The sequence below is a fragment of the Fundulus heteroclitus genome, unplaced genomic scaffold, assembly GCF_011125445.2.
Source record: "Fundulus heteroclitus isolate FHET01 unplaced genomic scaffold, MU-UCD_Fhet_4.1 scaffold_622, whole genome shotgun sequence".
NCBI lineage: Eukaryota > Metazoa > Chordata > Actinopteri > Cyprinodontiformes > Fundulidae > Fundulus > Fundulus heteroclitus.
The window spans coordinates 1-70,178 of record NW_023397058.1 but is presented as its reverse complement, the minus strand read 5'-3'; the positions used below and the strand labels follow the sequence as shown (position 1 = coordinate 70,178).

The 70,178-nt window shown below is 46.5% G+C and overlaps 2 protein-coding genes and 2 long non-coding RNA genes across 7 annotated transcripts; 1 reads left to right on the top strand and 3 right to left on the bottom strand.

Moving 5' to 3' along the window:
* Positions 1-21,070: 21,070 nt before the first annotated feature.
* Positions 21,071-23,279, bottom strand: LOC118561406. Of its 4 annotated transcripts, none has more exons than XR_004930034.1 (4): positions 21,845-22,422; positions 21,589-21,741; positions 21,307-21,485; positions 21,071-21,128 (listed from the first exon to the last, which is right to left on the bottom strand). It is a non-coding gene; the product is annotated as an uncharacterized LOC118561406 (long non-coding RNA). The 4 variants fall into 4 exon arrangements; XR_004930032.1 differs by lacking the exon at positions 21,071-21,128 and adding an exon at positions 23,137-23,279 and having other exon boundaries at positions 21,243-21,485; positions 21,845-22,186; XR_004930031.1 differs by lacking the exon at positions 21,071-21,128 and having other exon boundaries at positions 21,243-21,485.
* Positions 23,280-42,632: 19,353 nt separating this feature from the next.
* On the bottom strand, positions 42,633-46,974 carry LOC118561405 (suppressor protein SRP40-like). The gene is made up of 4 exons (XM_036133441.1): positions 46,793-46,974; positions 46,452-46,694; positions 46,169-46,317; positions 42,633-43,380 (listed from the first exon to the last, which is right to left on the bottom strand). The coding sequence occupies exons 1-4, from the start codon at positions 46,952-46,954 to the stop codon at positions 42,909-42,911; spliced, it is 1,026 nt and encodes a 341-aa protein (XP_035989334.1). The 5' UTR covers positions 46,955-46,974; the 3' UTR covers positions 42,633-42,908.
* LOC118561404 lies at positions 46,965-48,922 on the bottom strand. Its single transcript, XM_036133440.1, has 6 exons — positions 48,761-48,922; positions 48,078-48,267; positions 47,827-48,001; positions 47,418-47,713; positions 47,127-47,302; positions 46,965-47,042 (listed from the first exon to the last, which is right to left on the bottom strand). Exons 1-6 carry the CDS (start codon positions 48,920-48,922, stop codon positions 46,965-46,967), a joined length of 1,077 nt encoding a protein of 358 aa, XP_035989333.1.
* A 7,246-nt stretch (positions 48,923-56,168) lies between these two features.
* Positions 56,169-56,995, top strand: LOC118561403. Its single transcript, XR_004930030.1, has 3 exons — positions 56,169-56,560; positions 56,643-56,782; positions 56,878-56,995. It is a non-coding gene; the product is annotated as an uncharacterized LOC118561403 (long non-coding RNA).
* The last annotated feature ends 13,183 nt before the right edge of the window (positions 56,996-70,178 follow it).

Sequence of the window (70,178 nt, the reverse complement as noted above, 5' to 3'; positions counted from 1 at the left end):
CCTGACCAAGATCCCCACCCTAGCTCAAGGTTTAGTCTTCATTGGAGTCCCACCAGCCCAAAGAGACCCAGTAAAGATTCTTACTTAACATGGAGATATCAAACAACCGCAAACAACGTTTTCAGGGTGTGAGTCAGATCAGCCCTGGTAATTTGGGGTCCTATCTGCCCCAGGGCCAGAGAGAAGCCGTGCTGTGCCGTCAAACCTAATAACCCGGTCCAAAAACAACTAACAATGGAAGGTCTTTGAGAGATAGGCTCTTCCAGGTTTGTAGCACCTTACCACAGGAAGCTGCATAGCAAATTTGGGCCAGATTAAACCAAACGTCTCAGAGTTATGAGGTGTCAAAGTTTCATTTTTGCTTATTTTTCCACCCCTTCCTAGCCCCTGTCATGCCAAGACGAAACGCTCCAGCGACACCAAACTCACAGAATCCACTCACTGTCATCCCCCTGAATGACATTTGTGAAAATCAGCCCTCTGGGATGAGCCTGACCAAAGATCCCAACCCTAGCTCAAGGATTTAGGCTTCATGGAGCCCCACCAGGCCCAAAGAGGACACCAGTAAAGATTCTACTTAGCTTGGAGATATCAAACCGCTACGGTTTCTAGGGTGTGAGTAGAGAAGGCCCTGGTAATTTGGGTTCCCTATCTGCCCCAGGGGCCGAGAGAAAGCCGTGCTGTGCCTGTCAAACCTAATAACCGGTTCCAAAAACAACTAACAGATGGAAGGTCTTTGAGAGATAGGCTCTTCCAGGTTTGTAGCACCTTACCACAAGGAAGCTGCATAGCAAATTTGGGGCCAGATTAAACCAAACGTCTCAGAGTTATGAGGTGTCAAAGTTTCATTTTTGCTCATTTTTCCACCCCTTCCTAGCCCCTGTCATGCCAAGACGAAACGCTCCAGCGACACCAAACTCACAGAATCCACTCACTGTCATCCCCCTGAATGACATTTGTGAAAATCAGCCCTCTGGGATGAGGCCTGACCAAGATCCCAACCCCTAGCTCAAGGATTTAGGCCTTCATGGAGCCCCACCAGGCCCAAAGAGACACCAGTAAAGATTCTACTTAACTTGGAGATATCAAACCGCACGGTTTCTAGGGTGTGAGTAGAGCAGGCCCTGGTAATTCTGGGGTCCCTATCTGCCCCAGGGGCCGAGAGAAAGCCGTGCTGTGCCGTCAAACCTAATAACCGGTCCAAAAACAACTAACAGATGGAAGGTCTTTGAGAGATAGGCTCTTCCAGGTTTGTAGCACCTTACCACAGGAAGCTGCATAGCAAATTTGGGCCAGATTAAACCAAACGTCTCAGAGTTATGAGGTGTCAAAGTTTCATTTTTGCTCATTTTTCCACCCTTCCTGCCCCTGTCATGCCAAGACGAAACGCTCCAGCGACACCAAACTCACAGAATCCACTCACTGTCACCCCCTGAATGACATTTGTGAAAATCAGCCCTCTGGGATGAGCCTGACCAAAGATCCCAACCCTAGCTCAAGGATTTAGGCTTCATGGAGCCCCACCAGGCCCAAAGAGACACCAGTAAAGATTCTACTTAACTTGGAGATATCAAACCGCACGGTTTCTAGGGTGTGAGTAGAGCAGGCCCTGGTAATTTGGGGTCCCTATCTGCCCCAGGGGCCGAGAGAAAGCCGTGCTGTGCCGTCAAACCTAATAACCGGTCCAAAAACAACTAACAGATGGAAGGTCTTTGAGAGATAGGCTCTTCCAGGTTTGTAGCACCTTACCACAGGAAGCTGCATAGCAAATTTGGGCCAGATTAAACCAAACGTCTCAGAGTTATGAGGTGTCAAAGTTTCATTTTTGGTCATTTTTCCACCCCTTCCTGCCCCTGTCATGCCAAGACGAAACGCTCCAGCGACACCAAACTCACAGAATCCACTCACTGTCACCCCCTGAATGACATTTGTGAAAATCAGCCCTCTGGGATGAGCCTGACCAAAGATCCCAACCCTAGCTCAAGGATTTAGGCTTCATGGAGCCCCACCAGGCCCAAAGAGACACCAGTAAAGATTCTACTTAACTTGGAGATATCAAACCGCATGGTTTCTAGGGTGTGAGTAGAGAAGGCCCTGGTAATTTGGGGTCCCTATCTGCCCCAGGGGCCGAGAGAAAGCCGTGCTGTGCCGTCAAACCTAATAACCGGTCCAAAAACAACTAACAGATGGAAGGTCTTTGAGAGATAGGCTCTTCCAGGTTTGTAGCACCTTACCACAGGAAGCTGCATAGCAAATTTGGGCCAGATTAAACCAAACGTCTCAGAGTTATGAGGTGTCAAAGTTTCATTTTTGCTCATTTTTCCACCCCTTCCTGCCCCTGTCATGCCAAGACGAAACGCTCCAGCGACACCAAACTCACAGAATCCACTCACTGTCACCCCCTGAATGACATTTGTGAAAATCAGCCCTCTGGGATGAGCCTGACCAAAGATCCCAACCCTAGCTCAAGGATTTAGGCTTCATGGAGCCCCACCAGGCCCAAAGAGACACCAGTAAAGATTCTACTTAACTTGGAGATATCAAACCGCACGGTTTCTAGGGTGTGAGTAGAGAAGGCCCTGGTAATTTGGGGTCCCTATCTGCCCCAGGGGCCGAGAGAAAGCCGTGCTGTGCCGTCAAACCTAATAACCGGTCCAAAAACAACTAACAGATGGAAGGTCTTTGAGAGATAGGCTCTTCCAGGTTTGTAGCACCTTACCACAGGAAGCTGCATAGCAAATTTGGGCCAGATTAAACCAAACGTCTCAGAGTTATGAGGTGTCAAAGTTTCATTTTTGCTCATTTTTCCACCCCTTCCTGCCCCTGTCATGCCAAGACGAAACGCTCCAGCGACACCAAACTCACAGAATCCACTCACTGTCACCCCCTGAATGACATTTGTGAAAATCAGCCCTCTGGGATGAGCCTGACCAAAGATCCCAACCCTAGCTCAAGGATTTAGGCTTCATGGAGCCCCACCAGGCCCAAAGAGACACCAGTAAAGATTCTACTTAGCTTGGAGATATCAAACCGCATGGTTTCTAGGGTGTGAGTAGAGAAGGCCCTGGTAATTTGGGGTCCCTATCTGCCCCAGGGGCCGAGAGAAAGCCGTGCTGTGCCGTCAAACCTAATAACCGGTCCAAAAACAACTAACAGATGGAAGGTCTTTGAGAGATAGGCTCTTCCAGGTTTGTAGCACCTTACCACAGGAAGCTGCATAGCAAATTTGGGCCAGATTAAACCAAACGTCTCAGAGTTATGAGGTGTCAAAGTTTCATTTTTGCTCATTTTTCCACCCCTTCCTGCCCCTGTCATGCCAAGACGAAACGCTCCAGCGACACCAAACTCACAGAATCCACTCACTGTCACCCCCTGAATGACATTTGTGAAAATCAGCCCTCTGGGATGAGCCTGACCAAAGATCCCAACCCTAGCTCAAGGATTTAGGCTTCATGGAGCCCCACCAGGCCCAAAGAGACACCAGTAAAGATTCTACTTAACTTGGAGATATCAAACCGCACTGGTTTCTAGGGTGTGAGTAGAGAAGGCCCTGGTAATTTGGGGTCCCTATCTGCCCCAGGGGCCGAGAGAAAGCCGTGCTGTGCCGTCAAACCTAATAACCGGTCCAAAAACAACTAACAGATGGAAGGTCTTTGAGAGATAGGCTCTTCCAGGTTTGTAGCACCTTACCACAGGAAGCTGCATAGCAAATTTGGGCCAGATTAAACCAAACGTCTCAGAGTTATGAGGTGTCAAAGTTTCATTTTTGCTCATTTTTCCACCCCTTCCTGCCCCTGTCATGCCAAGACGAAACGCTCCAGCGACACCAAACTCACAGAATCCACTCACTGTCACCCCCTGAATGACATTTGTGAAAATCAGCCCTCTGGGATGAGCCTGACCAAAGATCCCAACCCTAGCTCAAGGATTTAGGCTTCATGGAGCCCCACCAGGCCCAAAGAGACACCAGTAAAGATTCTACTTAACTTGGAGATATCAAACCGCATGGTTTCTAGGGTGTGAGTAGAGCAGGCCCTGGTAATTTGGGGTCCCTATCTGCCCCAGGGGCCGAGAGAAAGCCGTGCTGTGCCGTCAAACCTAATAACCGGTCCAAAAACAACTAACAGATGGAAGGTCTTTGAGAGATAGGCTCTTCCAGGTTTGTAGCACCTTACCACAGGAAGCTGCATAGCAAATTTGGGCCAGATTAAACCAAACGTCTCAGAGTTATGAGGTGTCAAAGTTTCATTTTTGCTCATTTTTCCACCCCTTCCTGCCCCTGTCATGCCAAGACGAAACGCTCCAGCGACACCAAACTCACAGAATCCACTCACTGTCACCCCCTGAATGACATTTGTGAAAATCAGCCCTCTGGGATGAGCCTGACCAAAGATCCCAACCCTAGCTCAAGGATTTAGGCTTCATGGAGCCCCACCAGGCCCAAAGAGACACCAGTAAAGATTCTACTTAACTTGGAGATATCAAACCGCATGGTTTCTAGGGTGTGAGTAGAGAAGGCCCTGGTAATTTGGGGTCCCTATCTGCCCCAGGGGCCGAGAGAAAGCCGTGCTGTGCCGTCAAACCTAATAACCGGTCCAAAAACAACTAACAGATGGAAGGTCTTTGAGAGATAGGCTCTTCCAGGTTTGTAGCACCTTACCACAGGAAGCTGCATAGCAAATTTGGGCCAGATTAAACCAAACGTCTCAGAGTTATGAGGTGTCAAAGTTTCATTTTTGCTCATTTTTCCACCCCTTCCTGCCCCTGTCATGCCAAGACGAAACGCTCCAGCGACACCAAACTCACAGAATCCACTCACTGTCACCCCCTGAATGACATTTGTGAAAATCAGCCCTCTGGGATGAGCCTGACCAAAGATCCCAACCCTAGCTCAAGGATTTAGGCTTCATGGAGCCCCACCAGGCCCAAAGAGACACCAGTAAAGATTCTACTTAACTTGGAGATATCAAACCGCACTGGTTTCTAGGGTGTGAGTAGAGAAGGCCCTGGTAATTTGGGGTCCCTATCTGCCCCAGGGGCCGAGAGAAAGCCGTGCTGTGCCGTCAAACCTAATAACCGGTCCAAAAACAACTAACAGATGGAAGGTCTTTGAGAGATAGGCTCTTCCAGGTTTGTAGCACCTTACCACAGGAAGCTGCATAGCAAATTTGGGCCAGATTAAACCAAACGTCTCAGAGTTATGAGGTGTCAAAGTTTCATTTTTGCTCATTTTTCCACCCCTTCCTGCCCCTGTCATGCCAAGACGAAACGCTCCAGCGACACCAAACTCACAGAATCCACTCACTGTCACCCCCTGAATGACATTTGTGAAAATCAGCCCTCTGGGATGAGCCTGACCAAAGATCCCAACCCTAGCTCAAGGATTTAGGCTTCATGGAGCCCCACCAGGCCCAAAGAGACACCAGTAAAGATTCTACTTAACTTGGAGATATCAAACCGCACTGGTTTCTAGGGTGTGAGTAGAGAAGGCCCTGGTAATTTGGGGTCCCTATCTGCCCCAGGGGCCGAGAGAAAGCCGTGCTGTGCCGTCAAACCTAATAACCGGTCCAAAAACAACTAACAGATGGAAGGTCTTTGAGAGATAGGCTCTTCCAGGTTTGTAGCACCTTACCACAGGAAGCTGCATAGCAAATTTGGGCCAGATTAAACCAAACGTCTCAGAGTTATGAGGTGTCAAAGTTTCATTTTTGCTCATTTTTCCACCCCTTCCTGCCCCTGTCATGCCAAGACGAAACGCTCCAGCGACACCAAACTCACAGAATCCACTCACTGTCACCCCCTGAATGACATTTGTGAAAATCAGCCCTCTGGGATGAGCCTGACCAAAGATCCCAACCCTAGCTCAAGGATTTAGGCTTCATGGAGCCCCACCAGGCCCAAAGAGACACCAGTAAAGATTCTACTTAGCTTGGAGATATCAAACCGCACGGTTTCTAGGGTGTGAGTAGAGAAGGCCCTGGTAATTTGGGGTCCCTATCTGCCCCAGGGGCCGAGAGAAAGCCGTGCTGTGCCGTCAAACCTAATAACCGGTCCAAAAACAACTAACAGATGGAAGGTCTTTGAGAGATAGGCTCTTCCAGGTTTGTAGCACCTTACCACAGGAAGCTGCATAGCAAATTTGGGCCAGATTAAACCAAACGTCTCAGAGTTATGAGGTGTCAAAGTTTCATTTTTGCTCATTTTTCCACCCCTTCCTGCCCCTGTCATGCCAAGACGAAACGCTCCAGCGACACCAAACTCACAGAATCCACTCACTGTCACCCCCTGAATGACATTTGTGAAAATCAGCCCTCTGGGATGAGCCTGACCAAAGATCCCAACCCTAGCTCAAGGATTTAGGCTTCATGGAGCCCCACCAGGCCCAAAGAGACACCAGTAAAGATTCTACTTAACTTGGAGATATCAAACCGCACGGTTTCTAGGGTGTGAGTAGAGCAGGCCCTGGTAATTTGGGGTCCCTATCTGCCCCAGGGGCCGAGAGAAAGCCGTGCTGTGCCGTCAAACCTAATAACCGGTCCAAAAACAACTAACAGATGGAAGGTCTTTGAGAGATAGGCTCTTCCAGGTTTGTAGCACCTTACCACAGGAAGCTGCATAGCAAATTTGGGCCAGATTAAACCAAACGTCTCAGAGTTATGAGGTGTCAAAGTTTCATTTTTGCTCATTTTTCCACCCCTTCCTGCCCCTGTCATGCCAAGACGAAACGCTCCAGCGACACCAAACTCACAGAATCCACTCACTGTCACCCCCTGAATGACATTTGTGAAAATCAGCCCTCTGGGATGAGCCTGACCAAAGATCCCAACCCTAGCTCAAGGATTTAGGCTTCATGGAGCCCCAGCAGGCCCAAAGAGACACCAGTAAAGATTCTACTTAACTTGGAGATATCAAACCGCACTGGTTTCTAGGGTGTGAGTAGAGCAGGCCCTGGTAATTTGGGGTCCCTATCTGCCCCAGGGGCCGAGAGAAAGCCGTGCTGTGCCGTCAAACCTAATAACCGGTCCAAAAACAACTAACAGATGGAAGGTCTTTGAGAGATAGGCTCTTCCAGGTTTGTAGCACCTTACCACAGGAAGCTGCATAGCAAATTTGGGCCAGATTAAACCAAACGTCTCAGAGTTATGAGGTGTCAAAGTTTCATTTTTGATCATTTTTCCACCCCTTCCTGCCCCTGTCATGCCAAGACGAAACGCTCCAGCGACACCAAACTCACAGAATCCACTCACTGTCACCCCCTGAATGACATTTGTGAAAATCAGCCCTCTGGGATGAGCCTGACCAAAGATCCCAACCCTAGCTCAAGGATTTAGGCTTCATGGAGCCCCACCAGGCCCAAAGAGACACCAGTAAAGATTCTACTTAACTTGGAGATATCAAACCGCATGGTTTCTAGGGTGTGAGTAGAGAAGGCCCTGGTAATTTGGGGTCCCTATCTGCCCCAGGGGCCGAGAGAAAGCCGTGCTGTGCCGTCAAACCTAATAACCGGTCCAAAAACAACTAACAGATGGAAGGTCTTTGAGAGATAGGCTCTTCCAGGTTTGTAGCACCTTACCACAGGAAGCTGCATAGCAAATTTGGGCCAGATTAAACCAAACGTCTCAGAGTTATGAGGTGTCAAAGTTTCATTTTTGGTCATTTTTCCACCCCTTCCTGCCCCTGTCATGCCAAGACGAAACGCTCCAGCGACACCAAACTCACAGAATCCACTCACTGTCACCCCCTGAATGACATTTGTGAAAATCAGCCCTCTGGGATGAGCCTGACCAAAGATCCCAACCCTAGCTCAAGGATTTAGGCTTCATGGAGCCCCACCAGGCCCAAAGAGACACCAGTAAAGATTCTACTTAACTTGGAGATATCAAACCGCACGGTTTCTAGGGTGTGAGTAGAGCAGGCCCTGGTAATTTGGGGTCCCTATCTGCCCCAGGGGCCGAGAGAAAGCCGTGCTGTGCCGTCAAACCTAATAACCGGTCCAAAAACAACTAACAGATGGAAGGTCTTTGAGAGATAGGCTCTTCCAGGTTTGTAGCACCTTACCACAGGAAGCTGCATAGCAAATTTGGGCCAGATTAAACCAAACGTCTCAGAGTTATGAGGTGTCAAAGTTTCATTTTTGCTCATTTTTCCACCCCTTCCTGCCCCTGTCATGCCAAGACGAAACGCTCCAGCGACACCAAACTCACAGAATCCACTCACTGTCACCCCCTGAATGACATTTGTGAAAATCAGCCCTCTGGGATGAGCCTGACCAAAGATCCCAACCCTAGCTCAAGGATTTAGGCTTCATGGAGCCCCACCAGGCCCAAAGAGACACCAGTAAAGATTCTACTTAACTTGGAGATATCAAACCGCACGGTTTCTAGGGTGTGAGTAGAGCAGGCCCTGGTAATTTGGGGTCCCTATCTGCCCCAGGGGCCGAGAGAAAGCCGTGCTGTGCCGTCAAACCTAATAACCGGTCCAAAAACAACTAACAGATGGAAGGTCTTTGAGAGATAGGCTCTTCCAGGTTTGTAGCACCTTACCACAGGAAGCTGCATAGCAAATTTGGGCCAGATTAAACCAAACGTCTCAGAGTTATGAGGTGTCAAAGTTTCATTTTTGCTCATTTTTCCACCCCTTCCTGCCCCTGTCATGCCAAGACGAAACGCTCCAGCGACACCAAACTCACAGAATCCACTCACTGTCACCCCCTGAATGACATTTGTGAAAATCAGCCCTCTGGGATGAGCCTGACCAAAGATCCCAACCCTAGCTCAAGGATTTAGGCTTCATGGAGCCCCACCAGGCCCAAAGAGACACCAGTAAAGATTCTACTTAACTTGGAGATATCAAACCGCACGGTTTCTAGGGTGTGAGTAGAGCAGGCCCTGGTAATTTGGGGTCCCTATCTGCCCCAGGTGCCGAGAGAAAGCCGTGCTGTGCCGTCAACCCTAATAACCAGTCATGAAACGAAGTGCAATTCGAGGTCCTCCTCGTCCTATAAATGTTTTGCTAAAGCAAGCTCAGTGCTGTTTGAAAGGGCACGATTACTTGATGTAAATGAGCGTGCCCATGTCTACCTAAACCACTTCTATGCCCGAGTTACCATAAAAGCTGTCTGAGGCCTAAAGCGTGAAGAGGCAAAAAGTGGAGGGAGAGGAACACTTTTTAACACTTTGTATTGTGGACTTTAAACTAAAAAAAACTGCAAATCTTTTACATTTTTCATACTTTAACTAGAACATGGGGACAGGTAAAAGTGAAATACAAGAATATTCTACAAATTGGTAGCCTTTAATTATTATACTTTATTTTAAAAAGGCACTTGTTATGTCAAGAGATTCAAATTTCGGTCTCATTCCTTAGACACTGGAAGTAATGAACATGTGCAAACTGGGAATTTTAACAAAAAAAATCTTTATCCATAAAAAATGAAAAATTTCCTTTTCCAAGTCATCCACAGTTTACACAGTAAAACTGTATTATTACTTATTATAATTCAATATACGGCTCGACAGGAAGCAAGCCTTTCAAAGTAAAACTAAACTTCACAATAAAATGGCCCGAACAAATCTTCTTACTGAATAGGATAAAAATAAAAAGCAAAGCATCATACAAATAACTTAAATATTTTAGATTTTTGGCTCCAACACCACTTTTTCCTCTTTAAAAGCCACTGTCAAATGATGTGTTTGTCTGTTTATAACAGCCACCAAGAAAATCTCTCTACAATTACACTGTCGCGCTGCGCTAAAGGATCCTTTCTATTGCGCAATACGCAAATAATTCGAAAAACTCTGCAAATTATTCTTGCACCTTCCGCAACAGGCTGCAGTCGTAAAAATAGACATGGCTACGACAGACTTCCCTATCTCCTCCGCTTATAAAGCTGCAATCTAATCCTGTTTACATGAAATAAGTAGGGCCCTATAATTTCCGCGATCACGGAATCGTGGACGGAATCGCGGAATTGGCAAATTAACGCGGAATTTAATGTAAACGCGGAATTTCTACATTTGAAATGAAATTCTGTTTTGTGTGGGAGAAGAACGTACGTCTTGGGGAAATGCACACGGGGGGACGAAAATCTGGGCGACACAACCCCTCCCGCTTCGTCATTTCAGCTCCCCCTCCCCCATCAAAACATTGAAAAAAAAATGGCGAAGCGGCTCTCCACAGCTCCGCTTTCGGCGAAAAAGTTGAGGAACACGGCGCTAGGCCCCGAGTACAGAGCCGAGCAGTTCCCTCGTGACTTTTACGTGTCAGGTGAACTATTGTTTTGCAAGTTTTGTCAACATTCCATTGACTGGAAGCGCAAAAATACATGCACTGACCACCTGTCGTCCAAAATTCACGTGAAGAACAAGGAGAAGTACAATAACGCTAGCAAGGCCACCACGTCCCTACAGACGTGCCTTACTCATGCATTCAAGTCTTCTGACTCAAGAAAAGAGTTTGTTGAAGATTTTGTCGCTATGTGTGCTGAGGCTGACATCCCTTTGGAGAAGATGACAAAACTGCGTCCGTTTTTAAAGAAGCACTGCAAACAGGGAGGAGCGCTACCCGAAAATGTAAGCAGTCTTCGCCAACTTCACCTACCCCGAGTGTTCGAGCAACATATCTCCTCTGTGCTAAAAAAGATCCGTGGGAAAAAGTACTCCGTTGTTGTGGATGAGACCACTGATGCGAGAGACTAGCCTCGTGAGACCATCCTGATCTCGCGAGCTTTCAAGGTTTCACTCGCAGATCAGTCTGGCTACTCTCCGTTAAAGAAAATCTGGAGCCGTTCACCAAACGAACGTCCAATCAGCGTTGGCTTTGAGGCGGGTTGAGGTGTGACGCAACGGGAAGCGCGACAGTTCAGTCTAAAGAACATGGCGGCTTCAGCCGATGAAACTAGCGTTAGCGGGGCTATCGAGCAAGTTTTATCGGAATTACAGAGTATTTCTTTGCTGAGCTAACGAGCCTTTACCTGCAGCAGCAAGAGTAGCTTGGCTTGTGGTTGTGTTTTCGTTGTCGCTCGTAACAGAGTGACGACAAATCTGATTGGTTCATTTGGCCCGTCTATCACCAACATAGGCCAATCAGCTAACTAGTATTTTCGCCCCTTCCCAAAATTACTTCAACGGAAGGTTTCCAGATGGATATGCGGAGCAAATCTATCTGGCGGATTCAGGTAAGCGAGAGACTGCAGTGTCCTAAACATCGTCATTGGTAAGTTAGTGTGAATTTAACAGCCTGTACTGTACAATAGTCAACACTAAGTATAGAAATGTGTGATTGCATTAAATGATCCACCCCTTATCATTTTTTCAGTGTTCAGTCATTAGCACATCATTGCAACTATGTATAATATAGCTAATAATATATATAACTGAATACAGCTAATTCAAAATACATAATGATTTATAGCTGGGCCAGGATTAAAAAACAACTGATGCTCACAGGGGAATCTGGGTGACATGCATATTAAATAAGATTAAAAATGTTTAATTCGAATATACCAGTTAAAAATAAATCCGTATGTTAAATTCTAATACAGTTGGAAATAATTAATCTCCTTTCTTCTTTTCTTTTTTTTAACTGATTTATTATTATAGTTATTACTACATGTATGTACATGTCCAAAATAAAATAATTAACTAAAAATCATGTCAGTACAGCCACTGTTGCCTTTTGATTAATATTAATAAATTAAATGAAAGGGACATTTAAAACTACATGTGAGAGCTAATGTTTTTTTTTTTTTTTTTTTACTTTCATCACAGGAGTTGAAAATCAATATTTTCTTGTGGATGTCGTCTTCATGGATATAGATGCAACTACTCAACAGTCTCCTAAGCAATACTAGCCTCCCTCCACAGCAATGATCTAGATCTGAATGATGCCTGGGCAGTGGTCACAGATAATGCTGCTTACTGTCTGAAAGCATACAGGGAGGTTCTGAAAGGAGTGATGCCAAACAGCGTCCATGTTACCTGCCTCTGCCACATCATAAATCTGGTGGGTGAGACCTGGCAGCATTACAAATACTTTTCTGATGCTACCTCACTTGTGACATGGATGAGATCTGTGTTCTTCAAAAAGCCTGCCAGAAAGCAAAGATGGGTGGCGTTCCTCATCAACAAGGAGGCTGTGCAGGCCAAGGTTCCTCCTGAGGCTGTGTGTACCCGGTGGAATAGTTGGTTTGAGGCTATCAAGTACCATGCAGAGCATGTTCACCTGTACAGACAGTTCTTCTTGTCAGAGGAGTCAACAGCCATGGCAGTCAAGAACATCCTCAGCCAGTTGGAAACAGAGGAGAAGGTGCAGACCTTCACTCTCAAGTTAACTTTCATCTCAGAGACTTGCTCCAAACTGATGACAGCCCTGACCATCCTGGAAGGAACCCACAGACCCACAGCAGTGTCTGCATACAATGTCATGGAGTATCTTGGGTCCTACCTAGTTAATGGAACAGCAAAAGCATGTGGTTATGGGCCCAAGACAGATGAGCTACTGAAAAAAAATGAGCTTTCAAGAGAAGAAGGACGTGCTGGACAATTTCCATGATGCTTTTCATTTGGCTTTCACAAAGTTCTCAAAGCACTGGGACACACATCCAGCCAGAGATGTGTACAGGATGGCCAGGGTGTTTGATCCCAGACAGGCTCCAGCAATGAAAAAGCAGATTGAAGCCTACTCAACACTGACGCCCCTGGCAAACCCATCAGCAGAGCTCAGTGAGCAGTGGTTGGCCTATCAGCTATGTGTTTCCAGGGATCCCCTGCCAACTGATATGGAGCTTGCAAACTACTGGAGAGGCCTGAGTGCAAGATTCCCAAGAGTTGCAGTCTTCTCACAGACAAGAGAGAGACACTCACTGAACTCAATACAAAGAGGCTGGCAATCATGTACTTCAATGGTGATGTTTCTGACAGGTGGGAAGCTTAAATGAAGAAAGTTGGCTCACAAGGACTAACTAGTCCTACAACTTGAATACTTGTTTAAGTAACTTTTGATAAAAAGTTTTTGTCTGTTACATGATGACAAAGTCCACTTTAATCGTAGAACTCAGGAGTACTTGCTGCATTTTGCCTTGTTTTTTTCATGCACTTTAATGTACTGTATGGAAAATATGATTCTTTATGAAATACTTTATAATTCTGAAATTGAGAGGTCCTATTTTATTTTATTTTTTACTTGAAACAGCTAATGGAGCACTTTTATTTATACCATTGGTTCATAACCATTAATATTTTGTTAGTACTTAGAGTGCAGTGTTATGTTGCATCGTGCAGTAAAAGTACTGAGTAAATGTGATGTTTGTTACCTCAATAAATTTAAGGTCATTCCTATTTTATTTGTGTACATTTTAATCATTAACATTAAAAGAACATTCTTTTTACAACTGAAATAACAGTAAAGGCAAAAAAAAATGAATTCGCAAAAATTAAAAACAGAAAAAATGGAATTTTCAAAAATTAAAACGGAAAAAACGGAATTTGGGAAAAAATAAAACGGAATTTGGAAAAAAATAAAACGGATTTTATAGGGCCCTAAATAAGCCTGCTCTCGAGCAGGTTTAAGCTTGCGCACATGTTGCTATGACAACAAGTGCAGGATGTCTTTCGAAGAACCAAACGATCCAAGATCATGCCAAATCGTCAACAATGAAATCCTGCTAACTGTGTTAGCGACGTATGAAGAACAGGCCCCTGGTTGTGGCGCACCTGAGTCGGTGAGGCACCTGGTCTAAGAGTGCAGTGCTGCCGTAGACCAGTGGGCAAAGCCTGGCTCCTTACAATTCCCGTACTTAGCAGTAAGGGAGGTTGAGTTCTTAATGGGGTGAGCTGCAACACACAAGCAGCAAAGAAAGATGTTGCCAATTAGCTCACCTTTGCAGACGCCATATAGACCTCCTGAAACTTGCTGCTGAGGAAGCACAAGCAGATTCCCCCCGTGGCTGTGATCCAGATGGCAGAAGCAAAGCCTGCCAAAGCTGCAGGCTGCTGGCAGCAAAGAGAGGACACAGCCACAAAGAAGCATCGCCTCTGTGCCCATTCGGACGAAGGAGCCAGAGCCACACAGGAAAAGGTCAAAGCAGCGACGGTCTGGCTCTCCGGGTGTGGCAGGTGGGAAGGAGCATCAGGGTGGGGATCCCCTCTGAGCATCAAGACTCTTTAGAAGAATGGGGTGGCTATTTTGTTGAGGATTCACCTCGCTCCTTTATAAATTTTAAACATCCAGTGTCACTTTGAAAATTTTCTATTAAAACATCTTGATTATTTTACATGATCTGAGGTAGACATTTTGACCAAAATGTGGGAAAAGCTTTGGTCCCAGCTCCTCCATTCTATATCCCCCAGCATGCCAGTCAACAAGCCATGCTTTTAAAGAATTTTTTTTTGTAATTGAGTTGTGAGTTAGCAGTAGTCCTGTTTTCTGCTCTTTGAGTTCTAGCATTTGAATTGGCAGGGAGGTGGCCCAGATGTGATCATCAGCTCTCATCAAGGTCTGAGGCTTCTTCATTTTGTTTATTTCGGTCAAGGCTCTTAACTCTTTTTTTATTGTTTCTTTGAAATTAACTTCAACCACTGCTATTAGTCAGAATTTAAATCTTCTCTGTCTTGTGACACTCGTTAAAGTATGGAACAAAACAGATTCATTAAAAAAACTAAATCCAGCCTTAACCTTACAATTACCTTCCTGCCTGAGGTCATCGAAAAAACAAAAAACTCATACTTATGATTCCAAAAAATGCAGCTGTGGTGGACTGGTGACCTAACCAGCGTGTAAGCTAACCCTTCACCTGTTGACTGCTGGATATTGACCCCTGCTCATGAAATTCTCTTAGACTGGAGGATTCTTTTAAGTAGCTCCCCTATTCAGGAATCAGTACAGCAAGCCAGTACAAGTTTCATTTAGACTTGACATATCTTACGCCATATGCCTTTCCTGCCACAAGTGGTTTTCAAACCCAAGTCTGACACATTTTCAGAATCACCAAAATGTTCCTCTGGAGACCCTTATGGTACAAGTCCTCCCCTATAATTCATAGTCAATCACCTCCAAGTGCACCCATCCAACCTTCTAATAACACACAACTCCAACTTGGAAAAGATGAAAATCACCAACACCACCAAACAGCAATCTTGTGCCACCCTCAGCCTCTGTGGATATCATCGCCTCATCTTCATCAGTAAGGAATCTTCACCACTCCTGTTACAACACATTGTCATATCATTCCAGATTCAGATACCAATATTGTTACCTCTCCTACAGTATACTGATAAGAATCATTCACTCCACCAATTTCCTGCTAACTTCATTCTCTAAGGATATCCTCCCCTCTTCTGCACTAGTAAGAAACCATCACGCCTTCTTGTACACCACATTCTCAACCCATTTCAGTTTCAGATACTAACCAACCTATGTCTTACCTCAAATAGGACCGGGTTTCCTGAGGAAGACTTCAGATTGTTCTGCTCACACAAGTGGTGATAACACACTACTCTTCTGTGTATAATATATTTCTTGAATTCTTACATTTTGTGTTGCTGTCCCTCCCTTAGAGAAATCTGTTTTCTTTGTCGATGCTCAGACATTGGATTCCAGCGTATTGTTATTCATTCCCTGTGTCTTTTTTCAGAACTCTCCTTAAGAACCTCTACACCGCTCCTCTGTCTGCTCTCCTGGCACAAGTGCTCCTAGATAACTCATCGTTCTCTCACCTGCCAGTCCACTCTCCAACCTTTTGCCGATCCAAAACTTCCACTAGGAAAAGAAGGACCAAAGGAGACAATCATTAACTTCACTAATCTCCTGACCAACCTCAGCCTCAGTGGATATCCCCACTTCCTCTTCACCAGTACAACACTGTCTCCCCTCCTACAACCTGTTCTCAACCCATTTCAGTTTCAGATACTAACCCATCATATTAATCCTTTTCACAGACTCATGCCAGAGGGTTTGCATACATTGTACATGTACGTATATTATTACGAAACGAACGTTTACGTCTTGACTTAAATATATATCCTAATTTTTCATTTGTATAATGATTTAAGTAGAACAATGACTAGTGCAAAATTAAGTTGTATTTACCGGAGATGAAGTGTAGACTGCAAATTCTGTCGTGGTAAGATGGCTGCCACAGTCGATTGGCATCCTTTTCATTGAAATTATCCATTTCTTCTTCTTCTTCGGTAAACGAAAGAAACGTACATCCGACGATTTGGAATGCCTCTGTGTGCAACCGGCAGCACAACAAGTCGTAGGCATTGTTTATATTCCAAAAATAAACTAAAAGTACGCTCTAATTCACCCGTTTTGTCACGCTGGTAAGCGAAAACAGTACTGTTTAGCCGACCACCGTTACCCGGATGTAGCGCGGATGTAGCTCGTGACGTCACGCGTGAAGTGCACCTATCACTGTGCAGCTAGGGCTACTACTCCAGGGAGAAGGGTATAACTGCAGAGCGTAAGAACGCCCCCACTGTCGGAACGCCCCCACTGTCGGAACGCCCACACGCCAACGCAAACGCTGATTGGTTCGTTGATTTGCCCACTTCAATACATATGTTTTTTCCCTCCATCTCCTTCATTCAGCGGGACGGACGAAAAATGTCCGTCCCGCTGAAAAAATCCGTCCCGACGAAAAAAATCCCTATCGCAGGGTATTAGTTTTACCTAGGGACCACATGTGATTTGTAATAATAACGGCGTTGTATGCAGACAGATTAACCGGCTCGCGGTGTCAGGAGAAAGCAACAGCGCGAGGACTATTATGACTATTATATGTAGTAGCCTACGATAGAATTCTGTCCTGTCAGGATAAGGGCTTCTACTGGAGAAACACCCCAAATATGCGACTGCACGTTCAAAAATAAAGCTAAAAAAAAAAAAAAAAAAAAAAAAAAAAAACTCACGAAATTTACCAGCGACTGTAGAAAAAAAAAAGAAAGCATACAGAGGCAGAGTTGACAGCGCTGCTTCTGTCACACAGTTGCAGCGCAGCGTATTGATTACATGTAATCCCAGGTAAAAACCAGATCCGAGCGAGTAGGCGATTGGACATTTTGCTGCATGGAGCCAGACAAAGTTGGAAAAAAAAATCCGCTTCCTAGCATAAAGCCTGAAATAGAAGGACAAATATGCGTGTGGGGCATTCAAAATCCGGACTGTCACCTGCCTTTCAACGGACGAAAGGTTCGGATGCTTTTGTGTAACTCTGCAATATTTTTCAATGTATGGTTTGTTTAATAAAAAACAAGTGTCCTAGTGTCCTTTTATTTGCGCACCCATAAGCGGAGCAAAAATCGGGCATCCTCGGACGGAGCTCTGGAAGTTTGCTTACTTTCAATACAAATTCGAAATAATTTATTAAGTTAGACAATAATTGAATTCAATCAATTGGTCCTATGTAGCCCCTAAAGGGGTGACGTTTTCAGTCAGTTGATTTATCTGGAAAACGGGTGAGAATTCACCGGATTCAGTGTCTGAAAACATAAAGTACATTTTCCTGAATTGACTTGTATTGTGTCTGACTGCACCTTGGTCTGACCTAAGATGGCCGCTCTGTCGGCACGCCTCCCACCCGACAACGCGGCGTCTACGTATACATGTCTGTGCGCAGAAGGACCCCCCAGTCGGAACGCCCCCAGTCGGAACGCCCCCACAGTCGGAACGCCCCCACAGTCGGAACGCCCCCAGTCGGAACGCCCACACAGCTCTGCAGTTACTCCTTACTGACTCCAGGAGCCCCAAACCCAGCGCCATAGAGATGGAAAGAGTTGCGACCATACGTAGACGCCCCATTGTACGCTGCCGGCCGCTGGGCCGACGTGCCTACAGGGCGGCCATCTTGGGTCAGACCACAGATCAGACATCTGCTGTCAAAATGAATAGGAGGCAGCTCAGATCTCATTTTAATCATATGTTCACAATGCTCGTGACCTTTCAGACAGATTACATATATTTATTCAGAACCAAAACTATTTAAATTGAAGTCAAACTGGATGAAAAATGTACATGCACTTACATATTTTGCAGTTATATATTAATCTGATATACACACAATTTATACACACATAAATCTCTCTCTTTTTCTTCCAATATATATATATATATATATATATATATATATATATATATATATATATATATATATATATATATATATATATACTGTATGTATAGGCTATATACACAGACACTGATCTACAGACAACAGCACTGATCTACATAGGAGCAAAACTATATACAGACAAGTAAGAGCAGAGGTGCTCATAACAGCATTTAAAAATTATATATTACAAACCACAATCTGGTGGGAAAAAAATCAACAAAAAACCTAACGCATCTAAGAATCAAATACATTACAAAATCATAGCAAAAACTGTATAATACCCCCCCTCACCACCACAAATCATGTCTATCCAGTAATTTAGGACCATTTTGTTTGTTTTTGGTGTTTAATGTACTTTTCTTTACTTCCATCCCTGCTACCCATTAGCACATATTGTGTTTATGCCGGAAAAACTTTGACTGTAAAGCATGGGGATTATCTATCATAAAATCTTACTTATGGAAGGTAATTCCCCATGATCTGGTTTCTAGTATCCTTTTATTTGCGCGCCCATAAGCGGAGTAAAAGTCGGGCTTCCTGGGACGTAGCTCTGGAAGTTTGCTTACTTTCAATACAAAATTTAAATTATATATTAAAGGCATACTATGCAACATTTTTCAGTTAATTAATGTGTTCCATACCGTTTTGGATGATTAAATGAGTCATTTCAGGTCGAACAAAGGTTTTCTCGGCCACACTGGGGGTCTGTGGGGGAAATACCGCACTTGCAATTGCAAGAGCTCACGGCCCGCACACAGAGAAGTCTCGCTTTACGGCGAGAACTCCATGTATTTTTGCCCTGCCATTCACTATATGCACGCGCGAAAGCAACAACAAAGAACCGCGTGTTAACGTCAAATAAACATGCAAGCATATCGAGTTTTATTATTATTATTATTATATATATATATATATATATATATATATATATATATATATATATATGTATATATATATATACATATATATATATATATATTTTTTTTTTTATGTTGGCGAGAAGCTACCGCGGCGGCCGCGGCGAGGCGGCTGCGCCTTGGCGAGGCGGCGGCGGTAGCGTCTCGCCAACATAAAAAATAAAAAATAAAAAAATAAAAAATAATAATAATAATAATAATAATAATAAAACTGGCGAGGCGGCCGCGGCCACGGCCACGGCCACGGCTTGGCGAGGCGGCGACGGCGGCCGCCTCGCCAAGATAGCGCTGCGGGAAGCTTGATGTTCATACCTTCACTGTGTTAGTCATTGTTTGTACTGCCGTTTTTTCCACTTTTCGTTGCGTTCGCCTGTCTGCTAAGCTCAACAACCGCGTCTGGCTTCACGGAGAAACCAGAACAGCTGAGCATCTTTACGACAGTGCACTTTTACTTTCGCCCTCTGGGGGGAGCCTCGCTGGAAAATCAACCCCGGTTGCATAGTATACCTTTAAGTTAGACAATAATTTAATTCAATCAATTGGTCCCATGTAGCCCCTAAAGGGGTGACGTTTTCAGTCAGTTGATTTATCTGGAAATCGGGTGAGAATTCACCGGATTCAGAGTGTCTGAAAACATAAAGTACATTTTTCTGAATTGACTTGTATTCTCTCTGAGCGCAGCTAGGTCTGACCTAAGATGGCTGCTCTGTCGGCACGCCTCTCACCCGAGGACGCTGCGTCTACGTATTCATGTCTGTGGTTGCGACACTCTTTGATATCACCGCCAGGGCAGTCACGTGGTTCGTGTAGACCGCTATAGTTCCAAAACATACGCTGGCTGTCATGTTCTTCTATGGGACAGACAGCTGCGATTGCGTTATTTAACGGTAAATATATATATAAAACATACACCCTACTACTTTTTCAGCTGTTATTGCATGATTACATATTTGTTAATGTCATTTTTCCATTTTGAGAGGTAGGGTGATAACAAAAAGCTGTATATTACTTAGATACGTTTTACATTTTTTGGGGGGGGGGGGAAGCTTATGTTCATGTTCGTATGGACAGGAGAACAGGCTAGAACGGCTCTAACTTAACTTTTCTTTTCCATATCATTCATGTGATGACAGGTGTCTCATGATTTTCATTTTTTGGCGACTGGGCTGTATTATTGATTACTGTGATTTTGCTTATGAATTCCGATTCAGCCATTAGCTTACCTTCGTGGTAGCGTTTGGTCTGCCGTGGTCCATTCAGCATTCGCCTAGCAGCTAGCTCACTTCTGATAAGTGGTCACCCGCAGACGACAACGTGAAACATGATCATGTTAAGACTAAGAATATAATTTTAATATTAAGCCATTCACATATTATCAAAAGCATTATGCTTATCTGTTTGGGTCTATGGGCAAGTGCAGAGCTATTAAGATTTTTCTCTACATCTCTGGATTAATGCACAGAGTAAGAGTAAGGTTAGCTGCAGAGAGAGTGATAGAGAACAGTGACAGGCAACACTCCCATTGGACTCCGTTGTTGCTTTGTGCTTTTTTGAGAAAGAACAGTCCATTCAGCATTTACACCCACTTTTTCTGATGAGGCAGGAGTTGGCCACACAATGATAATTTTAATACTAAGCCATGCACAAAGAATCAAATATATTAAATAATAACAACTCATTAACCTTGGATGAATGATTCAAATATTGTTTAATAAAAAATACTGAGTGAGACAACAAGATGTGTGTGTATCTAACTGGAAAAACAAGAACAAAGTGAAGGAACAGGGAGGAATATTATAAATACATTTAAAAAAAATCCTCCACATACATCAGGCTTCAGAGTGCATCAGGGCTGAAAGAAAGGACAACATTAATAATAAAGGTACCTGGCATAAGATAAAAATGAACAGTGTGGAACAAAAAAAATGGGAACAAGCATGAATAATATCAACAAACATACGTACAGTATGTGTGAACAAGAACAACAAATGTGTAAACAGGCGTTAAGAACAGGTATCGTAACCATTTTATTTGGGGGGGGGGGGGGCGCCCCACTGAAACCTGTGATGGCCACAACAACGATACTGCTGGTCCAGCAAGATCTGTTGAGACAGGGGCACAAATATGTTCATTCAGGCCAGTTCATTCTGGACTGCCTACAAAAATAATTTTTCTTGCATACGTCAGAGGAACTCAGTCCCGACACCTATGGAGTTCCACTATGCACTACGGGCTGTCACTGTAGGGCAGTTCCTCTCGACAACGCATACTGGCAGTTACCTGGATGATGCATCAGACCACTTGGCGGACTTCTTGGACAACAAGAACAGCAACTGCAGTGCTTCTGAGGTTGTGAGAGTGGAGCAGCTGGTAGACCCACCTGACCTCACAAAGACCGAGTCTTGTGTCTTCTACCACCTGGCAGGATACATAGCGAAGAGGGTCATCAGCTTCTCGCTCTGTGAGGAATGCCAATGTGCAATGGTTGAAAAAGTAACCAACACAACAAGTGAGAAAGCTGTTTTACTACAGTTAAAGGAATTTAAAAGGGGTGCATTATACCGGCCATGCGATGAGCTGTTCACTCTCCTGCAGCACGTGGAGCACCTCTTCCGTTCCCAGACGAGTGATTCCCTTATGGAATCCTCCAACGTAGTGGAACAGCTGGAAAGAGAGGCCATGAGTCTGGACAGCAACCTTCCCTCATGCCATGAGCTGAAAAAAAAAAAAACTTTCAATATATATCAGGCTGAGGTTAAGGATTCACTCAAAGTGCATCGGAGATGAGAGGAAGGCAAACAGCCGTAATAAGGGGTACCTTGGCAGCAAGAGTCAGACCAAGAAGGCGATTTCCACACAGCAGACCTCCTCACCTAAGGTCATACCATCTAGGCCACTAACGAACACCTTACTGGTTGCCATGGATGTACTCGGCCACTCCATTCCCGGCACACCGTCCGCAGTCTCCACAGCCTCCAGTCTCCTCTTATTCCAGCAGTCAGCAGTCGCCACCAGCAGCCATGGCCAGCACCAGCCGCCACCAGCTGCCAGCGCCAGCAGTGGCCAACATTATCAGCAGCCGTCACAAGCAGCAGCCGCCATCACCATCCTTCGCCAACATCAGCCAGCTCAAGCAGTCATCGCCTCCAGCAGCAGCCGCCTGCAGCAGCAGTGTTTGGGGAACAAATTAGTCACACTACTGTCTGAGTAATAAACATTTTAAACCTCATTATGGCTTATGATAATTTTTTGTGTGGAATAATTTGTATTCCTACATGCAATCCAACTAAACAGCCCTTTCAAGGGTGCAATTAAACAAACCTTATTTCTACTAGCATCAGATACACAGTACTCAGCTTAATGGCTAACACCGCCAGGTTCAGCAGATACAACCTAAAAAAACGTCCTAGTCAACCTTGATGATCCTAGTAATCTAACATCAATAACTTACTTAATAAAAGATGTTAGAGATTCACTAATGAACTTCGTAATTTCTGGTGTAGCGATACCTTCTTCACAGCTGGCAAAATCGAGATAAAAGTAGCAGGCAATGACTGAAAATCGGTTGTCTACCAAGTTAAGAATATATTTATAAATTGCACTGTGCACATACAAATATATATAAACATATGCACCATAAAGGGCCTATTTATATAATATACAGAGTTGACAATTCAAAAGAGGTAGCTATTTAATCAATTTACGCCTGGATATAACGTTAGTGCTACCTTTACAGAGGGCGAAGTCAAGCTAACAAAACTAGCAGGCAATCGGTGGTTTACCAAGATAAAACATATATATAATTACGCTGTGTACATACAAATAAAGATCAGTATATGCATCATAAAGGACCTCTGATAAAATATAGACAGTTGACAGTTCAAAATAGGTAGCTATTTAATCAATTTACCCCTGGATATAACGTTACCTTCACAAAAGGCAAGTCAAGCTAACAAACTAGTAGGCAATCGGTCGTCTACCAAGATAAAAAATATATATATAATTACGCTGTGTACATACAACAAAAGATCAGTATAAGCATCATAAATGGCCTATGATACAATATAGACAGTTGACAATTCAAAACAGGTAGCTATTTAATCAACTTACCTCAGAAGTTACTCGACAGTCAGCAATGGAAGTGAATGATGTCCGACGCCATAGAATGGCTTTTTGGAACTATGCGAGGCTGCATACCCCGGAAGTAGGCGGCAAACAGCGTACAACGCAGTCCAATGGGAGTGTCGCGACTCTTTTTATCCCTATGGCTCTACCCAAACCCATTCATTTTGGCGATGCTGATTGGCCAAATATTTATAAATCTCCCCTAGCAACAGTATACGATTGGTTATTTCGCTACACTTGTAGGGCTCCTTCAGTCACAGCCCCACAAGTGTAGAAGAAGAGAAATGATTCGTCTGTTGGTGGAAATGCACTGTTAAATGATAGAGTCAATCAGTAGAAGTTTTTTAATAATTCTTATTACATGTAGCCACGTACTATTAAGTACAAACTGACATTAATAATACTTTTAAAATCTATATATATTTTGACTTTTCCCCTCCACATCTAGGGCAGCACCCGAGCGCCCCCTATGGGCCAGCCGCCACTGGTAGATGGTTTTGTGAACACACTGTTAATGGTTGATCTCGAGAAAAATGGAGAGAGGAGAACAAATGACTTTTCTGTAAGAATTGACAATCTTTCACCACTGATTTCTCTCCAGCAGTTTGTATCTTGAGAAACAGAAATTGAGACCACAGTGGAGGACAGATAGAAGGTCCTGACTTGATGAGTTGTTAGAACCTGCTTACATTGGAGGCTAATTCTCCAGATGAAGCAGCTTAACAATAGCTTTTTAACAAAGGTCAGATTGTTGTCTTGTTGAGCTTGTGAATGTGTCCTTAAAGCCAAGGCAGTTTAGCTGGCAGGTTTGGTAAATACTTCAAACTCTGAAATTTTTTCATTGGTACATGCTTACAGACATCCACCACTTTTCCAGAACCTGTCAGAACCCTCATGTTTGAATAACATCTGTTGTTTTTTACACTAAAAGATCAACAAACGTGTTCATAACTGCTCTCCTGCAAACACTACACAATTAGATCAAAATAAAATATAGGAATATGTGGTTTTATTGGTTATGATTGAACCTTTAATACAATACTCCAACAGAAACTGAAGAAGAAGAAACATTATTATCATTTTCAGGATACAACTAAATTTCATTTGGTAGCATCTCTTTTTGTTTGTATTAATGTCAACCAGATATAGTTGATGCATGTTGTTTGTTAAATATTCTGTTTTAATCCAAGTTACAAAAAATAATTGTGCCATTGTTTTGTTATTTATTGGACTGGATGCAATAGCAGTAGGTATTAGCAATTTTCCCAGCCATAGGTTAAAAGCTATGTCTGTTGTGTTGGTGTGATCTCGCATGACTCTGTGTCTGGCAGATAAACGGCTGCTGAACGGAGGCTCCTGGCTGGGTACGGTCATCCCAGATCTTTGTGGTCTTTCAATGGAGATGGTTCAAGCAGATCTTTAGGCGTGGGACCGGGGAGCCGAGGATCGACTCAGCAGTCTTGATGACCACTGCAGTTGCTTGTTCTTGGATGCAGTGCAGCTGGCATACCACCCTGTACATCCACGGGTCAGGACGCTCTATACTGTGCTGTGGTAAAAGTTTTTCAGCAGAGTTGGAGGAAGTTTGTTCCTCCTCAACATTCTCTGGAAAAGAAAGACGCTTCTGGACCTTGCTGGGTAACATGCGAGCTGACAGCGTTGCTAGGGCCCGGGATAACGTTGTGTTTTTGGGCCCCCCCTCTACACCTGCCGCCACCACACACACACACACACACACACACACGCGCGCGCCCTGGAAATCTCTGTATTTTATGGTGAATATTTTCAACTCAACCCGGTAAGGTGCCAGCCCTTCCCTGGGCTGCCACCTTACCATGGTGGAGGGGTTTGAGTGTCCCAATGATCCTAGGAGCTATGCTGTCAGGGGCTTTAAGCCCCCAGTAAGGTCACACAAGGCAGACAGGTCCTAGGTGAGGGACCAGACAAAGAGCGTGTTCCCTCGCACTGACCCGGGTCACTGGGGCCCCATTCTGGACCCAGACCTGGAGGTGGGGCACGTTGGCGAGCGTCTGGTGGCCGTGCTTTTGCCCATGGAGCCCAGCCGGGCTCAGCCCAAAGAGGTGACATGGGTCTCCCTTCCCATGGGCTCACCACCTATGGGAGGGGCCAAAGGGGTCGGGTGCATTGTGCAACGGGTGGCAGTAGAGGGCGGGGGCCTTGGCGTTCTGATCCTCGGCTGCAGAAGCTGGCTGTTGGGACATGGAATGCCCCCGGTGAGAGGCGCCGAGCTGGGGTGGGCATACTTGTTGCCCCCCATCTCGGTGCCTGTACGTTGGGGTTCTCCCCGGTGAACGAGAGGGTGGCCTCCCTCCGCATTCGTGTGGGGGGACGGGTTCTGAATGTTGTTTGCTCTTATGCGCCAAACAGCAGTGGTTGGACTTCTGTGCTCGTCATGGATTGTCCATTACGAACACCATGTTCAAGCATAAGGGTGTCCACATGTGCTCTTGGCACCAGGACACCCTAGGACGCAGTTCAATGATCGACTTTGTTGTCGTTTCATCTGATCTGCGGCCGCATGTCTTGGAAACTTGGGTGAAGAGAGGGGTGGAGCTCTCCACCGACCACTACTTGGTGGTGAGTTAGCTCTGATGGTGAGGGAGGAAGCCGGTAAGACCTGGCAGGCCCAAATGTATTGTGAAGGTTTGCTGGGAACGTCTGGTAGAGTCCCCTGTGAGACGGAGTTTTAACTCCCACCTCCGGGAGAACTTTGAACACGTCCCGAAGGAGGCGGGGGACATCGAGTCTGAATGGACCATGTTCTGCGCCTCTATTGTTGAAGCGGCTTGTCGGAGCTGTGGCCGCAAGGTTGTCGGTGCATGTCGCGGCGGAAACCTCGAACACGCTGGTGGACACCAGCGGTGAGGGAAGCCGTCAAGCTGAACAAGGAGTCCTACCGGGCATTTTTGGCCTGTGGGACTCCGGAAGCAGCTTATGTATACCGGCAGTCGAAGCGGCAGGCAGCTCAGCTGGTCGCCGAGGCAAAAACTCGGGCATGGGAAGAGTTCGGAGAGGCCATGGAGAAAGACTTCCGTATGGCTTCGAAGCGATTCTTGTCCACTATCCGGCGTCTCAGGAGGGGGAAGCAGTGCAGTACCAACACTGCTTATAGTGGGGGTGGTGTACTGCTGACCTCGACTTGGGACGTCGTGCTTCGGTGGGTGGATTACTTCGAAGACCTCCTTAATCCCACCAACACGTCTTCCATTGCGGAAGCAGAGCCTGAGGACTCTGGGTCGGGTTCTCCCATCTCAGGTGCTGAGGTTGCCGAGGTTGTTAAAAAGCTCCTCGGTGGCAAGGCCCCGGGGGTGGATGAGATTCGCCCTGAGCACCTTAAGGCTCTGGATGTTGTGGGGCTGTGTTGGTTAATGCGGCTCTGCAGCATTGCATGGACATCTGGGGCAGTTTCCCTGGATTGGCAGACTGGGGTGGTGGTTCCTATATTTAAAAAGGGGGACCGGAGGGTGTGTTCCAACTACAGAGGAATCACACTCTTAAGCCTCCCTGGTAAGGTCTATTCGGGGGTTCAGGAAAGGAGGGCCAGTTGGATAGTCGAATCTCGGATTCAGGAAGAGCAATGTGGTTTTCGTCCTGACCGTGGAACACTGGATCAGCTCTATACCCTCAGCAGGATCCTGGAGGGGGCATGGGAGTTTGCCCAACCAGTCTACATGTGTTTTGTTGATCTGGAGAAGGCATTCGACCGTGTCCCCCGAGGGATCCTGTGGGGGTACTCCGGGAGTATGGAGTACTGGGCCCTTTAATAAGGGCTGTCAGGTCTCTGTATGACCGGTGTCAGAGTCTAGTCTGCGTTGCCGGCAGTAAGTCGGACTTGTTTCCGGTGAGAGTTGGACTCCGCCAAGGTTGCCGATTCTGTTCATAACTTTTATGGACAGAATTTCTAGGCGCAGCCAATTTGTTGAGGGGATCCGTTTTGGTGGCCTCAGGTTTGCGTCTCTGCTATTTGTGGATGACGTGGTCCTATTGGCTTCATCAGGGCATGATCTACAGCTCTCACTGGAGCGGTTTGCAGCCGAGTGCGAAGCGGCCGGGATGAAAATCAGTGCCTCCAAATTCGAGACCATGGTCTTGAACCGGAAAAGGTTAGAGTGCCTCCTCCGGGTTGGGGAGGATGTACTGCCCCTAGTGGAGGAGTTCAAGTATCTTGGGGTCTTGTTCACGAATGAGGGGAAGATGGAGTGGGAGATCGACAGGCGGATTGGTGCAGCATCTGCTGTCAAGCGGGCGTTGTACCAGGTCCGTTGTGGTGAAGAGAGAGCTGAGCCAAAAGGCAAAGCTCACAATTTACCGGTCGTTCTACGTTCCTACACTATGGTCACAAGCTTTGGGTCGTGACCAAAAGAACGAGATCCCGGATACAAGCGGCCAAAATTAGTTTTCTCCGTAGTTTGTCTGGGCTCTCCCCTAGAGATCGGGTGAGGAGCTAATTCATCCGGGGAGGACTCAGTAGTGCCGCTGCTCCTCCACGTCGAGAGGAGCCAGTTGAGGTGGCTCGGGCATCTGGTTAGGATGCCTCCCGGACGCCTCCCTGGTAAGGTGTTCCGGGCACGTCCCACCGGGAGGAGGCCCAGGGGAAGACTCAGGACACGCTGGAGGGACTATATCTCCCGGCTGGCCTGGGAACGCCTTGGGATTCTCCCGGAGGAGCTGGCCCAAGTGGCTGGGAGAGGGACGTCTGGGCCTCCCTACTGAAGCTGCTACCCCCGCGACCCGACCCCGGATAAACAGAAGAAAACGGACGGACGGATTTTCAACCCATCTATTGAATTTAGTGCAATGGTTAATTTTTTCTTTATAAGAGCAATCAATGCAGCCAAAATATGAACTTTTTTGACTTGCTGTATATTAGCCAATCCCTAACAGATTTTTTCACTTCCATTGCAGGAAGTAGAATATGTTAGATACTTTGGGACTTCTCTGAGAAAGGCTTCCTTCCTTCCAGTCTACTAACCACCTCCATCCTAGGGCCACACTCTTTTTCAGTGGACAGGTCAGTCAACCTAGTAGCCTGAGGCCACCTATTTCCCAACCACCGCCCTGGTTAACGGTGGCTCCTACTTTTAGACAGTGACAATTTTTAGAAACTCAAAAGTCCCTAAGGGTGTTGTTTTAAAGTTTGGGCTACAGGCAACCTTTTAAGACCTCCTAAGTAATTTTAGAACCATGCACTATGTCTGTTTTACAATCATAGAAGAACTCCGAAAAATGTTGACTTAATAATTGAATGTCCACAACTTCTAATAAAATGTTATATGCTTCTTTAATTAGTATGCTTTAGCAGGGAATTAGTAACAGCATTAAGCAATTTAACAAATTACAAATTAAAATTTAATCCACTTCCTAACTCTATCTAAGGCTGCTTACTAATGTGTTCAGGAGAGGCTTTTAAATTTGGAGGAACAGACAGACCCGAACCATTGATGTCATCCCAAAGTGTCTTTGATTGCTGGATAAGGAGTTGTTCAGCCGAAAACATCCCTTCTCTTGATGGCAACCCCGATATCCCATTTAATGTCCTATTCACAAAGTCTCATGCCTTGAGCCCTTTGCTTTGATGATCGTGTCTGAGGTCCGTCTCTTCTGCTCGACAAGTTGGTTCAGCTTCAGAACTGACATCTCACGGGTGCGTTTCCCATCTCTGGAACATCTGGTTCTTTCCATCAACCAGGTCAAAACCACAGCAGGTCTTCTTGACAGGATTTGCAGATCCTTGGCCCCAAATTGTGGAAAAACACGAAGAACGGACAATTTGGCTCAGTCCCGGTGGCTCTTAGGCAAGGCAAGGCAAGGCAAATTTATTTATATAGCACAATTCAGTACAGAGACAATGCAAAGTGCTTTACATGATTAAAATATAGGAATAAAAGCAAGTAGGGATAGAATGTAGAAAGAGGCTTTCCGCACTTTTACAGTTTTCTGTAAGTTTGTTCCAGATAAGTGGAGCATAGGAACTAAATGCTGCTTCTCCGTGTTTGGTTCGTGTTCTAGGTATGCAGAGAAGGCTGGAGCCAGAGGACCTGAGTGGTCTGGAGGGTTTATACGCTGATAACAAGTCTGTGATGTATTTAGGTGCTAAGCCATTTAGGGATTTATAGACTAACAGAAGTATTTTAAAGTCTATTCTCTGAGATACAGGGAGCCAGTGTAATGACTTTAGAACTGGGGTGATGTGCTCTACTTTCTTAGTCTTAGTGAGGACGTGGGCAGCAGCGTTCTGGATCAGCTGCAGCTGTCTGATCCACTTTTTAGGCAGACCTGAGAAAACACCGTTGCAGTAATCAATTCTACTAAAATAAAGGCATGGATTAGTTTTTCCAGATCCTGCTGAGACATTAGTCCTTTAATCCTGGAAATATTCCTCAGGTGATAGAAAGCCGACCTTGTAATTGTCTTTAGATGCTTTTGAAGGTTCAGGTCTGAGTCCATCACTACACCCAGGTTTCGGGCCTGATTAGTGGTTTTAAGTTGAAGCGACTGAAGCTGTGTGCTAACTTTTGATCTCTCCTCTATTGGTCCAAAAATTATTACTTCTGTTTTGTTTTTATTCAACTGAAGAAAATTTTGGCACATCCAGGCATTGATTTCTTTTAGGCATTTACTCAGTGCTTGAACTGGTTTATAGTCACCTGGTGACATGGTGATGTAAAGCTGTGTGTCGTCTGCATAGTTATGGTAGCTGATGTTGTTATTTTTTATTATCTGAGCTAGAGGGAGCATGTAGATATTGAAAAGGAGGGGACCCAGGATGGACCCTTGGGGAACCCCACATGTAATCTTTGTCGTCTGGGATGTAAACTTACCTACTGACACAAAAAAGTCCCTGTCCTTTAAGTAGGATTTAAACCAGTGGAGATGCTGTAGCCAGAGAGGCCGACCCAGTTCTCCAGACGCTCTAACAGAATGGAGTGATCGACAGTATCGAATGCTGCACTGAGGTCCAATAGTACCAGCACGGTGGTTCTTCCACAATCTGTATTTATACGGATGTCATTAAACACCTTTAATAAGGGCGGTCTCTGTACTGTGGTGAGCACGGAAACCTGACTGGGAAACATCAAAGCGGCTGGTCGTTGTTAAGAAGGTGTTTAATTGTTGAAATACAGCTTTTTCAATAATCTTACTGATAAAAGGGAGGTTTGAGATGGGCCTGTAGTTCTGGAGTAGTAGTTTGTCTAAATTGTTCTTTTTCAGCAGTGGTTTGATATTTGCTGTTTTTAGGGACTGGGGGAAAACACCTGACAGAAGGGACATGTTTATTATCTGAGTCACATCAGACGCTATGCCAGGTAAAACTTTTTTAAAGAAAGCTGTGGGTAGAACATCAAGGCAGCTGGAGGAGGAACTTAGCTGCTGAATGATCTGCTCTAAGCTTTTGTGGTTTATTTGGCTGAAATGAGACATTTTGTCAGAAGTAGTTCCAGCTGAATACAGCTTTGGTTGTGGTGTTGATATGGTAAGTACAAAGTGATCCTCTCATTTTTAGGATTTTTTCAAGTAAAGAAGTTAGCAAATTAATTGCAAGCCACTGACACAGGAGGATTTGTTAGCCTGTCAACTGGAAAATAAGACACGAGCATTATTAATGTTTTTCTTGATGATCTCTGAGGAAGAAAGATTCCCTTGCATTTTTCAATTGTAAGTTATATCTGTAAAGTCTCTCTTTATAGATGTCGTAGTGAACCTGGAGTCTGTTCTTTCTCCACCTGCGTTCAGCTTTCCGACATTCCCTTTTTTCACCTCTAACTGCTGGAGCATTTCTCCAAGGAGATTTTTTCTTCCCGGAAAGCAACTTTCACTTTAACTGGAGCAATGCAGTCAGTGATATCTGAGACTTTAGACTGAAAGTTATCTACTAGCTGTGACATGACAACTTGTTTTTTGCCCCTACCTCTGCTGCCTGCCCTTCACCAGCCTGATTGATCACACCTGTTACCTATCTTCTCCTCCAGTGTATTTAAGCAGTTGGTACCCTTCTTTCCTTGCCAGTTCGTCTGGCCTATTCCAGCAAGCGTTCCAGCCCTTTCTCCCTGAGCTTCTAGTGATTTTTGAACCTTTTTGTGCCTCGACTCTGCCTCTGCCCAGTGTTTTTGGATACCTCTGCCTATTTTGACTGATTCTCTGTGTACCGACCCTTGGACCATCATTAAACACCCGAATCTTGGAAACTGTCTGAATCTGAGTTGTCATTTGAGTCCAGCCTGCTCAGCTCCTAGTTACAGTACGAACTGGCCATAACATGGACTCAGACAACTCAGACCCTGTTCGCACTGCACTCCGACTTCAGGGTGAGCAGCTACAAGCTCAGCAGGAGCAACTTGCACAATACTGTCTGGATCTTTTGGCCATGGCAGACAGGCAGCAGACAGTAATGGCTTCTCTGGGTGAGCAACTGCATCTTTTATCTGACCAAGTTAAATGTCTTCAAGTTAATGATGCTACAGTTACCGGCCCTGTGTCAACCACCCCCTCTGTGGATCCTTCTCCTCCTAGTGATGACACACTTAGTTCTGCCACGCCTCACCTTGCCAAACCGGAACGATTTTCTGGAGACTCAGGAGATTGTAAAGCCTTTTTAACCCAGTGTAGTCTCCACTTTGAGTTACAGAAGTCAGCTTACCCCACTGAAAGGTCCAAAGTGGCATTTGTGATTTCTCACCTGACTGGCAGAGCACAAGCCTGGGCCACGGCAGAGTGGAGCAGAGGATCACCTATATGTGAGTCTTTAAAAGTTTTTTCAGAAACCTTTTCTAAGATTTTTCAACGTACTGCTGCTGGCAGGGAAGCATCCAGGTCCCTCATGGGTCTTCACCAAGGCAGAAGGTCCACCTCTGACTATGCTATTGAGTTCCGCACATTAGCTGCAGAGAGCGACTGGAATGATGCAGCTCTATTCGATTCCTTCCTAACGGGGTTGGCGGACTCTGTTAAACGTATGTTGATCCCCCTAGATCTTCCTAAGGATCTGGACTCCCTCATTTCCTTGGCAATCCGGACTGGACAAGAGGCTGAGGGACCAAGCTGTTGAGAGTCCCAGACTCAGATTTTCTCCAGCTGTCCAGGGGGATCATCTGAGCTCATCCTTTAATTTTTCACCCAGCAACAATAAGTCTTCTGCATTCCCTGGTGTCACCTCTGCAGCTGAGGAGGAACCTATGCAGCCTTGGAAGGACTCGTTTGTCTCCGGAGGAGCGACAGCGCCGCATGAGGGAGGGGAGATGCATCTATTGTGGACAGAAATTACATTTCTTGATCTCCTGACCAGTAATAGGGCCTGACTCACCAGTGAAGCAGAAGGACCACGGTACTTTTTATCAGTTTGATTAAACGGTATAATTCAACATAGAAAAAACAGAAAAATGGCCGTTTTCTCCTTTTTTGTTTTGTGGAACAAAACAAAAAAGGAGAAAACGATTTGTTTTCCCGTTTTGTGGTTTCTGCACATAAAACCAAAATCCATTAAACGGCTTGATTTTGTTTTTTTTGTTTTCACCCCCAAAATGGAAATACCATTCAATTTTCGGTTTCAGAAGTGGGCGTGGCTTTCAAGCCCGCCGGTCCGGTGCCCTTCAAAATAAAGGCATGGCATGGAGAAACTTTCGTTGTATTTTCTGCCCTCATCAAAACTTCTGTGTTTTAAATTAAAGCAGGTATAATACATATATAAATATATACATATATTTAGATGTAATATATATTTATAATTTTTATAGCTACAGGGTTTACTCGGAATAAAGTCATCTATTGAGTGTCAGAGAGATTTAACTGCGACAGGACAGACATGGCAAATTTGACACTCAGGACAGATCCATGCTGGATGTGGAGGTTAGGAGACCCAGAGCAGGCTCATGGTGCTGGGAGATCCATGCTGCATGTGGAGACCCAGAGCAGGCTCATGCTGCTGGGAGATCCTTGCTGGATGTGGAGGTTAGAAGACCCAGAGCAGGCTGCTCCTGCCTGGGAGATCCATGCTGGATGTGGAGACCCAGAGCAGGCTGCTCCTGCCTGGGAGATCCATGCTGGATGTGGACATATTTTAAATGACCAGCAGATGTCGCTGTTCATTAATGTGACAGTTAATCACCATATCCAGCGTATTTTAACACCTCATAGTGTAACGTGCTGGAAACTGGATCCAGAATTTAACCAAGCAGGTCAGTGACGTTTCAAACAAGTTTATTAAATGAACGCCGACGCAGGCACACGGGGCTTGCTGCAGTCGTAGAGCTAGTACAGACGGGCAGACAATCCGTAAAGGGAAATCCAGGGGCGTTATCCAGAGGGGTCCGGGTCCGATCACAGAGAAGCAGATATCCAGCGGCAGCACAGAGAGGGGAATCCGAAAGGCAAGGTCCAGGTCCAGTCCAGGTTTGGAAACAAACAGGCTCAGAGAAATCACAGGGAACAGGCAGGCTCGGAAACGGAGGGCAGAATCAGGTCGAACTCAGACAGGCAGAATAAGGAAACGCTGGAATGCTCTTACGGGTGGCTTGAGACAATCTGGCACTGGCTTCTGATCTGCACGGGGATTATAAGGAGGTGAAAACAGGTGGAACCGATGAGGACTAATTGCGGACAGGGTGGAGAATGAGCAGGTGTGCTGAACAGAGGAAAAGATCAGAGCCAGTGCCGAGATCATCACACATAGTCAATAAATGGAACATTTATGAAACGGTGTGTTGTGTGTGGAACTTTATTTTTGTGGGGGAGAATTTTTTTAGATATATATCTGGGAAAACAGCCAATATAAACAGGAGTGAGGTAGAAAAAAAATAATAGATCTCTCTCTCTCTCTCTCTCTCTCTCTCTCTCTCTCTCTCTCTATATATATATATATATATATATATATATATTCACTTTAAATGTTGAATTCACTGTGCTTTAACACATGTGGAATTATATAATTATCAAAAAAGTGTGAAACTGCAAATATATCTTATATTCTAGGTCCTTCAAAGTAGCCATCTTTTGCTCTGATTACTGCTTTGCACACACTCTGCATTCTCTTGATGAGCTTCAAGAGGTACTAGTTTGCCCTTTTGCTTTCACTCTGCGGTCCAGCTCACCCCGAACCATCCTGATTGGGTTCAGTTCCGGTGATTGTGGAGGCCATGTCATCTGGTGCAGCACCCTATCACTCTCCTTCTTGGTCAAATAGCCCTTACACAGCCTGGAGGTGTGTTTGGGGTCATTGTCCTGTTGAAAAATAAATGAGGTCAAACTAAACCAAACCGGATTGAATAGCATGTACCTGCAAGATGCTGTGGTAGCCATGCTGGTTCAGTATGCCTTTAAGTTTGAATAAATCCCCTAACGTCTTCTTAGCAGACAGACCCCTTTTTTTGACAAAATGGTGTAATTTTTGGCCAACTTTGAAAATTCCTGGAGGCCAAACCAAAGCTCACAGGTTCACGGGGCATGGCTCAAAAAATAGCCCCATCCCTTGACAGCCAGATGCCTGTGGTCCCCAATTTTTAGGACCCACCATGACCCCGTGACAGCCCACCAAAGACGGCAAAGTTCACCCGAAAAAAACACATTGATTTACATTGGTTAGACCTGGTTAGGGTAAAAAAAGGTGGAAGCTGTGACAAATGGTTCTCCATCCCAACATGGAGCTCTCATCAGCAGCAGCATGAGCCTGCTCTGGGTCTCCACATGCAGCATGGATCTCCCAGCAGCAGCAGCCTGCTCTGGGTCTCCACATGCAGCATGGATCTCCCAGCAGCAGCAGCCTGCTCTGGGTCTCCACATGCAGCATGGATCTCCCAGGAGCAGCAGCCTGCTCTGGGTCTCCACATGCAGCATGGATCTCCCAGGCAGGAGCAGCCTGCTCTGGGTCTCCTAACCTCCACATCCAGCATGGATCTCCCAGCAGCATAAGCCTGCTCTGGGTCTCCACATGCAGCATGGATCTCCCAGCAGCAGCAGCCTGCTCTGGGTCTCCACATGCAGCATGGATCTCCCAGCAGCAGCAGCCTGCTCTGGGTCTCCACATGCAGCATGGATCTCCCAGGAGCAGCAGCCTGCTCTGGGTCTCCACATGCAGCATGGATCTCCCAGGCAGGAGCAGCCTGCTCTGGGTCTTCTAACCTCCACATCCAGCAAGGATCTCCCAGCAGCATGAGCCTGCTCTGGGTCTCCACATGCAGCATGGATCTCCCAGCACCATGAGCCTGCTCTGGGTATCCTAACCTCCACATCCAGCATGGATCTCCCAGCAGCATGAGCCTGCTCTGGTTCTCCTAACCTCCACATCCAGCATGGATCTCCCAGCAGCATGAGCCTGCTCTGGGTCTCCTAACCTCCACATCCAGCATGGATCTCCCAGCAGCATGAGCCTGCTCTGGGTCTCCTAACCTCCACATCCAGCATGGATCTCCCAGCAGCATGAGCCTGCTCTGGGTCTCCACATCCAGCATGGATCTCCCAGCAGCAGCAGCCTGCTCTGGGTCTCCTAACCTCCACATCCAGCATGGATCTCCCAGCAGCATGAGCCTGCTCTGGGTCTCCACATGCAGCATGGATCTCCAGGCAGCAGCAGCAGCCTGTCCTGGTTCTAACCTCCACATCCAGCATGGATGTCCCAGGCAGCAGCAGCAGCCTGTCCTGGTTCTAACCTCCACATCCAGCATGGATCTCCCAGCAGCATGAGCCTGCTCTGGGTCTCCACATGCAGCATGGATCTCCCAGCAGCATGAGCCTGCTCTGGGTCTCCACATGCAGCATGGATCTCCAGGCAGCAGCAGCAGCCTGTCCTGGTTCTAACCTCCACATCCAGCATGGATGTCCCAGGCAGCAGCAGCAGCCTGTCCTGGTTCTAACCTCCACATCAAGCATGGATGTCCAGGCAGCAGCAGCCTGTCCTGGTTCTAACCTCCACATCCAGCATGGATGTCCCAGGCAGAAGCAGCAGCAGCCTGTCCTGGTTCTAACCTCCACATCCAGCATGGATCTCCAGGCAGAAGCAGCAGCCTGTCCTGGTTCTTCTAACCTCCACATCCAGGATGGATCTCCAGGCAGCAGCAGCAGCCTGTCCTGGTTCTAACCTCCACATCCAGCATGGATGTCCAGGCAGCAGCAGCCTGTCCTGGTTCTAACCTCCACATCCAGCATGGATCTAAGGGCAGCAGCAGCAGCCTGTCCTGGTTCTAACCTCCACATCCAGCATGTATCTCCAGGCAGCAGCAGCAGCCTGTCCTGGTTCTAACCTCCACATCCAGCATGGATCTCCAGGCAGCAGTAGCAGCCTGTCCTGGTTCTAACCTCCACATCCAGCATGTATCTCCAGGCAGCAGCAGCCTGTCCTGGTTCTAACCTCCACATCCAGCATGGATGTCCCAGGCAGCAGCAGCAGCCTGTCCTGGTTCTAACCTCCACATCCAGCATGGATCTCCAGGCAGCAGCAGCAGCCTGTCCTGGTTCTTCTAACCTCCACATCCAGCATGGATCTCCAGGCAGCAGCAGCAGCCTGTCCTGGTTCTTCTAACCTCCACATCCAGCATGGATCTCCAGGCAGCAGCAGCAGCCTGTCCTGGTTCTTCTAACCTCCACATCCAGCATGGATCTCCAGGCAGCAGCAGCAGCCTGTCCTGGTTCTAACCTCCACATCCAGCATGGATGTCCCAGGCAGCAGCCGGTCCTGGTTCTTCTAAACTCCACATCCAGCATGGAGGAGGACACCCGCATCAGACCCTACACCCATCCCTGCTACCAGCAACCATTTCCGGGTAACGACACACACCCATAAACCCTGGAGCACACACCTCCATAACCTTCACCTCTAGCTGAACCGTGGTACCCACTCTTAAGCACCCCTCCCCGGTTATAAACCAATAAACCAACCGCCAAATTACTCGTGCCCCTGGTAAGGCAGGAACAAAGCCGTGCCCATGGAACAGCAGAGCTCCAGCAGGACAGGGGGGAGTCCAGCTTCTGCAGCCCCAGCCCGAGGCCCTGTCCTCGGACTGCTCTCTGACACCGCTCCCCTGCGTGCACCTTGTTCTCAACAGTTAGAATTTTTTTTATAACCCTACCTCTAACCCTTAAAAATTCAGAGCTCCAGCAGGACCGGCGGGACATCCCGGAGCTTGATGCCCACCACGAGACACTCTCCCTGGGCTACACTCTGACACCGCCCGCCCCCCCTCATTCCACCTGGTTCTCAACACTTAGAATTTTTTTTTTATAACCCTACCTCTAACCCTTAAAAATTCAGAGCTCCAGCAGGACCGGCGGGACATCCCGGAGCTTGATGCCCACCACGAGGCACTCTCCCTGGGCTACACTCTGACACCGCCCGCCCCCCCTCATTGCACCTGGTCCTCAACACTTAGAATTTTTTATTTTTAATTATGTGCCCATGGTACAGCAGATCTCCATGAGGGGGTCTTCCTTGGATGTGTTTCCATTCTTTCGGTTTGTTTTTCAAGACGGGTTTGGGTATCTGTCTGCCCTATGTCCTGCAAATCACATTTGTGATTCGCAGCCATGCACCACAACCCACAGAGTGGAGAAATCGCTTTTAACTGTCAATCCATCCCATGTCTGGGCCGGGGCCATGTTTACTTGGACTTTCACGGCTTATTTTTTTTGAAACAAGCATATGCTACTTGAAGGATCAACCAGGTAGCCCTCCAGAACCCGGCACGCGCCGGGCCCGTAGGCAGAGCGAGATAGGGGGGGGGGCGTGGGAACCGGGCGGAGCGCTGGTCCTCCGTAGCCCGGTGGCGCCCCGAGCCCTAGTCGATTGGCTTGCAGGCGGACAGCCGCACGGGGGCTCGACCGGAGGGTGAGAGAAAGGCGTGTTTCCCAAGCGCACCGCCAGCGCGGGCCAGGAGGCCGGGACCGGGGGACGTGCGCCCGGTGGCGGAGGCTTGGTGCGGGACCACTAGGTCAGACTGTTCTTCTCGGTCTCGCTTCCGAGCGTGCGGCCCGCTACGGGGAATAAGCACAGTCGCGCGCAACCTCCGCTGCTGTCTGGAGTCGAGCCTGCAGGATGAAGGAACCAACCGCTGAAGCACTGATGCTGAGCCGACGGAGGCCCTCTTATGGCAGGCCACGTTTGCAGATCGGTCTGGGTGAAAAAGATGGGCCCTGGAAGTCCCCCTGACAGACTCCAGAGACTAAGTGTTAAAAGACTTAGAAATATTTTTCGTCATAGGTAGGACCGAAAACCTCGCTCCTACATATCTGCAGAAGGGGTTTTTTCGCGTAAGGCCCCAGGATCCGTCCAGACCATTGTATCCTTCACGAGCTACTCCAGTTGATTTCGTATCCACCCCATGCTGGAGAACTTAGAAAATATTTTTTTTCCAGAATTGTTCCCTTGGTACAGTGCGGAAGGGCTACTCCAATTGATTTCGTATCCACCCTATGCTGGACTTCCAGGACCAGAGGGGCGCTTTCACGCGTCACTAGCCCAGCCAAGGCGCACTATTCTGGGGGAGAGCTGCGTGACACAGACCCCCCCTGTCCTGGAGATGGGACTTTTTTTTTTCTTTTTTTTCGTTTACCATTATTATTATTATTATTATTCCTATTAATTCCTTTTGTTAATTTTAGCTCTGGGTCTCCTAACCTCCGCGTGCAGCATGGATCTCCCAGCAGCACGAGCGTGTCCTGGTTGTCATCTCCTCCACAGGCACCATGGATCTCCACGCAGCGGCCTACTCTGGCTATATTAACCCAAAAATGCTGCATGCATGTCCGCGCGGCTCCCTGTCCTGGAGGTGGGACTTTATAAGTTTTATTTTTTTATTTTATTTGCCAGGAATAATGAATGGAGAAATGTCTTAAAGAACACAATTTGTTAAAGATAAATAATTGTTTTCACCCAAACTGTAACAGAAAGGAAATACAGACACATCACCATTGATTTATTTATTTTACTGTTTTTCTGGATCTCAGCACACGTGCACTTTGGCTGCGCCCTGGACGTCTATTTCTCAACGTGTAGGTAAACAATGGTCTCTTTCTTCTGGGTTGTTGGGTCCCTCTACGTGGTTCATATGAAGGGTCGCTCTCCGAAGTGTGTTCAGAAGTGTGTTCAGACTCGCTCTCAGAAGTGTGTTCAGACTCGCTCTCAGAAGTGTGGTCAGACTCGCTCTCAGAGGTGTCGCTCTCAGAAGCGTGATCAGGGCTTGTTGATCCAGTGGCCTGACTGGATGTTGGTGAGGACGGCGCAGCACCGGCAGGGCGGCTGGGCGCAGGACGGGCAGGCGGGCTGGGAGGCGCACACTCCGCTTCCTCCTCAAGACCATCACCTGATGATTCTGACATGGAGAGGAGGGAAGGTTCGGCGGTGTCATGTACCATCGTACGTGGTGGCTTGACGGCTGCCTCGAAATTCTGACGGATCCGAGCCAGCTCTGACGCGGTGTGGTGGAGCGCGTAGAATTTGTCTGCTGTCCGTGTGTCATGACACATGGTCTTTGAAATGTTGATCCGGTCACTTGGTGACAAAGTATTCCTTGCCTTGAAAAATAGAGATGGTTCTTCAATATTATGCTTTTTATTTTAGGTTTATTACGTGGAAAAGTGATATAATTACTTACGTTTGTGGCTATTGATGTTCGGAAATCTGTGAATGTGGGACGCCCAGGAAAACCCATGTCAAGCCAGGCGGCTTGCATCGGCACGATTAGTTTCTCGATCTTTGTGAAGTTTTCGGTGAAGAGAAGAAGGTCTGTGGGTGGGTTTAGTTTCTGTCTGATGATCATCCACTGCTCCACCCATGAGAATTCCTCTACAGTTAAGTAGAGCTGTGCGGGGCCAAACGCACGGTTGGTTTTGTGTTCCTTCACCTGTGGTGCAAAGGAGAGTGTGTGTTAATGGACATATTGGGACAAGACAGAGAGTGTTTGTCATTCCAATATTAGTAGACTTGCATTGATCACAAAGCCCGCTTGCCTGACTGTGGCTTCCTGCTGGGCTTGGTCAACCTCTGCCACAGTCATGTTCTTTAGAACACCGGTGCGGTGTCCATAGAGGCTTGCTAGATAAACACTGAGGTACCCGAAGAATCTCCTGCGTGCCTCCGGGTTGGGGTCCTCAGACAGTTCATCTGAAGAAAAAAAAAATTAAAGGGTTAGAACATGGATGTCAGTAACTCAGGTAAGTAATTTAATATAGAACAAATTTAATAAGTCTGACCAAGAAGTTCAGGGATGCGTCTCCTGGCCAGGACTTTGCAGAGGCGAAGTTGGTCCTTGGAGATGGTTCTGCTCAACTTATTTTTCTTTACACTTATCTGACGCATGACTACACCTGGACCCAGGCTCGCAATACACTCTGAGATAGCACGAATCACGGCAAAGACTTCTCTTTTTGGAACCCTGGACGAAGAGGGAGGAGTGTCCCTAAAGTAGACCAGGAACTGGGACAAATTCACCAGGTAGGTCTTCACTGTGTTCTCCGCTTTTCCACCATTCTGCAGATGCTCTGGCCACATGCACAGAAAGAAATAATTGGAATATTTTACATGGGGACATTTTATCTTAACTAAAAGGCATCACAGACATGCTTACTGGTATATCCTGGACATATTGGGAAGGAAAGTCCAATTCTGGAGGATTGTCTGGCCCTTGGTTATAAACGAAAGGAAAGCCATGATTCTACCCACTTTGGATCTTTGATTTTCGATCCTTTTCCTCAGACCACGGGAGCCCTTGAGGTGCTGCCAATATTCTGCGATGTATTCCACTGAAAAACAAACAAAAAAAGGTTTCATAATGAAGTTTGATTCTCAACACTTAGAAATTATTTTTAAAAGTTTGCGCAGACTTCCAGAAGGAACACCGGGTAATTTCGTTCATCAAGACCCAGTTAGAGGCCCCTATATTCGGATCCAAACATTAAAACCCCCCCTTACGCGTCCCTGGTTCCATAAACACTTAGAAATTATTTTTAAAAGTTTGCGCAGACTTCCAGAAGGAACACCGGGTAATTTCGTTCATCAAGACCCAGTTAGAGGCCCCTATATTCGGATCCAAACATTAAAACTCCCCCTTACGCGTCCCTGGTTCCATAAACACTTAGAAATTATTTTTAAAAGTTTGCGCAGACTTCCAGAAGGAACACCGGGTAATTTCGTTCATCAAGACCCAGTTAGAGGCCCCTATATTCGGATCCAAACATTAAAACTCCCCCTTACGCGTCCCTGGTTCCATAAACACTTAGAAATTATTTTTAAAAGACCATCGGAGGGCTCGGGTTTGTGGCGCTCAAAGCTCCCAGCATGTGCACTGTTACCTGGTACTTCAAATCAGTTATCACCTGGGATTTCCTCTCCCCCTCCATCTCCGGGTGAGCTTGAGCAATATGCCTGTCCAGCCTTGTGCTAGCATAACTGCAGCCCTCCACTGGACAGGGCATTTTTCTAATATTGACCCTCCCACTACTGTACTTGATCAATATTTCTCGCTCTTCTGAATTTTTAATTCCATGACTATTTCTTAGGTGCCTGCCTACCCACTGCCTATCCACTGAGCTACACCTAAGGGGTGTAGCTCAGAGATACACCTAAGGGGTGTAGCTCAACGGGTAGCGACATCGGTTACCATCCAGAGGAGCTGGGTTCGAATCCAACCTTCGCTAATACTTTTTTTTGCCAAATTTCGGTAATACTTTTTGCCATGGCAACGGTTAAAGTATACATATTACGCTTACTACGGCTCCACGTTCATCACCAGAGGGGCTGTGCTGGCTAGAGAGATAGCCCGGCTCCCGCACTGGGGAGCGGGGTTCGAAATTCACTTCAGCAAAGCCCCATTGGCTTTTATGCTTTTAGAATTTACATTTAATTAATGTGTACACTTTTATGAAATGGAGAACTGGGATGGAAGGGACGGAGGAGGGGGGGAATGCACCGAGCTTCTGGATCCGTCAAAGGAGCCACCAAGGCCCGCATAAACATCCGTGGAACAGCCCCCTGGTTCTCCGGAACAACCAGGGACCTATACCGGGCTCAACTACGGTACCTGCACCGGTACGGGTGCCGTAGCTGGGCCATAGAACCAGCAGAACCATCCAGCAGCGGAGGAACATAGAAACGACCCGGCCCGCTGATCACGTGACCGTGGTAGTCCACTGGTTGGTGGAGAACAGGGTTCGAATCCCGGCAGTGGAACTTTGACACTTATACTTATTTTGATTACAGAATACATATGCACTCCATCTAAAGGGAACGCGGGATTAGGTTAACTGCTAACACACATATTTTTGTTACTATTGCTATAACTATCTTATTAGTATTATTATAATAATGAAGAAAGGAAGGAAGAAAGGGAGACATTTGTTGAAGAACACTTATTTTAATTAAATATAAATATATATCACTCTTAAATAAGCAGCAAGTACTTAGCAAACATTATAAAACACAGCAAAGTCGTACAAAAAACACAGCAAACCAATATAATACTTTAAAATAAATACAAATTGTGCAATACAAATAGTTGTTTAAAACAACAATATAAATATATGCATATATACATATAGATATAGATAGATAGATATTTCTCTATGTATGTATAAGTTACCTGTTTTCTTTTTAGAAAGTGCACAATTCTACAATAAACACAGCAAACCAAAACACTTATATTAAATGGAATAAAGATGTGCAAAACGTTGTCACAACAAAGTGGTATGTTTACATATTGCAGGTTTTTTAAATTCCACTTTCTTTTAGTGGAAAAAAGCTTTTAAGTAATATATATAAACTATTTATTATGAGCCTTCCTTACACGTAACATGCGCCTTTGAGGGGTTGTTCTAAGTTTCCGCTGTCTCAAGCTGTACCTCAACAGCGGACTTACGCTTCTTTTTCTCTTTTTAACTTGGTCATCCTGGCTGGAGGATGCTTCTGGGGGAGCCTGGGACTGGGAAAGGGAAGAACCGGACTCTTGGCTGGGGGGCGCCTGGGTCTGGGAGGCGGGTGGCCCGGACTCTTTGCTGGAGGCCGCCTGGGTCTGGGAGGGGGGAGAACCGGACTCTTCGGTGGTGGGCGCCTGGGTCTGGGAGGCGGGTGGCCCGGACTCTTGGCTGGAGGGCGCCTGGGTCTGGGAGGCGGGTGGCCCGGACTCTTGGCTGGAGGGCGCCTGGGTCTGGGAGGCGGGTGGCCCGGACTCTTCGCTGGAGGGCGCCTGGGTCTGGGAGGGGGGAGAACCGGACTCTGGGCTGGTGGACCCGGAGGACTAACCTGACAACAGCCAGCTGTATGTATCGCTCCGCCTAGCTCCACTCACATACATCTGGGACACGGCTCATTGAAAATGATTTCCCCAACCAAATTTTTGGTCTGGCCAATCAGGACGCAGGGCGGGTGTTTCATGGATGTGACGTAGTGGAGACGCCACCGTGAGATTCCAACAACAATGGCGGCTCGCATCGAGGAAGCAAGCGTTAGCATTGATGCCGCTATTTCCTCCGTGTTGTCCAATCTATCTGATATTGTTTCATTAAAAGAACATCAGAGAACGGCTCTGAAGGCTTTTGTTGGTGGAAACCATGTTTTCGCCCTTCTCCCGACCGGATTTGGCAAGTTTTGTTTTCCGGGGCGCGTACGCGGACGCGCAACGCGGACGCGCCCCGGAGCGGTTAGCGGTTAGCGCGAACCATATAAGGAGACCTTTAGTAGGCCGTGGGCCAGAATCTGTACGGTGACTTTTCGTATGAACTGTCAGGGGGCAACTTTCTTGCACCGGGATAAGTTGCTACACATAGCAGTGATCTCAAAACACCAATGTTCCCACGTTTTCACTTGCACATTAAGAAGTTATAGCCGATAAAAAATCTAAACTGTGGCGCTCCAGTCCAATAAGTCACGTGATTCGATTTTTGCTGCTCAGCCAATCCGATCGCTGTATTGTCAGCTGAGCGAGTTTACCACGTCATCATGGCTGCGCCCGTAAGATGGTTGTTTCTGTTGTGTCTGTTTCCAGACGAAGAAAGCCCAATAATAGCATTTTGTGGCGCCACCTGGCAGAGATCTTGATGGCAAGAAAAAAATAAATAGCCCAGACCATCCATCCATTCATCCATCCATCCATCCATTCATCCATCCATCCATCCATTCATTTTCTAACACGCTTATCCCTGCGTTCGCGAGGTGCCGGTCCCTATCTCCAGCTGTCAATGGGCGAGAGGCGTTGTATAAACTGGACAGGTCACCAGTCCATCGCAGGGCAGAAATAGTCCAGACTTTTGCCCAATTTACTGTGATATCACCAAGACCTGCTGCGCTAGGATAGCACAGGTGTCGTTGTGCCAAACGACTTATCCCCGCCAGAATTTGTATTCCCTGCGCCAAGAGCGCATTCAGCTGGAAGAATGAATCTAGTCAACTCCGCCTCATTTCCAACCTATTAGGCGTGGAAATGAGGATGTTTTACTTTTCTTAACGAAATATAGCAATGGTGTCGTTACATTATCGTTCATCCATCCATCCAGTATAATACGTTATGAGAAAGAAAACGGTCATTTCCAGATGTGTCACGAAAATATTAGCTTTATGTTATTAGATTGTCGAATGTCTGTCTGCTGAAACCAAAATCCACCTTCCTAAGTCCATCACAGCTGTCTGCTGGTTCTCTTTTTTTCTTTTTTGGTAGCTAAACCCGCATGAATAGATTATATAAAGCGGATTTCACGTGTGATCAAATGAACACTGAATAAAGGCACAGCCAAAATTATCAGATTTAATAAGATTTTAATTCAACCAAGAACCTTATCGAGATATTAACCGTATTAAGAAAACGAGATATGTCTCTTTTAAAAATAGAACAACGTATTAGGAGTTTAAAAAAAATAAATTTCATTTTACTAGAATGTGATGTTTAAAATATTTAGACTTCACAAAGCTGGAGGTTAAAACTTTTATTGATTTCAAAAATACAATACAAAATTCTACAAATTCCGAAGGGGATAACTCGTTTGGCACAACGAGTTTATACAACGCGTCTCACCCATTGACAGCTGGAGCTCGGCACCAGCACCTCGCAAACCCAGCGGGGATAAGCCTGTTAGAAAATGGATGGATGGATGGATGGATGGACAGATGGTCTGGGCTATTTATTTTTTTCTTGCCATCAAGATCTCTGCCAGCTGGCGCCAGAAAATGCTATTATTGGGCTTTCTTCATCTGGAAACAAATGCATACAAACATCTTACGAGCGCAGCCATGATGAACTGATGAACGCGCACAGCTGACAATACAGCGATCTGATTGGCTGAGCAGCAAAAATCGAATCACGTGACCTCTTGGACCGGAGCGCCACAGTTTAGATTTTTTATCGGCTATAACTTATTAATGTGCAAGCGAAAACGTGGGAACATTGGTGTTTTGAGATCACTGCTATGTGTAGCAACTTATCCTGGTGGAAGAAAGTTGCCCCCTGACAGTTCATACGAAACTTCTTAAGGAAGCGTCCTACAGATTCTGGCCCACGGCCTATAGTCCTCAACGCGGTCGGCCCGGGATCGACTCCGACCCGCGGCGCTTTGCCGCCTGTCTTCCCCCTCTTCCTGTCAGCTCACTGTCAATAAAAGGTGTGCCACTACAGTGTTTCCCGCATGGATTTGCTTTTGCGAGGCGGAGCGGGGGGGGGGGGGGGTGGATGACTTTTTCTCCGCGGAGCGGGGGGGGGGGGGGGGGGGGGTGGACGACACGTTTTCCGCGGCCGCCTCGCCAAGATAGCGCTGGGTGAAACCCTGCACTAGAGCCGCAAACACATAAAAAAAAAAAAAAAAGGTTTTTTTTTCCGGCGTCGGTCTCATCAGCGTCACGGGTTAGCTTCGGTGTGACTGGTTGAAATAGCACGTTGATAAAGATGACAGACAAGTGGCTTATCCAATCATATGCAAGGAGTTTTGATAAGGCCCAGCCTTCAGTAAAGGCAATGCCTATGGCGGTGTCCCAGATGTATGTGAGTGGAGCTAGGCGGAGCGATACATACAGCTGGCTGTTGTCAGGTTACCGGAGGACTGGGAGGGGGAAGAACCGGACTCTTCGCTGGTGGACCCGGAGGACTGGGTGGAACTTGACCCGGACTGTTCACTTCCAGATGTGGTTGTCCCTGATGAGCTGGATTCGGAAGTTGAACTTGAGCTGACTTCCTCCATATGTGGCTTCTAAAAGATTAATACAACATATGCATTAGATGTATATCTAAGAATAAAATATATATATATATATATTTTTTTTATTATTATTATTATTTATTATACGTAATAAGGTAGATCTATACAAGCAACATCACACATACTTTTCCCTTAGCTGACTCCACAGAAGTGTCGCTGGAGGACTCAGACAAAGTCAGCTCCAGTTTCTCTTCCTTGAGCGGGGATAAAGCTTGGACCGGTTTAATGGCCAGCTCGAAGTCCTCACGGATGCGGGCCAGTTGTGATGCGGTCAGGTGAAGTGCGTAGTACTTGTCCGCGGTTGAGGTGTTGTGGCACATTGTGTGGGCTATTTTCTGCCGGGCATTGGGGGAGAGGATGTTCCTGGCCTGGGACAAGTAAAGGGAATTACGTAGAATTAATATCATCAGTTTGACATCATTATGACTTCCAGTTCACTGCATTAAAGGTGCATATAAATGCTTACATAGGTCGCTATGGAGGTCCGGAAGTCAGTGAAGGTGGGGTTGCCTGGCAGATCCATGTCTGACCAGGCAAATTGCATGTAGGTGAGCAGCTTCTGGATCTTTGTGTGGTTCTCGGTGAAGAACACAAGATCCGTTGTTGGATTGAGCCGCTCGCGGATCATGAGCCACTGTTCAAACCACCCAAACTCCTCCATCGTGAGAAAACAGCTGTGCCGGACCGAAGGCACGGTTCGTTTTGTGCTCTTTCACCTGTGGTCCAAAGGACAGGTTAGGTGGCTGGACACATCGGAGGAAAGAACCGGTGCTTAAAAGTACAATGAACAGCCCACTTACATTGATGACAAAACCGTCATCACCCGGTTTCGCATCCTGCTGAGCCTCATCCACCTCGGACACAGTCATGTTTCGCAGGACACCTGTCCTGTGCCCATACAAGCTGGCCAGGTACACACTCACGTACCCGAAGAACTTCCTGCGGTTTTTAGGACTGGGGTCCGCGGACAGCTGATCTGCATCACACAATGACATTTTAGAGTTAGGTTAGGGATGGGGACATTCGGCGGAGCAACAGCTGCTCCGCAATGGCTGCATGCACAGCATATGTACATATGGCCTGATCCTCACCAAGAATGTCAGGGATTCTCTCCCTTGCCGTGACCTGGCAGGTGTGGAGGTACCGCCTGGAAATAGCGGTGCTCATCTTCCGCTTCTTTATTTTAATCTGGCGGATCACCACACGCCTGCCAAGCTTGGAGATGGCAGAAGAGATCGCCCTGATCACTGCCACCAGGGAGGTTTTCGGGACCCTGGATGCTGAGGGCGGTGTGTCCCTGAAGTACGCCAGGAACTCGGAGGTGTTGACCAGGTATGCCTTTATGGTAGTGACAGCCTTCCCCTCATTGAGGAGATAATCGGGCCACCTATTCATAAGAGAGTAGATATAAAATTAAAATGGAACACATCCATCCATCCATCCATCCATCCACCCCCTAACATCGGGGACAGAAGGCAGCATTTAACATGTAAAACTTACTGATGTATCCTCCTAATGTTGGGGAGGAACATCCAGTTCTGCAGCATAGTTTGACCTTCTGTAAGGAAAGCCAAGAAGAGCATGATCCGGCGGACTTTGGACTTCTGGTTCTCCTCATGCTTTTTGGTTCCACAGGAGCCCTTGAGGTGCATCCAGTAGTCATCCAGGTATTCGACTGAATACAGAACCAAGTTAGCTTGAATGCATAACAGAATTAGGGGGAAACTGTGCAAAGCAGTACCATTACTCACTGATTGATTGCGGGAAATTGGGGAACTCGCTGAACACAGCCAGTGTGGTGGGCCTGGGCTTGTCAGGTTTTGCTGACCGCGGGCCTGGCCTGGACTCCATTTCATCCTCATCAGCCTCATCATCAGGGGCTTCAGGCAAGGGAGCATCAACAGCCTCAATCTCCACCTCTGAGGGCCTCTGCTTGATGACCTGTTAAAATGTGTTATGGTTAAAGTTTTGCTACTCTTGGTACTAATGCACACAGATGTCCTCCACTTCAGTGGTTCTCCCTGGTTACTGCAGGACAACCTGGAAGAGGGAACCTGGAGGACCAGGGCCAGACAAAGGAGGGACAGGGCCAGGGGGGGACATGGAGGACCAGGGCCGGACAAAGGAGGGACAGGGCCGGGGGGGGCATGGAGGAACCAGGGCCTGGAGGCCCCATGGAGGACCAGGGCCGGACAAAGGAGGGACAGGGCCAGGGGGGGGACATGGAGGAACCAGGGCCTGGAGGCCCCATGGAGGACCAGGGCCGGACAAAGGAGGGACAGGGCCAGGGGGGGGACATGGAGGAACCAGGGCCTGGAGGACCACAGGAGTGGAGAACATATATGTACATCACATATTTTTTATTTCAGGTAAGTATTACAGTAAAATAAAAACTTATGCATACATCATCTATCTGTTTTATTATTCTTCTTGCCTTTTTAGACCATCTGATGTGGTAACTGAGCGTTTTACGCAGAGCCTGCAGGTCCTTTATCAACTGCAGGTTCTTGACGTGGTGATTCTTTAAGTGCTTCCCCAAATACATATAGCGGTTCTCACACATGGGGCAGTACAAAGGTGTCTTTGGCGGGGTCATCTTGCTATATCTGCACATAATAGAGGAAAAACCCGTTATTAATCTCACAGTGGTGCCGCACAAATACATACTAGCAGCGGTAGAATGCGGTACCTCCGGAGAACCACAACGCTGTGTGCAGCACATCCATGCCGGGAACGGAGAAGCCCTGGGCCCGCCACACACTCAGAGGAGCAGCCCATGGATCCTGGAGGAACCGGGTTGTTCTGCAGGACCCATGGTGGTTCTGCAGAACAACCCGGTTCCTCCAGGAACCAGGGGCTGATCCACGGAGTCTGTGGCGGGCCCAGGGCTTCTCCGTTCCCGGCATGGATGTGCTGCACATGGCGCAGCGCCAGTACTTTTCCTCTCCCCCTGCTCCTCACACACTTGGAGAGCGTGTGTGGTGGGGGGCGAGGGGGGGGGGCGCTGGCCACGCGGTGGGTCCGAGAGCACGCAACGTTGTGGCATATACAATGTATCGAAAACAAGTAACAACAAATAACCCGTTTATGCACGGATGCATTACACGGCTTATTACACAGCGTATTACAGAAAGTTACACACTGAATGGTCAGAAACACGGGGACGGACCAGCATTTTCACACCTCATAGGTTCACCATGCTTTCACGTGTTAAAAACAAACCATGGGTTTTAAACTTAAAAGGACAACAACGACCTTACCGTTGAAGCGGTAAAAAAAGAAAAGTTTTCGGTGTGGAAAAACACGTGGTCCGCTCTGCTCCTCGATGGCACTAGGTAAAACACAGCAGGCCCTCGCTGCACGTTTATCAGACAAGACAGTTTCGAGAATCAGCTTGGGTCTTTTCCCGGGAATTACGGAATATCTGTGATGATACGTGGCAGAAAAAAGAAAAACAAAAGGATAAACAGGAACAAATACTTGAAAGTCATTAACTGTCAGATGCAACCTGCCACAGAGACATCATCAACCACCAAATCATATAAACTAGGTTTATTAAACATTAGATCTCTGTCAGGAAAATCCCTTTTAATTAATGACTTTATTATTGACAACAATCTTGATGTTATGTTTTTAACAGAAACATGGTTACATGAATCTAATGAAGAAGTAATACTGATGGAGTCGACACCTCCAAACTACAATTTCCTTTGTGAGAGCAGACAGCAAAGGAAAGGTGGAGGAGTAGCAACATTGTTTAATGATTCACTAAAGTGTAAAAAGGTGTTTTTGGGAAAATTTGACTCTTTTGAACATTTGGCTCTCAAGGTAAAGAGCCCGGTACGAACTATGTTTCTGAATGTTTACAGACCTCCTAAGTCCACATCAAATTTTTTTAAGGATTTTAGTGACCTCTTGTCTGTGATATGTGTTGATTATGACTGTTTAATTATTGTGGGAGACTTCAACTTTCACGTTGACAACCCTGAAGACAGAAGTGCAAAAGAACTGTGTGACACACTTAAAAACTTTGGTTTAACTCAACATGTTAAACAGCCAACACACAAACAGGGGCATATTTTAGACTTAATCATCACTAAAGGTCTAAAGATTTCACAGGTCAATGTAACTGATGTTGCCCTATCCGATCACTTCTCCGTTACCTTTGAATGTATCATTACCAGTGACTCATTTAGCCGAAGGGACATCGTAAGAAAACGCACCTTTAAGGACAATGCCACTGAAACTTTTATTCAAGCTTACTCTGCTACTTCAACCTTGGGCTGCAACTCAGTAGATGAGCTAGTAGATAACTTTCAGTCTAAAGTCTCAGACATCATTGACTGCATTGCTCCAGTTAAAGTGAAGGTTGTTTCCGGGAAGAAAAAATCTCCTTGGAGAAATGCTCCAGCAGTTAGAAGTGAAAAAAGGGAATGTCGAAAAGCTGAACGCAGGTGGAGAAAGAATAGACTCCTGGTTCACTATGACATCTATAAAGAGAGACTTAACAGATATAACTTACAATTGAAAAATGCAAGAGAATCTTTCTTCTCTGAGATCATTAAGAAAAACATTAATAATGCTCGTGTCTTATTTTCCACAGTCGACAGGTTAACAAATCCTCCTGTGTCCGTGGCTTCAGAACTCCACTCCACCAGGGCCTGCAATGAATTTGCTAACTTCTTTACTGAAAAAATCCAAAAGATTAGAGGATCTGTTTGTACATCCATACTAAGTTCAGTACCAACGTTGTCTCCTACCAGAATTGATTTGACCAAATGTCCCAATTCAGCCAAATAAACTCCAAAAGCTTAGAGCAGATTATTCAGCAGCTGAGTTCCTCTTCATGCTGTCTTGATGTTCTACCCACAGCTTTCTTTAAAAAAGTTTTACCTGTCATAGCGTCTGATTTGACTCAGATAATAAACACGTCCCTTCTGTCAGGTGTTCTCCCCCAGTCCCTAAAAACAGCAATTATCAAACCACTGCTGAAAAAGAATAATTTAGACAAACTTCTACTCCAGAACTACAGGCCCATCTCAAACCTCCCCTTTATCAGTAAGATTATTGAAAAAGCTGTGTTTCAACAATTAAACACCTTCTTAACAACGACCAGCCGCTTTGATGTTTTCCAGTCAGGTTTCCGTGCTCACCACAGTACAGAGACCGCCCTTATCAAGGCGTTTAATGACATCCATATAAATACAGATTGTGGAAGAACCACCGTGTTGGTTCTATTGGACCTCAGTGCAGCATTTGATACTGTCGATCACTCCATCCTGTTAGACCGTCTGGAAAACTGGGTCGGCCTCTCTGGTACAGCTCTCCACTGGTTTAAATCCTACTTAAAGGACAGGAACTTTTTTGTATCAGTAGGTAACTTTACATCAGAGATGACAAAAATCACATGTGGGGTTCCCCAAGGGTCCATCCTGGGTCCCCTCCTATTCAATATCTACATGCTCCCTCTAGCCCAGATAATAAAAAATAACAACATCAGCTACCATAACTATGCAGACGACACACAGCTCTACATCACCATGTCACCAGGTGACTATGAACCAATTCAGGCACTGAGTAAATGCCTAGAAGAAATCAATGCATGGATGTGCCAAAATTTTCTCCAATTGAATAAAAACAAAACTGAAGTAATAATATTTGGACCAATAGAGGAAAGATCAAAAGTTAGCACACAGCTTCAGTCGCTTCAGCTAAAAACCACTAATCAGGCCCGAAATCTGGGAGTAGTGATGGACTCAGACCTGAACCTTCAAAAGCATCTAAAGACAATTACAAGGTCGGCTTTCTATCACCTGAAGAACATTTCTAGGATTAAAGGACTGATGTCTCAGCAGGATCTGGAAAAACTAATCCATGCGTTTATATTTAGTAGAATTGATTACTGCAACGGTGTTTTCACAGGACTTCCTAAAAAGTGGATCAGAACGCTGCAGCTGATCCAGAACGCTGCTGCCCGCGTCCTCACTAAGACTAAGAAAGTAGAGCACATCACCCCAGTTCTAAAGTCCTTACACTGGCTCCCTGTATCTCAGAGAATAGACTTTAAAATACTTCTGTTAGTCTATAAATCCTTAAATGGCTTAGCACCTAAATACATCACAGACTTGTTATCAGCGTATCAACCCTCCAGACCACTCAGGTCTTCAGGCTCCAGCCTACTCCACATACCGAGAACCAGAACTAAACATGGAGAAGCAGCATTTAGTTCCTATGCTCCGTTTATCTGGAACAAACTTCCAGAAAACTGTAAAAGTGCGGAAAGCCTGAGTTCTTTTAAATCAAGATTAAAAACACATCTGTTTAAAATTGCCTTTGACTGTTCTAGTTAAACAGTTTTACTGTTTTTAATGTTCTTTTTTGTTACTACATTCTATCCCTACTTGCTTTTATTCTATTTTCTATCTACATTTTATTATTTTGGTATATCTTAATCATGTAAAGCACTTTGTATTGTCTTGTACTGAATTGTGCTATATAAATAAATTTGCCTTGCCTTGCCTTAAAAACCGTGTGCGCTCACCTGGCTGGTCAGTTATTCAATGACCCGTCTGCTCCGCTCCGCTCCGCTCCGCTCCGCTCCCCCCTTGGTCTAGGTAAACGGAAATGGCCGAAGTGGCCGGACTACGGGACAAACTTCCACGTTGTTCGGGTACATATGGTGGATATCGGCCGCTGGATCACGTGACCCAGATAGCCCAGCGGTTAGTCATCCGCCCGCTGATGCGGGAGACCCGGGTTCGACTCCCAGAGGGCACGGCACATTTTCAACTTTTTTTCTATTATATAGGACCGCTTTAATAGGAAATATTAGGACTATGAGCGCCGGTTGGTGCATGGTTCCGGTAGACTAGTGGTCTGTGCCCCGGCGTCTTCCCCCAGCGACCGGGGTACGAGTCTTGGTTGTCGGAACCTTTTTTTTCCCCCAATTAATAGTTATTTTTGGACTTGTTTATGTTTATCCCAAAATCCACGTGCATTTCCGTGGTACCAGTGGCCGCGTGGTTAAGGTGCCTGCTCTTATAGACTAGCACATGGGCACGACTCCCAGTTCCCAGTGCTGAAACAGAGATTGCGGGCCTGTAGGACTTTACAGCCTTCATCTTCCTATCAGTGACCACTAGACTACTGGAACCACTTTTATTTCTAATTAACCCAAATATCACGCATTTTTAACCTAATTAATAGTTATTTTTGGACTGCTTTTTTCCCTTTAATTTTGTTTAAATTTACCCCTATTAGTTGATTTTATCCTCCAGAAAAACAGGGGGGGAATGGAACATCTCTACCCGGGGCAAAGCTCCACTCTTTCCCTGCATGGAGGTGGAGTGAGTACATGGCCTGTTGCCCATCCCCCACCCACATACACTTCCACGGAGATATATCATACAGAATCACTATGTACAAAAGGCTGCATTTAATATGGGACAGAGGGCGGCATTTTACATTACAGGGCAAACTCCAACATGGAAGACAATACATTGCACACGGGATTACAATTGTCCTTGGCTCATTCTGGAACCATGGAGGACCAGGGGCGGCCAGAGCAGGGCCAGGGCCTGGTGGGGGAACCAGATCCAGGGCCTGGTGGGGCCATGGAGGACCAGGGGCGGCCAGAGGAGGGCCAGGGCCTGGTGGGGGGAACCATGGAGGACCAGGGCCTGGGGGGACCATGGAGGAACCAGGGACTGGACAGTGCTACACTATGATGGTCTTACAGAACCACTATGTACAATAGGCTGCATTTAATATGGGACAGTAGGCGGCATTCACAGTTGTGTACAAAAGGCTGCATTTAATATGGGACAGGGGGCAGCAATTTACAGTACAGTGCAAACTCCAATATGAAAAGCATTACATTCCACATGGGATTGCTAGGGTTTTTGGCTCGGCTCAATCTGGGACCATGGAGGAACCGGGGGGGGGGGGGGGTGCACCACAGAGGTCATTTACCCAGGAAGGAGGCACCACTGGCCCGCAACAACCCCCCTGGAGCTAACACCCCCCTCCCTGGAACAGATTCTGGGTCCTGGAAGAACCTCCAGGGTCCTGGAGGAACCAGGGGAACCACTATGTACAAAAGGCTGCATTTAATATGGGACAGAGGGCGGCATTTTACATTACATGGCAAACTCCAACATGAAAAGCATTACATTCCACATGGGATTACTATGGTTTTTGGCTCGGCTCAATCTGGGACCATGGAGGAACCAGGGGGGCACCACGGAGGTCATGTGTCCAGGAAGGAAGCACCACTGGCCCGCAACAACCCCCCTGGAGCTAACACCCCCCCTCCCTGGAACAGACTCTGGGTCCTGGAGGAACCTCCAGGGTCCTGGAGGAACCAGGGGAACCACTATGTACAAAAGGCTGCATTTAATATGGGACAGAGGGCGGCATTTTACATTACAGGGCAAACTCCAACATGAAAAGCATTACAGTCCACATGGGATTACTAGGGTTTTTGGCTCGGCTCAATCTGGGACCATGGAGGAACCAGGGGGGCACCACGGAGGTCATGTGTCCAGGAAGGAAGCACCACTGGCCCGCAACAACCCCCCTGGAGCTAACACCCCCCTCCCTGGAACAGACTCTGGGTCCTGGAGGAACCTCCAGGGTCCTGGAGGAACCAGGGGAGGCACCACAGAGGTCATGTGTCCAGGAAGGAAGCACCACTAGCCCGCAACAAACTCCCTGGAGCTAACACCCCCCTCCCTGGAACAGACTCTGGGTCCTGGAGGAACCTCCAGGGTCCTGGAAGAACCAGGGGGGCACCACGGAGGTCATTTACCCAGGAAGGAAGCACCACTAGCCCGCAACAACCCCCCTGGAGCTAACACCCCCCTCCCTGGAACAGACTCTGGGTCCTGGAGGAACCTCCAGGGTCCTGGAAGAACCTCCAGGGTCCTGGAGGAACCAGGGGAGGCACCACGGAGGTCATGTGTCCAGGAAGGAAGCACCACTAGCCCGCAACAAACTCCCTGGAGCTAACACCCCCCTCCCTGGAACAGACTCTGGGTCCTGGAGGAACCTCCAGGGTCCTGGAGGAACCAGGGGAACCACTATGTACAAAAGGCTGCATTTAATATGGGACAGAGGGCGGCATTTTACATTACAGGGCAAACTCCAACATGAAAAGCATTACATTCCACATGGGATTACTAGGGTTTTTGGCTCGGCTCAATCTGGGACCATGGAGGAACCAGGGGGGGCACCACGGAGGTCATGTGTCCAGGAAGGAAGCACCACTGGCCCGCAACAACCCCCCTGGAGCTAACCCCCCCCTCCCTGGAACAGACTCAGGGTCCTGGAGGAACCAGGGGAGGCACCACGGAGGTCATGTGTCCAGGAAGGAAGCACCACTAGCCCGCAACAAACTCCCTGGAGCTAACACCCCCCTCCCTGGAACAGACTCTGGGTCCTGGAGGAACCTCCAGGGTCCTGGAAGAACCTCCAGGGTCCTGGAGGAACCAGGGGAGGCACCACAGAGGTCATGTGTCCAGGAAGGAAGCACCACTAGCCCGCAACAAACTCCCTGGAGCTAACACCCCCCTCCCTGGAACAGACTCTGGGTCCTGGAGGAACCTCCAGGGTCCTGGAAGAACCAGGGGGGCACCACGGAGGTCATTTACCCAGGAAGGAAGCACCACTAGCCCGCAACAACCCCCCTGGAGCTAACACCCCGATGCGTCGACGCATGCGTCGGTCTCATAGAGCGAAACCCGTGCCGATGCGTGTGTCGCTACGGAAAAGTCACGTGACCGATACAGCAACTGTTTCGGTCACGTGACCAATACAGAAGCGGTTTCGAGTTGATTGATGCGCCAAACTGTGTATATAAGGAAGCGCATCTGTCAATGGGATGCATCTGCCAAAACAATCTTGCGTGTTTTGCGATTAGACAAATTATGGAGCTCCCGCAACCAAAAAGAAAGGTTTCTGCTGTGTGGAACCACTTTGATGTCATTTCGGAAAATAAGGTATTTGTTTTAATTTCCTTGTTTCATCCTGTTCCTCTGAGTTTCCACTTGATTTTCTGAATAGAAATTCATTTCAAAGTGACCTGTAGTTTACTGTTCGTGTTATTTTCTGCAGGTTAAATGTCGCAATTGCTCAACAGAGCTTTCATATCTGAATAACAGCACCTCCTCAATGCTGAGGCATTATAGGGCCAAGCATGAGAATGAAATCCATGATACACCCATGACAAACTCAGGTATACAGGTGTTTTACAACTTACTGACTTTGATTTCTTGATCATTCCAATTAATTTATACTTTTCCATTTCAACCATCAAGCTTCCAGGAAGCAGATTCTAGATGAGGCTGTGCTTAATTTCATTGTGAAGGACTGCCAGCCCCTCAGCGTTGTGGAGAATGAAGGGTTCAGGGAGCTGGTTCAGCTCCTTGAGCCCTCATATGTTTTGCCAACCAGAAAGGTTTGTGTGGACATTATCTAAAGTGGTAGTTTATTTATCAAATTTATTTTAAATGTATTGATTTTTCTTCTGGTTTGACTTTGTGTGGTTTTCAGACCATCAAACAAACTTTGGCCAAAAAGTACGAGGAGGAACGGGAACGAGTGAAAATGGAAGTACAGCAAGCTGTGGCAGTGAGTATAACCGCTGACATGTGGACATCTGTGAACATGGAGGCTTACTTCGCTCTAACCTGTCACTACATTAATGAAAATTTGCAGCTGTGTACATCTGTGTTAGGTGGTGCAATACTTTCCACAAAGTCACACTGCTGACAATTTGGCCCAAGTAAAAAAGGCCATGATGGAGGACTGGGCCATAACAAATAAAGTAAAGTGTCTTGTGACCGACGCAGCACCAAACATGATTGCATGCACTAGACAGCTCCAAATTCGGCACTTAATTTGCATTGCACATAGTCCTCAATTTATTAGTTAGAAAATCATGTGATCAGATCCCCACTCTTACATCCATCAGACACAAAGCCAGGCACATTGTCACATACTTCAGATCAAGCACTACAGCCAAGGAGAAGCTTGCTCAAGTGCAGCAACAGATGGGGCGACCAACCCTGAAACTTATCAATGAGGTGCCAACACGCTGGAACAGCACATATGAAATGCTGTCAAGGCTGCATGATGAGAAGGAAGCAGTGTGGGTATCTCTGGCCTCTCTAAAAACAGATTTGACTCCACTTACAGCTGATGAGTTTTACCATCATAGGAGAAACACTACTTGTGCTTGCTCCTTTCCATCAAGCTACAGTGGAGTTGTCTGCAGAGAGGCGAGTGTCAGGATCAAAGGTCATCCCAATGATGAAAATGCTCTATATGGCACTTGAGCGTAATGCTTCAACTTTGCACACTGACACAGCACGACACCTACATGAAACCCTGAAACGTCGAGTTACAGACACTGCTTCCAACCTGGAGTCATTAGGAGTGTTGACCCTGGCGACACTTCTAGACCCCAGATTTAAATCACTCGGGTTCCACAGTTCCTCCAAGTGCAATGAGGCCCTCAGCAGACTGCGGACAGAATGTGCCTCAATAGTTGGAGGCTCAAATGAGCCACAGCCGGAAACATCTTCACAACAGCTGTCTGCCCCCACTTCAGGCATGATATTGAGCATTATTTTTTGTTGTTTGTAAATCATGTACTAAAATGCCAATTTGTTTTTTTGGTTTTTTTAGATGACCTCTGGGAACATTTTGATCTTGAAGTGGGGGAGGCAGATCAAAAGTGCCACAGCTGATGCCATCGATGAGGTCAATAGATTCATGGCAGAGGGCAATACTGCGAGGTCCCAGGATCCTCTTGTATATTGGAAAAACCACAAGAGTGTTTATCCAAACCTCTTCCGCCTGGCCTTAAAATTTTGTGCATTCCAGCATCATCTGTGCCGTGTGAGCGGTGTTTTCCACAGCTGGAGAACTGATATCGAAAAAGCGGAACAGACTGAATTTCAAAACGTTGCAACAACTTATTTTTTTGAATAAAAATTTGTAATAAATAATATTTGAACAAGCATCTTCATTCACATGTTTAATTAGAGGCTATTACATTATGATACAGGTTCTCAATTATTTATTGACTGTATCTAAAATATCAAAGATGTTTTAATAATATTACAATGCACCATACAATGAATTGCATCATATTAGGTGTATATAATAGGTCCTCCAAATCAGTGTCAGTTAACTCTGTCAACTAGGTTACCTGTAGGGATTTTTAATGTCCAGCAAGGTGTCAGTATTCAGTGACACAGTATCGACACAGCTTGGTTATGTGTCAAAACGTTTCATGACGCCTCATCAACCCATCACTAATACATATACTGCACTACCAGTTACTAACCCTAACCCAATAGAACCCATTGATAGCCTCCTGTCACCCAGTGGACCCTACTGACATTCTCAAAAACGTAAGGTAAGGCTGCCATCCAGTGGCCAACGTTCAGTATTACATGTGCTCCCTAAGGACTTCTATGAAGCCCTGGCGGCCCGTTCAAATGAACGCTCTACTGGCTCCACGTGAGTTCCCTGAATTTAGGGAGCATGTTGCGCCATGTCCCTGTAAAATTCATAGGACCATAGAGACAGGGGGGACGAAATCCTCTAATCCTAACCCTAACCCTTGGAAAAAAGGAAAAGAAAAGCAAAGAAAAGCGGAATTAGAGAAACAGAAAAATAACAAACACTAAAACACAGCAAAGCTCAACCCAAAAAGCACATATAAAAGACAGACAACTCCAGACAGAGACAAACACATCGAACTTGACGAAGGGGATAAAAGGGGCCTGTTAGAAACAACATTTATTAATAGATAGCCAAGGCGACTGGGGATGGGAGACTTGGTGGCTGACCGACACCATGATGGCCAGTGCATTCCAGTTCCCCCCTTCGGGGGGACTGTCATATCTTTGGTTCCCTACCCTTTTGAATGACCCGCATCGACTTTTCTGGTTTTCATCCTATACCCTAACCCTAACCCTAACAACTTACCGTGTAAATAGTGAACAGTGGGAGGGGAAAGAAGTCCGCTCTGGTCCTCAGGCAGTCGTGGACTGGGCTGTTAAGTACTGCTCCTCAGTCAATTGTTGATTGGCATGTTAGGTACCTACAGCTGGCCTTCTGCTCATGCAATCAAGAGTGCAGCAAGTGGCTGCAGGTGTACCAAGTAAAAGCATCCTGAGAACCAGGGGAAACACTGAGTCTCCACATCAGACCCTCCACATCAGACCCTGCACCCACCCCTGCTACCAGCAACCAAGCCCGCGGCACCAGCGCACACACACACACACACACACACACACACACCCATGGGACCATGGAGCGCCAACCTCCATAGACTTCCACATCCAGCCTAATCCTACACCGAAATGTCAAAATCCGCTCTCCCTGATATTTTGCTGCAATGCTTGACAATCCATGGGATTTAACATGTGATATTTGGGTAAAAGGGGCCAAATCGCCTAACCCTAATAAAGACTCATGAAACCATAATTATATTTTACCAATTTTAATCTAAAGAGAAAGGGATGCTTCAGTTCCACTGGTTTCTCACACAACAACGCTGACATAATTTCCGGACGAGAGAGAGAGAGAGAGAGAGAGAGAGAGAGAGAGAGAGAGAGAGAGAGAGAGAGAGAGAGAGAGAGAGAGAGAACTCACATTAATCATTTGCATATCAATTGTGTACACCCATTCAGGGGTGTTTACAGCATGATTAACAGTGTTCCGTTCATCACATTGGAGAGGATACTATAATGCAGACGTTGTCCTAGCTGACACGTTTCCCCCTAATCAGTCTTTCCGTCCAACGTAAGTATGTCAGGCTTCGGCCTCCAGAGTCCGTTTATCTGTGAACCTCCATGGTAGAGATCTACTATTTCATGCATTTATGTAGTCACATAATCTCTTACAATTCATCCTGTTGATGTGCCCCAATAGCACATCATAACAACCCCCCTCCCCCCGTTGGTGTGCCCCGAAGGCACAGCACAATGAAAGCAGTTCCAAAAAATGGGTTGGACAAAAATTTACCACCAATCACCATGAGTAATTCATAATTCCAGCATCTATCACTCAAAACCACAGTACCAGCATTTATCTACAATTTAGGGTTCAACTAATTGAGTTAGGACTCATATAGGTTCCTATGCGCACATTGTTTTAATTTTACATTAGACTAGGTAAGGCTAAGACTGTTCAGTAGCCAAGGTCGAATCTGTCTACTCTACACCCCCACCCCGAGAAACAACCTACTTGGCCTTCCACTCTCCATTCCATGGACAAATATCCATCACTTCCACACCTTACAAAATCCAGGAGTACCAGTAGGGGGCATCACAGGGGTGGGCAGGGCCTTTTACCGCCAGAAAAAACGCCATCCCCTCTTAGAGATGGTAAAAAACTGATGAGACCCTCAGGGAAACCCGCTCTTCCGGGCCCATCTGACCAAGAACACCCTGTATTGAACCTAAAATTACCATTACCAAGTGTTTTAAGGATCTTTGGTGCCAATCAGATCCTGGTTCTTCCTATATCAAAGCAAGAAGATTACATGAACTGTAGGTCTTGGTGTGTGGGTCCGGAGCAGGCAGTTTCCATTCGTTATCATAAAACCATAATGCAACATCATAGTATAAATGTCATCACAGAAAATCAAACATAATCCTGGAAGTCAGCGGAATAGGGTAGTTGAAAAACACAGTAACACAATATGAAAAAAGTCAGTACGTTGGCAGATGGGAATCTAATTGCGCAAAAGTAGTCGGCTCAGGGTTCTCAGGGAACTGTTCTCCATTTCAGAATAAAAAATCTTAGTTCTCCGGCTTCTTCTTCCCAAACTTTGTAAATCCTTTTCTTGTTTCTCCGCTTGCAGGATACGATTGAGCTGAATGGCAATGAGTATTCAGTTTTGGCTTGGGCATTGAGATGGTCGGCAGACACAAGGCTTTGTTGTCTGTTCGAAAACAGAAACAAATTAGTGTTCTTATCAAGCTCCCATTCATGTGTCATTTATTAAAAACGTCCTCCAAGCACTTTCATATCCAAGATATTCTTGCTCACAATTATTTAGCTCTCAGCATAAAATCCTGCACTGTAATTATTACATCTTACAGATCTATATTAAAGGAGTAATCTTGAAGTTCAAATGCATCTGCAGCAGTTTTTCTCCATAATTCTTAACCAAATTCATCTAATGTGTGTCTAACCTTTCAATGTCTAACAATTGAAAGTTGTTAGACTTAATAACTGTCATGGTTTAAGTTTTGTCTGGCTTCTTTGTTATTTTGCAGTTTACTCAGCTCTCCCTCGCTCAGCTATTAGTCACACCTCTGGACACTAATTAGTCTTTATTCCCGTCACCTGTCAGGCTGCAATTACTCCTGATCTGTTGCCACCTGTGTTCACCTCTTTATAAGACTCACCTCATTCTGTTCTCGTCGCCAGTCCATAGTGTTCACTCCCGCTCAGTCTCTGCCAGAATCCTTTGTCAGCTCAGTTTTTTGTTACAGTCAGCCAGAAGACTTACTTCGACTTTGTTTTTTGTTCCAGTCAGCCTATAGACTTTCCTTCAGCTTTGTTTTTGTTCCAGTCACTGCCTAGATCCAGCTCAGCTCTGTTCCCACTCAAGTTCTCAACTCCTGTTCACGACTCCCGGGTTCCGTTTTGCTCTCAAGTTCCAACTCCTGTTCTCAACTCCTGGTGAGCTGTTCCGGTCTCAAGTCCTCGGCTCTGATGTTCCGGTCTCAAGTCCTCGGCTCTGATGTTCCGGTCTCAAGTCCTCGGCTCTGATGTTCCGGTCTCAAGTCCTCGGCTCTGATGTTCTGGTCTCAAGTCCTCGGCTCTGATGTTCTGGTCTCAAGTCCTCAGCTCAGATGCTCCGTCCTGGTTTCTAGTCTTCGGCTCCAGAGTGCCTCCCGGTCAGTCTCTCTACACGCCTCCTGCCAGCCAGCTTCTGAACCCTACACCAGGGGTTTTCAAATTCATTGAATGTGAGCCTCCCCTTGGAATAGGTAAAGAGCCCCCCCCCCCACAAACCTACCACACACAGGTCCCTGCAGTAAATGCATCTTTCTTTTGTATCCTTGTATCCTAGAATGCTGTGTTTATAAAACAACTGATAGCCCAACACATGTTTTTTTATTGTATTTCTTTTAACAAAATACATTCATAAAAAATGCCTATTCATAAAATATACATCCAAATATTTCCATTTTACATGCTAATTTTACTGAAACATCACGGACAGAGGGCTTAGTTTTAAAATTGAACTCATTAGAGCAAATTCATAAACAATTGTTTTCACCAGCAGACAAACTGAACTAAACAAATGCCAATGTCAAACTGAACTCACATCAACAGGAGACGTCACCTGAAATAACAAAAAAGATAACCTGAATTTAACAGATGTCAACATATTCCATATTCCAACCTACTTTTTAGGATAATTATACACAATTTAGACCTAGTGCTGTTTTAACAAACAAGCATTTTATTAGTTGTTATCTCTTATCTGATGTATTTGTGATGTTTGGCACTTCGTGTTACCTCGTGTTAAAGTGCTCTTTAAATAATGATGACATTCATGATGATTATGATCAGAATAAACTTTTGCATCACCTCCCAGAAGCCGGAAAGAAAAGAGACAAAAACATTTTGTCTCTTTTTCACACCTCACCTAGTAACTGTAATATTTTAGTCTAAATACTTTAGCCTAAATATTTTAGGCTAAAATATTACACTTTTCATTTGTTTTTCTTCAATCCCTCTGTGATGTTTAGTGATTTCTGCCAAAGTCTGCAGCATTTTGATTTAATTCATCTCAATGCAGTATTTGCAAGCCATACTCTGATTGGATGGAAAAAAACTGTCTGTGATTGGCTTTAACAGCCGAGCCAGCGCACAGCTGGTGTTGAGCGTTGAATGAGCAGGTGCACACGAGCATAGTAGTGCGCGAGCAAAAATGGAACTCACCGCGAGGACAGTGGGTTGAGAAGAGTTTTTCAGACCGTGCCAGACTGGTTTTGAGCGTTGAGAGTTGTCTCACTGCGCGCTTGGATTGGTTCCTGCGCGCTCAAACAGAAGGCACGAATATCGCTACATAGTTTCACAGAGTTGAGCGGCAGCGCTGTCATCTTCTCTCTTCTTCTCTGTCTTCTCGCGCCTCCCCTGTGACTCTTTGGCGCCCCCCAGGGGAGGCGCGCCTCACCTATTGAAAACCCCTGCCCTACACCTTCGTCTGTTGAAAGACTCTGGGTTCCATCATCATCCATCTTCCACACTACTCAATAAACTCACTCCTAAGAACTAGCTCTGTGTGTGCGTGCTGTGTCTGGGTTCATCCTAGAAAAATATCATGACAACAATCTCATTTTATCCCCTTATTCATTTCACAGCTAGGTCATAGTTCATCTTATGTAATTTAACACATAATTTCAACAAAGAAATATACAAAAGCCTTTCGGAAAATCATTGCTGAACCAGCTCTAAAAAAACTTTACATGTATTCTAAAAAAAAAAAAACAGTAAACATGACATGTTTCATGAATTGACGCTACATAAATAAAATTGAATTGAATTAAACCCATAAGTTTGTAAAATATGCACCACTGTGTAGATTTCCAGAATTTCATTGTAATTTTAATCAGAAGCATTCCTATATATCGTTTGTCTTATTTCGAAAAGCTCAGCTGAGAAAAAGGAAGTCTTTGCATGCCCAAGGTCACACCAAGTTATAATTGGTTGATATTTAGGAAGAATGCGTAGCCTAGGGAGGAGACAGGAAGTAGTACTGTGAATCAGTTCCAGCTTGACGTGCATCAAACCAAAGGACTTCTAATTGAATACCCCTTTAGCCTAAAGTGAAGAGCAATTCTAACCCCTATAATAGCCTATTTCAATAATTTCTGATGGTTTTAACAGACAGCTTATCTGCTCAACCCTGGTTGTATTCCATATCCTTGTTTGACTGTGTTTGACACAAACCTTTAAACTGGAATATTATCCTGTGAACAGTCACCCCTTGTTCTCTTCAAAAACATCTCCCCCTGTTTATTTAACTGCTTCATACAACTCTAGATAAACAATTATGAGACTTTAAACCTGATTCATTTGTCTAACATTTGTATCATTGATAATAAACACAATCACAATTTTAACCTGTTATTTTATCCTGCAATTTTATCCTGTTCTCAGTTCTCATGTGTTCAGTCTAATCCTTGAAGAAATAAAATTTAAGTAGATTTTACTGTGATTTTCTTACACCTTCACTCATCCATTATTATTACTATTGCATTTCCCACAGTTCTTCCAAAGTTAGGCAGCAGTGTGTGTGTAATTTCATCACGCAGTGATTTATAAATCCTTATTTTACGTTTGCACTACCTGTTGTCCCAGCAGACTAATCATATCAATAAATTAAAAGTTCTCTCCAACCCTAGAATTAGCATTTTCATATCATTATCCTCCACGTCGAGAAGGAGCCAGTTGAGGTGGCTCGGGCATCTGGTCAGGATGCCTCCTGGACGCCTCCCTGGTGAGGTGTTCCGGGCACGTCCCACCGGGAGGAGACCCAGGGGGAGACCCAGGACACGCTGGAGGGACTATGTTTCTCTGCTGGCCTGGGAACGCCTTGGGATTCCCCCGGAGGAGCTGGCCCAAGTGGCTGGGGAGATGGACGTCTGGGCCTCCCTGCTGAAGCTGCTACCCACGCGACCCGACCCTGGATAAGCGGAAGTTTGGATATCATTATGTATTTCAGTCTATCGTGGTTATTGCAGAAATTGTGTAATTCCTTCAAACCCTTTAAATATTCACCAACTGTGGTTAAACCATCAACATTAATTTCGTTGCTCTTTTAATTCTATGTTCAGCTTTAGTAGCTGCATTTTAATCTGCGGATTAAATAAGTTCTTGGATGAACGTGTCTCTGCATTCGTATTTGTCTGGACCTCTGTAATTTCATGAACTTTGTGTTTTGAGCGTGGACCTGGTCAGGACAGAGAAAGTCTTCTCTGATGCTTCTTCTTTTGGCAACCCCAGCAAATCTCAAAAATGTTTACGGTCAGTGTTAGGTTTCCAGTAATCCCTGTGGGATCCCCTTGTTGTCTCCTGTGTCCAACCTGGTTTCAAGTGCCTTAGCCGTCGACACACTTTCACCACCTGTGATAAGTTCATAACAGTTTCAAACCACAACAGTTTGTCCTGGGTGTTTCCACACCCCATGTGTGTGAAATGTCTCTCCACAATTTCCGCTTAGAGCAAAACTATATCCATGCCTTCTCATAGGCCGAATCATGAAGCATCGTTGTAAGCCCATAACATCACCTCATGTCCTGTTAAGTGTCCTGTGTTAGACCCCATTTATCCCAAGATGCATACTGCTGAATCACCATATTTAAATGTTTCTTACCTCTAGAGTGTGTTAAAAATAAGTATCCACTTCCTCTTCTCGCATCCGCGCTCGAGCCAGTTCAGAACACCACCGTCTTTACCAAATTAGACTTAAGCAACGCTTACCATCTAGTTCAAATCCGCCAGGGGGATGAGTGGAAGACGGCTTTCAAGACCCCCCTGGGTTACTTTGTATATCTGGTTATGCCCTTTGGATTGTGCAATGCCCCGTCCGTTTTCCAAGCTCTGGTAAACGACGCCCTCTGAGACTTCCTCAATGTTTTCGTCTTCGTCTACCTACATGATATTCTAATCTACTCCCGAGACTTCACCAAACACCTTCACCATGTATGACTAGTCCTGCAGTGGCTGCTGGAAAACCGTCTCTTTGTCAAACCCGACACTGGAGTTGATGCTGTTCTCTCCCAAAATGCTGACGACCAAAGGCTCCATCCCTGTGCCTTTTTATCCTGATGCTTAACCCTCTCCGAACAAAATTATGACGTGAGAGACCGCAGATTACTAGCCATAAAACCCGCCCTAGAAGAATGGCGCCACTGGTTAGAGGGGTCCGAGCAGCCCAACTGGACGGATCATAATAACTTCGCAACCTAAAGTCAGCCCAACAATTCAACCCCGACAAGCACATTGGTCCCTATTCTTCTCCCGTTTCAACCTATCCATCACCTACCGTCCTGGCTCTAAGAACCAGAAACCCAACGCCCTTTCTCGCCTCCACGTACCCCAAGACTCGGACCCGGAACCAGCACCCATCCTTTCATCCACCTGTGGCGCCCTCCGTTGGGAGATCGAGGACCTTATCTCCCGGGCACTGAGGTAAGAACTGGACTCGGGAAATGGGCCCCCCAATAGAACCTACATTCCCCGCGCTGCACGCTCCCAGTTATCAACTGGAGTCACTCCTCCAAGCTCTCTGCTCAACCCAGCATCCAAAGATCCCTCTCTCACATCTCCCGGCAGTTCTGGTGGCCATCCATGGCTAAGGACATCCGGGAGTATGTCCTCGCCTGCCCCGTGTGCGCCCAGAATAAATCCTCCTACAGACCTCAAGCGGGCCTCCTGCGGCCACTCCCCATCCCTAAATGCCCCTGGTCCCACATTGCATTAGATTTTGTCACCAGTCTTCCACCTTCCCAGGGAATGATGACAATGTTAACCATAGTCAATTGTTTCTCGAAACCCTGTCACCTTGTTGCCCTCCGTAAGCTCCCTTCTGCCATCCAGACAGCTCAGCTCCTGGTCAAGCACATCTTCCGTCTATACGGCATCCCTCAGGACATCTTGTCTGACCGTGGTCCCCAGTTTACCACCCGTGTTTGGAAGGAGTTTGCCACCACCGGATCTCCCTGGTTCCTCCAGCTGTCTTCGGACCACCCCCCTCGCCGCTGCTGCTCAAGCCCCTCACGGACTCCACCTGCCCACCCACTGGCCACTCTATCACCTGCTGCCATCCCGGGAAGTTCAATTCATGAAACATGTCATCTCAAGGCACTTTACAAAGTCAAATTCAACAGATGGCCGGAGAGTGTTTTTACCACTGGGTTAGACAACAATCTGACGCCGGGCAGGGTGGAGACGGTCATCCTTATATGAGACCCGTTGCTGATTGGGGAAACGACCTGCAGGTGTGAGGGGTCCACAGGCAGCAGATGTGACAGGTTCCCCCCTCAAGGCAACCCGGGTGGTGACTGTCCGCTTGTGGAAATCCTAGATGAGCTGAGGCTGGCTGAAAGGCTGAACGTGGTTCCCAGCTACATTCCTCTGGACCGTATCCCTCCCAGTCAACCAAGTACTGGAAACCACGTCTTACGGGCGAACATCTAAAAGTCATCGCCACGGTGTAGGCTGGGGCGTCGTCTACAATCCTGGGGGGTGGTGGTCGCTTGACAGGAGGAGATAAGGGGCTAGACAAGACAGGCTTTATTTGGGAGACATGAAACGATGGGTAGATCCACATCGTCCTGGGGATGTTCAGGACACGAATTGTTACAGGGTTAATAATCCGGTCAATGGTAAAGGGACCAACAAACCTAGACATAAGCTTCCTGGAAGTGACTCTCAAGGGCAAATTCCTGGTGGACAACCAGACCTCCTGACCAGGTCGGTAATTGGGAGCGGGGTGTCGGTGGCGAATTGGCGAGAAGATGGTCTTCTTTCTGCAGTTCTGGAGAGAGCTGCTCGTGTCTTTTGCCAGATCCTGTGACATCTCCTAAGGTGGTGCTGAACTGAGGGAACAGCGAGTTCCCGCTCCTGAGAGGGGAAAATAGAGAAGGTTGATAGCCCAGAGAAATTTCGAACAGGGGACATACCTGTAGCGGAGCTGGTGAGTGAATTTGTGGGCATATTCTACCCATGGTAGGTATTGGCACCAAGAAGATGGTTTGTCCAGGATTATGCAACGGAGGGCAGCCTCTAAGTCTTGATTTGCCCTCTCCGTCTGGCCATTGGTCTGTGGGTGAAACCCTGAAGAGAGGCTAACTGTGGGTCCTATTGCCTGACAGAAAGCTTGCCAAACTTTGGAGGTGAACTGGGGCCCTCGGTCCGAAACAATGTCCAGTGGAATGCCATGAAGCCGGACCACATGGAGAACGAGGAGATCAGCAGTCTCTGTAGCCGTAGGCAACTTGGGAAGGGCAACAAAATGAGCAGTCTTTAAAAAACGGTCAACTAGGCGCGCATGTGGCGCAGCGGGTAGCGCGACCCATATACAGAGGCCTTAGTCGACGCGGTCGACCCGGGTTCGAATCTGACCCGCGGTCCTTTGCCGAATGTCTCTCCCCCTCTTCTACCCCCTTCCTGTCAGCCTACTTTCGGAAAAAGCGAGCCACTAGAGCCGCAAAAAAATCCCCCCAAAAAAAACGGTCAACTATGGTTAGGATGACCGTGTTTCCTTGGGAGAGAGGGAGACCAGTAACAAAGTCCAATGAGATGTGAGACCAAGGGTCTGCCTGAGACAGGCAGTGGTGTTGCAGAAAACCGGAGGGTGGTTTGTTGCTGGATTTCCCCGGGTTGCAGACTGTACAGGCAGTAACAAATTTACTGGTGTCTTGAGCCATGGAAGACCACTAGAAGTGCCTTCTTTAAGAGGGAGATGGTTCGTTTACTCCGGGATGGCAGGGCAAATTTGGAGGAGTGGACCCACTGCAAAACCTCAGACCGAACCCTTTCGGGAACAAAAAGTCGGTCAGAGGGGACAGTCGCTGGGAGTGGGCTGTTCAATGTTGGGCCCGCTTTACCAACTGTTCAATCTTCCAGCAGAGGTTAGCCACCACAATAGAGGTAGGCAAGGTGGTTTCAGGTTCCTCTTTGGGAAAATCGGGGTCAAACTGACGAGACAGAGCATCAGGTTTGGCATTTTTAGAGCCTGGTCTGAAGGTGAGAATGAAGTTAAAACAGGAGAAAAATAAGGACCAACGGGCATGATGGGGTGTTAGTCTTTTAGCGGACTGAATATAAGATAGATTCTTGTGGTCTTTCCACACTAAAAAAGGTTGTACGGAACCCTCCAGCCAATGGCGCCATTCCTCCAGGGCTAGCTTGACAGCTAACAGCTCACGGTCCCCCACACTATAATTTCGTTTGGCCTCTGTTAGCTGTTAGAGAAGAAGGCACAGGGCAACAACTGTTGTGCCAGCTTGTCGAACTGGGACAGAACTGCTCCTACCCCGGTCTCTGAGGCATCCACCTCAACAACGAATTGCTTATAAGGATCCGGCTGGATCAGGACTGGTGGGGAGGTGAAAAGCATTTTAATGCCTTGAATGCTGCAGCTGCCTCCGATGACCTCACAAAAGGTTCTTTGACGGAAGTGAGTCTGGTTAGAGGTTGGGCCACGAGACTTTCTATAGAAATTGGCAAAACCTAGGAAACGCTGAAGGTGCTTGCGGGATCTGGGTTCTGGTCACTCCAGCACTGAAATGCACTGAAGGACAATGAAAGTCCGCATTTCCCAGCCTTGACATATAATTTATTCTCCAGCAGGCATTGGGGACCTGCCTAACGTGACCGACATGCTCTTCCATAGTCTTGGAGAAAATTAATATGTCATCAAGGTAGACGAACACGAAATGGTTCAGGAAGTCTCTTTAGCACGTCATTCACTTGCGCCTGAAAGACAGCTGGGGCATTAGTTTAGGCCAAATGGCATTACTACTAATACTCAAAATGACCAACCGGGGTCTTAAAAGCCGTCTTCCATTCATCCCCCTCACGGATGCTAAGCAAATGATATGCATTAAGCAAGTCTAGTTTAGAAAAAACAGTTGCTCCTCCATGAGTAGCTCAAAGGCGGAGGACATGAGGGGCAACGGATATTTGTTCTTGACAGTGATGTCATTTAGGCCCCTATAATCGATACAGGACTTAAGGTCCGTCCTTTTTGCCAACAAAAAAAAAAAACCTGCCCTAAGGGGATGATGAGTGGCGAATGAGAC

Bases quoted from the DNA above. Each gene is read 5' to 3' on its own strand.
- LOC118561404 (XM_036133440.1), bottom strand. From the start codon at position 48,922: ATGACCCCGCCAAAGACACCTTTGTACTGCCCCATGTGTGAGAACCGC. The intron at 48,268-48,760 runs GCAAGAAGAATA...ACATTTTAACAG, and splicing joins ACATCAGATGGTCTAAAAAG to GTCATCAAGCAGAGGCCCTC. The intron at 47,714-47,826 runs GTAAGTTTTACA...TCTTATGAATAG, and splicing joins AACATTAGGAGGATACATCA to GTGGCCCGATTATCTCCTCA.
- LOC118561405 (XM_036133441.1), bottom strand. From the start codon at position 46,954: ATGATCCGCGAGCGGCTCAATCCAACAACGGATCTTGTGTTCTTCACC. The intron at 46,695-46,792 runs GTAAGCATTTAT...TACTTGTCCCAG, and splicing joins GGACCTCCATAGCGACCTAT to GCCAGGAACATCCTCTCCCC. The intron at 43,381-46,168 runs CTCCGGTAACCT...GTCAGGTTAGTC, and splicing joins GGTTCTTCCCCCTCCCAGTC to CTCCGGGTCCACCAGCCCAG.